Consider the following 72089-nt stretch of genomic DNA (forward strand, 5'->3'; position numbering starts at 1 on the left):
TTTTTACTAAACTTTTTTTTATATTTATCAAAATGGATAAAAAATGATGGATATATATAATTATTTCCAGTTGACATGACTTTATTGTGATTTGACACTATTTTATTGTGATAAAGTCATGTCTGGATAACATGAATTGAAACAACTTTAATTCAATACATTTTAAATTGAAATTTTATAAGAACACAATTTTATTTCAATATATTTTAAACTGAAATAAGATTAAGGTAACACGATTTTAATTTAGTTATAGTAGAAATTGTGTAAGAGTAATATAGTTTAAAATATTTTGAACTAAAGTCATGTTATTGTAATATAACTTCTTTATAAATAAATTATGTTTTCTTAGCATGTCATGTTACTTTAACACAGTTACTTTATAATAAAGTCCTATTTTCTTAGTATCGCTTACCTATATATGTAATTTTTTTTTTAAATATTCATTTTAATAAATTTAAGAAAAGTTATACTACTTAAAAAAAATAAAGAAAAATATATACCAAATGATAATAACATGTTCTTAGTATCGCTTACCTATATATGTAATTTTCTTAAAAGGTATTAATTTTAATAAATTTAACAAAAATTACACTACTTCAATAAAAAAGAAAGAAAAAATATACCAAATGATAAGAACATTGGAGGAAAGATACAAAATATGAGAAGGTGGGGTTGATTTGGGATGCTTAACTAGTCATGCAAAGAGGTGAGGCTACAGCTAAGTTTGTTTTCGACATGAGAGTGATACTTTTGGGTGCTTTTTAATAAATTCAACAAGAGTGGTCCAAAAATCAGTTAAAATCCTCACTATATAATTAACGTAGGACTGTACCTCTTTTTCTTTCTAATAATCATGATGTGAAATTTTTATATTGGTTTTTTTTCTTAGTATTTTCAAAAGTATCGTATTATTTAATAATTTATAAAAAAAACTTATTATTTCCTTGATCTAAGAAGATATTTAAAAAAAAAAACAGTTAACCTAATAATCTTATTTTAACTTAGTTGAAGTAAAATTAATTTTAAATTTGAATAAATTTAAAATAGTAGGAGGTAATATACTTTTTAGAGAGAATTTATAATACTTTATAATAAAATGTATTCAGAAGAAATTAAAATTTTATAAATTTATATTAGTAATTGGATTAATATTATTAAACTCGTGTATTTTATTTTGCTTAGAACATTGCTAACTTGACTAAAACAACACATTGTTGGATTGGTTAAGGTTTTGAGTGTCATTTTGACATTGTTTTTTTTATATATATAAATATTGATGAAGGTTTCATTGAGATTAAAATCAATTGTATTTATTTTTCAACTGATATTATCGAACTATTTTTTATTTCAGTTATTTTCCAGTTAACTTTGTTAGATTTTTTTTATCATTATAGTTGGTGTTTTTCAACTCATGTACACCTTTTTTTTTTTCTTTTAAATTTATGTCAACTGAAATTATTTTCAGTCAATCAATTAGAGCTATGAATAACATAAGTTTGGATTAAATGTTAGTTGATATTTTTCTAGCCAACAATGAGAGGGGTACTTTTTGACTAATATTGACTAGGATTTTCTTTATTGGTATGGATATGTCTGTTTTAAATATTTTATCTAAAAGAAATTAATAAAAAAAATTATTTAAACAAAATATTTAAAATGAAATAAACTTAATATGTTATGCGTTCAAATTTAATTATTAAAACGTTTTAATATGAAATTGACTAAGGTAAATATCTCACACAACGAAATTGACTAAAGTAATCATTTAAAATTAAATTTTACAAACTTAAAAACTGTGCCATGTAGCATTAACGAGAATCAATTAATGTATAGGTAAATAGGGAAGTGTTGATGTAAAAGAAAAACAAAACTTAGACCCAGGGAGAAAGAAAATATTGAGGAATATCAAAGCATAAAATTATCCTTATAAATATTAAATTGGAAAGTTAAATAATATATATGTACAAATGTCACATCATCTTTATAAAAAATAAAACTAAAAGTGACTGTGTGTTAACTAAAATTTTGATAAAAATAGTTTTTTAATAAGCACTTAAACAGGTAAAGAAATAAATTAACTTTATATGATCCAAAATTAATTTCTGTAAAAGTTAAAAGTTTACGTAAATAGATTTTGTATCGAAGATATACGTGATCTAACAAAATATAACCATGAGCTTATATTAATTAGATATAAAATAAATTTATAATATATATATATATATAATTTAAAATATACATTTTTAATATTAAACATAAATTTTTAATTTAAAAAAACTAAAGATAACTTAAAAAATTAAAGAAAATTGTGTTTGAGTTGCATGTTTGGATCTGAGTGGTGGTGACTCTTGTTCTGTCATACTGAGGTGTGAGTTCTGTCCTTATTCTGTCAAGAAACATGGTACTGAATAATTAGTTAGCATAAAATTTATATATTACGTTATATATCAGCTCATATCTTCACAATTCCACATGCAAACCAGCAAAACTTTTTCAATTTCAATTTCAGTTTGAAAAACGACATCAAACATGATAAGCAGATTTATTATATACTCTAAAGCTGTATCTGAGAAGAAGATGACCTAAAAATCATTGGCTATGTCACAGTCAACAACAAATAATTTATTATATTGTCTTAATCATTAGAAAAAACTATAATGATAATTGATCTAGATAAGAGATAATGTATTTTTTTATGAAATGATAAGAAGACACAAGTACTTTATTAATTGAGTTTTTTTACATTTTATAAATACAAAGTATAGTTTTCAAAATTATGAATTTAGACAACCTATTCAGAATAATTAAACGTGTACAAACTTTTTCACCAATGCTATATCGGAAACTAAGACGGAACAGGTTTTCCCCTTAGGTCATCTCCTTGACTAGAAAGATGGCCCAAAATTAATAAATGTGACATTTTTTTTTTATATTTAAGAATCATTGTTTATATTATTAACATTTCTTAAAAATATTTTGTTTTGAACTAAATTAGTTAAAAGAAATATAAAACACCTTTCATCTTATGTTAGATTTTTCTGTAAATTTGTTCTAAAAAAACATGCACGAAACCTTGTTTACATCTGATTTTTAAAAGTATTAAAGTCTCCTAACATGCACGATACCTTGTTTACATCATTCAGCTAGTTGAATGCGTTTTTTTTCACCGGTGTCTACCGATCATGACCGCCTTGGTAAAATTTCGCCGCATAGAATATAATTTCAGTCAAGGACGACTAAGATCAAATTTGGATTAGGACCTAATACAACCAAATTGTTACTAGAGTCAACTTGATTAAATATGGACATATTTGGACTAGGGTCTGATCGGTCAAATTTCATTTGAGGTTGAATCTATTGAATTCGTCGGTCGGGGAAAACTTGGTTGAATACGGCCAAATTTGGGTCAATGTTGAATTGGTTGAATATGACTAAATTTGGGTAAGGGCCAAAACAACTAAATTTCGTCTGGGGTTGACTCGGTCGAATACGACATTTTTTGTTAGGACCAAATCGATCGAATTTCAATAGGGCTGACTCAATTGAATTTGGCCAAATTTCTAAATATTGCCAAAACGACAAAATTTTGTCCGCGACCAACTTGGTCGAATATGGTCAAATTTGGATTAGGGTTGACTCTGCCAAATCTCAATTGGGGCCAACTCAACCGAATTTGATCAAATTTTGACTGAGACCCACTAGGCTAAATACGGCCAAATTTTGGTTGCGGTCATCTCGATCGAATACGGTCAAATTTCATCAGGGGCTGACTAAGCCCAATGTGGTCAAATTTGGGTCGAGGTCAACTTGGCCAAATACTTCCAAATTTGGTCCAGGATCGGCTGGGCCAAATTTCGACTGGAGTCGATTTGACTGAATTTAACCGAATATGACCAAATTTCGTATAGGGTCACGTCGACTTAGTCAAATATGGCCAAATTGGGCTAGTTCATCCTGACCTTTAGCCAAACATAACTACAGATATAAAGTAAAAATTTGAATTGGATATTTTGGATTATCCATTTTGAATATTTAGATTTAGAGAATGGATATTCAATCCATAAAATATATAAAATGTATATCAGATTGAAATACAAATCCAATAAAATAGATTGAATTTTTAGTAAAATGGATCTTAAATGGATTGGATCGGAGCAAAAGTGGATCATATTAAGAAAATTGGATTTTTTGTCCACCCCTGCCACTTTTGTTTGTTTTTTCTTTTTTTTTAGCTTTTCTTATATTTCTCTTTCTTCTAATTTTCTTTTTCTTTTTCCTAATTATTTTCTCCCAATTAATTGGTTATGTAATATTTTAAAAAATTACAAAATATTTAAACTATCTATAAATAAAATAATTTAAATAAAAATATTATATTATAAATTAAAAAAACAGTAAATAAAGTCACATGGTTCAATGACAAAATATTTATATTGTATATTTAATTAAATATAGAAGCAACTTTTTAAAAAAAAAATGCATTCTAATGTAAAAAAAGAAGTAATTATGATATAAATTACCATCATATTTGAAATCAAATTAATTACGATAATGACAGCACAGGTTACTATTTTTAATAGTAATCAAATTAACTGTAATCTTAATTTTCAAAAATTGAAAATGAAGGGATGATGACACAAGTTACCCTTTTTATAGTAATTAAATCAATTTTGGTACAAGCTAGTATAACAATTAATTCAATAACTGTTAAGAAATGTAACTTTGTAAATAAAGGGTAATTAATTCGATTTAATCAAAAATATAATTTATACATATGTAATTTGACTACTATTAAAAGGATAAATTATTTCAACTGAAATACACGATAGAAAGTTGTCCGTGTTGTGCTAAACTTTTTCATATAATCTTAACAGACACATATTTTTGTCAAGTTAAGTTTTCTAAAAAATTAACAAAAGAAAGTTGTGTTTTTATTTTGTAATAAGATCCAATACAAAATATAAATTTACTTTTATTACTTTTGTTACAAATTGTATTAATTGTCTTTTAAAATATAATAGGTGGATAAAAATTAGGCTTAAATATACATTTGGTCCCTATTTTTGTTGATTTTATTCAATTTGGTCCCTATTTTCGTTTTATGTTCAATTAGGTCCTCATTTTCGTCAAATTGTGGTCAATTTGGTCCTTTTCACTAACGGTGTTTAAATAGTTAACGTTTTTGAACAGTACATGCCACGTGTCAGCTCCTGGTTTTTTTAATTTTTTTTTTTAATTTTTTTTTTAATTTTTTAATTTTTTTAATTTTTTTAAAATTTTTTTAATTTCAAAAAAAGTGTCCACGTGTCAAGTCACAATTGTGCCACGTGTCAATTTCTGCTAGTATTATTTTTTTTGTTCAATTTAGTCCCTATATTCGTTATTTTTGTTCAATTCAGTCCCTATATTCGTTATTTTTGTTTAATTTAGTCCCAAATTTTGTGAAAATAGAACCATTTAATTTTTAAAATTGACATTATTATTACTTATTTTTTAAATTTAATTATAAATTATAATATTTAATTATTAATTGAATATAATTCTTAGATTCAATTGTTAAATAGAATATAATTATTTAAATATTATTAAAATATAATTATTTAAATATTATTAAAATATAATTATTTAAATATTATTAAAATATAATTATTTAAATATTATTACAATATAATTATTAAAATTTTAAAAATATATATTAATATTTGTAAAATTTACATTTAAATTTAAAGTATTTAATATTTTTATTGCATTTTAGATATTAAAATCTAAAATATTTTATATGTAAATGTTAATTTTACAAATATTAGTTTATTTTTCTAAAATATTTTGAATATTTAAAATATTTTTATATATCAATTTTAAAAATATTTTAGAATATAAATATTAAAAAAAAATTAATAATTATATTTTCATAATATTTTAAATAATTATATTCTATTTAGAAATTAAATATAAGAATTTATTCAATTTATAATTAAATTTAATAATTTATAATTGAATTTAAAAAATAATAAATTTAAAGATCAATTTTAGAAAAGATATTAATATAATTTGTATAAAAGATATTAAATTTAGTGTCAGACTAAATTGAACAAAAATAACGAATATAGGGACTAAATTGAACAAAAATAACGAATAAAGGGACTAAATTGAACAAAAATAATAATACTACCACAACTGACACGTGGCACAATTATGACTTGACACGTGGACCATTTTTTTGAAATTTAAAAAAATTAAAAAAAAATTAAAAAAAAAATTAAAAAAAATTTAAAAAAAATTTAAAAAAAAATCAAAAAAACCAGGAGCTGACACGTGGCATGTACTGTTCAAAAACGTTAACTATTTAAACACCGTTAGTGAAAAGGACCAAATTGACCACAATTTGACGAAAATGAGGACCTAATTGAACATAAAACGAAAATAGGGACCAAATTGAATAAAATCAACAAAAATAGGGACCAAATGTATATTTAAGCCTAAAAATTATAATTGAAAAACATTTTAATTGTTACGCTCTTCAATAGTAAAATAAGTTGTACTTCTAATAAAAAATTGGTGTACTATAATTTTTAACTAAGTAATGCATATTCAATTCAACAATTTACATCATAATGAATATCACAAGTTTGTTAAATTCTAAATAAGAGTTAGCCAAGTCATTGGCAAGAGAGTTTGAGATATAGCGAATTGTGCTCCTTAGTTTGGTACTCATTATAAACAAGAAGTACATATTGAAATATAGGGGTGCACGAAGCAATATGTGGGTTACAAGAAGCTAAGAACCAATTACCATTGCTAAATAACTTGGGCTTTGGAGGTTCTAACAATGATGCACATATATTGTGTTTATGACTTACATGAACGAGAAGGAGGCTTCTTCCTCCACCTCCAAACATTTATTGAGCACTACAAAATTTTTCTGAAAACCCAAAATAGTCCTTTGAATTTTGACTCGAGTAAAATTTTTCTCTCTTATATTAACTCCCTCTAGACATGTCAAAATGAGCCAACCCGGACCGGGTTGGCTCACCAACTCACCTAAAAATTTTCTTTTTTTAGTATTCAAATATTTAAATAAATTTTTAAGTAATCCATGAGATGACAATTATAGTAAAATCAAGAACCAATATTTTGATCATGCTCACCACAAATATATGAAGAATTATTTCCAAGAAAGTATCCATTAGTCTAAGAAAGCATGACTAATATTACAAATTTTCTGTCATGCTATTCAACAAAATATAAATAAACTATACATTTTTTTCATGCTAATTTAGAAAAAATTGTTTATAAGTAGGTTACTTGAGTAATTTAGTATAAAGATTATAGTTAAAGATTAAAGTATCAACATATATATAACTTGACAATCAAATTAATTAAACATTCAAACAATTCAAATATAATTAAGCAATATTCTAACATTTAAAAATATGAAATTGTGAACAAATATAATAGGAGTAGTAAATAATTATTATCAAAATTTAAAAAAAAAATTGTAAAAAAATGTTGGTGGGTTAAGTGGACCAACCCACCTTCAACCCGGCTCAAACCCGTTTAACCCGTGGGTTAAGTGAGCCGGGTTGAGTTCAACGCACTTTTGAAAAAGTTGAATTTTTCTCAACCCAACCCGGCTCGAACCCGTGGTGAGCCGGGTTGGCTCAGGGTTGAAACCCATTTTGACATCTCTAACTCCCTCACAACACTCGGCCACCCCACCCACCCCAGTCCGATCATTTTGGCCAGTTCCATATGTGACCCGTCAAAAATAGATCGAGTGAGACTGGCCCACCACCAGTAAATGGATTAGATATTACAACTCGTTCTACCTCAAGGCAGGCTGGCGGACTGTAGGTTGGCCCCTCACTTTTTTTTTTAACTTTTTATTTTTTTATAATATATATATATAAAATATAAAAAAGCATTATTTTTTAATTATTTTTAATTTTAAACATAAAAATATTAAAAAAAAAGTTTGGTGGGTCAGGGTAGAGCTGTCAAAATGGGTCGTTCGGTCTGACCCGACCACTTAGTGGGTCAACCGGTTGACCACTTAGTGGGTCAACCCAACCCGGCTCACTTAGAAGCAAGTCAAAAAATTTTGAATCCGACCCGGCCCACCATGGGTTGGTGGGTTAAACAGGTTGGTTCACTAGCCCACTTAATTAAAATAAAATATAATTTTTTTTCTTAAGTCATAAATTATAATTCGGATTAAAATTTAAATAAAGTTCAACACAATCTAAATACAATCCAAAAATGATGTTAAACTCCTATACAAACCAAAATTAAAAAAAAAAAAAAATTATTATCTAAGATTAAAGCATTCTTGTTACTTATCGAACTATAATATTAGAGTCTTAAATGGATAAATCCACAATATTTTAATCTTTTGAAGCATCTTCTTTATCCCCATCTATTTGGAGTTGAAGCTAGGTTTTCATTTGCCAACCCACTTATGTGTTTAGTTAAAAAAACAATCCAACATAATGTGTGTGACCATAAGGGTTAGTGGGCCAACACGGCTCACCACGGGTTCAACTCAGATGAGCCGGGTTCTTGGTGGACCAGATAAAAAATTAACCCGTATTGACATTTATAAAAAAAATTCAACCCAACCTGTTCCAAATCTGTGGTGGGTAGGGTTGACCCACGGGTTTTGACCCACTCTGACGGCTCTATGTCAGGGCTAGCTAACCCATTTTGGTCCGTAAAACTGACAGGTTAAGTGGACCAGACTACAACGCGTTGATGGGTTGGAAACTCCAACCCAACCTGTCCTTTTATTTTGGCAGACTGGCAGTGGTCCGCTTTGACATCCCTGCTAGCACCATGGAAACCTAATTTATCTCCTCTTCTTCACCCCTACCATCCACTTTTTCCCTCTTTCCTTCTACTAGATTTAGAATTCATGTTAGGCAAACAAAATCGGATTTCAAAATTCGATTAAAAAATGTATCGAATCTCAAAATCTAGCAAAGAAAATGTTACAGGTTTGGATAGATGATCGGAGTTGGGAGTGCACCGTTCAAAATTCAACTAAAGAGTTTACGGTTAAAGAAGACTACTAAATCTCAGGATTACAAAACTCACTCAATTTCAAAAATCGATTAAAAAACACAGCGAATTTTGAAATACAATTAAACACTCCCAAATTTCTAAATTTAGCTACAGATTTTCAACACAGCCGGATTAGTAAGTTCGGTAACATATTTCTTTAGATTTTGTTATAAATATTTACTTAAATTAACATAAAAGTAAAGCATATTATATTTGATTCAATTTTAATTTAATAAAAATTACAAATTTTATTAAATATGTTAATTAAAATATTATAACATTTTAATATAATTTACAATATAACCGAAGGGATTTCAAAATCCGATTAACATATTTATTTAAGTTTTACTTTAAGCAAAAAATTAATAAATATTTTAATTACTATAATTCTCTTTTAAATTTTTATATAAATTAAAATTAAATTAAAATTAAATTTATTTAGTTTACTTTTAGTTTATTAATAATTTGAAAAAGAAAATTAATTAAGTTTTTTAATTAAAATATTATGATTTTTTAATATAATTTATTATATGTTAAATATATTTTGTTTAAATTGTGTTTTAAAATAAAAGATAATAACTATTTCAATTAATATATTTTTTTAAAATATTTATTTAAATTAACATAAAAATAAAACATATTTTATCTAATTCTATTTTAATTTAATAATAATTTAAAAAAATTATTAAATATTTAATTATGATACTAAAATATTTTAATAGAATTTACATATATTAATCGAGTTTCAAAATTCAGCTAACATATTTATTTCAATTTTATTTTAAATTAAAATTTAATATGTATTTTAATTATTATTATTTTCTTTTTAGTATTCATTTATATTAATATAGGAATAAAAGTTTATTTAATTGTTTTAATTTTAATTTAATAAAAAATTATAAAATTTCATTAAATATTTTAATTAATATGTCATATTATTTTAATATAATTTAGTGTATGTCCATTAACATGTTTATTTAAAATTTTACTTATATTTAAATTTAACAAATTTGTTAATTAATGTAACATTTCTTTTAAAATATATTTTATTTGATCCAAATTAATTTAATAAAAATTGAAATAAAACATATTAATTAACAGTTTATAATATATAAGGTTAATTATGTTTTTCTTCCCTCAAGTATTGTGCGATTTCGTTTTTAGTCCCCCAACTAACGTTTGCTCCAATTTGGTCCCTCATGTTTTGAAACGATTGGAAATGATCCTCATTTTTGGATGTCGTTAGTTGTGTTTGACACCTGGCAAACGGACTGCCACGTCTAGATCCCGTTTTAAGCTGTAAGTTTTATATTTTGTGCACGTGTTAATTAAAGCTGAAGAGAACGAATTAAAAAGAAAGCATTAAAAGGGGTGGGGGTGTTTGAATTAAAAAGAAGGGGAAAGGTCATTTGGTGAGTGGGAAAGTAATTTTGTGAGAACGAAAGCATTACAGAGTACAATCGGGAGCTTGACGAAAGGGATTAAAGCATTAAATAGTACAATCGAGACCTAAGGTTAGTTCGTTCCTCATGTTTTTTTTTATTGTTTGGTTTGGTTGCTTTTTTTGGTTCGTGTATGGTTCGATTTCTTTAGTTTTTCCGTTGATTGAAAATGTAGGGCTGGAAATGGGGTTTGCAGTTGCTTTTCATCATATGGGTAGGTTTGAAAGGAATAAGGGACTTAAATACGTCGGGTGAGATTCATGTAGTTAAAGGGATCGACCCAAATTTTTGGTCCTATTTTGAAGCACTGGGCATCGTCAAAGAGTTTAAATACGGGGTTGGTGTTAAAATATGGTGGAAGGGTTCAAAAGAAAAGCTATTAAACAATCTACGAATGCTGAATGATGACAAGGAAGCAATGACATTAGCTAACTTTGCAGAGGAGACTAAGGAAGAGGTTAATCTTTCAACATGTACCTAGTCAGCCTGAAGTTGTTCACTTTATTTGTGATGATGGAGCAGAGGAGGTAGTGGCTGAAGATAATTTGGTACGAGAAGAGGAAGTAATGGGTGAAGAGAATGTTGTACGACAAGAGGAAGTAGTGGATGAAGAGAATGTGGTACGAGAAGAGGAAGTAGTGGATGAAGAGAATGTGGTACGAGAAGAGGAAGTATTGGCTGAAAAGAGTGTGGTACGAGAAGAGGAAGTATTGGCTGAAGAGAGTGTGGTACGAGAAGAAGAAGTATTGGCTAAAGATAATGTAGTTGTAGAAGAGGAAGTAGTGGTTGAAGAGAATATGGTAGAAGAAGAGGAAGTAGTGGTTGAAGATGTTAATTGTGAAGATGAAGAAGGTTTAGCTGGAGAAAAATTAGATGACAGTGAAAAAGAGAGGGTGGCAAATGATGAAGATGGATTTGGGATGGACATTGATCCACCTATTAGGAAGATTGGCCCTGTTTTGGATAGATGGAAATCATTCAAACCGAATTCAAGCAAAGTGAAGAGGAAAAGAGATATTAGTGGAGGGGCATTTGTGAAAAATGAAGAAGTTGGAGTGCATGACATTAATGAGGACTACAATACTGATGACTTAGATTTTGATGTTGATAGTGATGAAGGTGTTGTTACAGTTGGTCCCAATAAGTTCAAATCTGAAGATATGAATAAGGAATTCAAATTTAAATTGGGAATGGAGTTTGGATCTTTGAAGGATTTTAAATAAAATTTAATGGAGCATAATGTTCTGAATGGAAAAGAAGTCAAATTTGTTAAAAATGATCAGAAGAAAGTGAGGGCAATTTGTAAGAAGAAATGTGGTTTTTTAATCATGGTCAGCAGGATTAGAGGGAGGCAAACCTTTCGGGTTAAGACACTTGTTGGGCGTCATAAATGTGGAAGGGTTTTTTAGAACAAAAGTGCAAAGAAGGACTGGACTGCTCAGGTCCTTATAGACAGATTTATGAATGTTGGTATTATGACAGTGGCTCAAATAATTGACGAAGTGAAGAAGACATATAGTGTAGGCATAACACCATGGAGGGTTGGGAAAGCAAAACAAATTGCAATGGATTGTTTGATAGGGGATAAACAACAACAATATGGTCATTTATATGATTGACTATGTGGCTAAATTACTAAGAATGAATGTTGGAACTTTCAAAATTAAGATAAATCAACCCCAACCAAGTCTGCCACCTAGGTTTGGCTGTTTTTACATGTGTTTAGATGTATGTAAGCAGTGGTTTTTGGCTGGATGCATACCCTTTACAGGTGTGGATGGTTGTCACTTGAAGACAACATATGGTAATCAATTGTTAGTTGTAGTGAGTAGGGATTGATTAAAAATGATCTATTTTAATTAAGTATATGTTAACTGGATTTTACATCAAGTTAACTTATTTATTTGTAATGACATAATAAAATAGATCAATTAAAAGAGTTATGGTTCGATATTTTGGGTTATATTTGATCAATAATTCAACAATCATCGTTCACTTGAGTTTTAAAGTTTGAAATAAATGATTAAAATAAGATTGTCTCTAAGTTTCTGCAAATAATTATGATAATTTGATAAATAATTTTGTATAAAAAATTTAAAATATAAATTTGAAATAAAATATTTAATGTTTAAATTTATTTTAGATCTTAACAATTCGTGAAATGTCTCTGCCCGTTACCGTCTCATAATTATATTTTATATTTTCTTCTTATAGAATAATTATTAGTCATTTTTATTTTAGTATTTTTTTAAAATCAAGTGATCAAATTAAAATCACTAGTGAAAAAATATTAATTATTGAATAATTATTTAAAATTTAACTTCATGTATTTAAATTTTTCATTTAGACCTATAAAATTGAATTTATTTTTAAAATAAATAATGTTTTAAAATTATATTTTGATACAATTCATTTAAATTTTTATTGCATAATATTTTAGTAAATAATTTAATTTGAATTGTAGTTTAAAATTATTTTTTTATTTAATTGTATGGATGCTTGTCAAGCTTTGGTATCATCACGTATGTGTATGGTTTTGGACAAAATAGATGTGTTTTAGTTTATAAATATTTTCTCTTATCAGTGGGAACGTGCATATCTAGTGTATATTCATTTTATAATATTTTGTCTTATTAATCTGACGGAAACTCATCCTTTGTTGACAGGGGATGAAGCTTTGGAGTGATACAAGTAGAGAGTAGAGATGGCAAATAAACCCGTCCCCGTGGGTATTGCCCGAACTCGTCCCCGATTTGACGGGGAATCTCCGCATTGACTGGGTATGGGTATGGGTATGGGGAATCCCCGACTTTTTCAGTTGGGTATGGGGATGGGTATGGGGATGTACATATACCCGCCATAATACCCGTCCCCGCCATATCTCCATTCTCGTTTAAATTATTAAAATATTCACAATTAATCAAGTAACCCCTATATATATATATATATTTTTTTTTTTCTATTTTTTTTCTTTTAATTATTTCATTTGTCATGAAACTCATTCTTATCTCCAATATATTTTTTATCTTATCATAACCTTTATGTAATTATGTTAAAATGATGTATGATAATTAAAAAAAAATTATGCCTCACATTTGAATATTTATATTATTTTTTAATATTTTTATTTATTATAAATTTTCCTTTCACATGAGAATGTTTATACTCTCAATTTAAGATAATATAAAAAAAATTCTTTACTTATTATTATTATTAATTTTTGTTTAATTTGAAGAACTCTTTTGTTTCATTAAAATAATTTTCGTTATTTTTCAACCATTAAGTATATATGTTGATATTTGAAAAGTTTTCTTAATTCTCTAAGATATTTTTTGTCTTATCATACCTTAGTTATACATTTGATTTCCTTTGTGTGATTTTTTTATAGTCTCTCAAATTATTTCTAAAACACACATTTGTTAGTTTTTTAATATTTTTATTTATTGTTTTTATTTTCATCATTTAGAATAATATTTCGATATATTCTATCTAATTATTTTTTATTTTATAACTCATTATTAATCATAATGTAATTTTTTCACTTTAAATTCTGTTTGAAGTGGTTAAAATTATATATATATATATATATATATATATATATATATAATGATATTTAGGAATAGTATATGATAATTCACAACAAGAAAAACATGAAATGGTGACTGATTTAGTCAGTAACCCATATCAGTCACTATTTTTCGTCATTGGTGGTAGTAGTTGATTTATTGTCTGAATCAATGACTAAATTAGTGACCGATTCAATGATCGAATCGGTACTTGATTTAGTGACCAATTTAATTACTAATTTATTTGTAATTTAATGACAAATTTTTTTGTCACTAATGATATTTCTATTTAATTTTAACCACTTCAAACATAATTTAATAATTAGTTCTCTAAGGTATTTTTCATTTTATCATACCTTAATTATACATTTGATTTCCTTTGTGCAATTTCTTTCGATAGTCTTTCAAATTATTTCTAAAACACACATTTGTTAGTTTTTTAATATTTTTATTTATTGTTTATTTTCATCATGTAGAATAATATTTCGATATATTCTATCTAATTATTTGTTATTTTATAACTCACTATTAATCATACTGTAATTTTTTTCACTTTAATTGTATAAATAACTTTTATTTACTACAATATAAAAATTTAATGTAATTGCTATGAATATTTTTTTGTCACTATCCAACATATATTGAAGTTCAAAAGATACAAAATCTATGTCAAAATTTTATTATTATGTTTATTATTTGTTCTTTGTGTCATTTTGATCAAGTGATGTATTATAACTTTTATTAGTGTATAAAAAAGAGATTCATTATAATTTAAAAAATTGAAGTAAACAAACATTTAAAATATATTTTAATTTGAATATTTGTTTTCCTTTTATTATTATGTTTATTATTTGTTCTTTGTGTCATTTTGATCAAGTGATATATTATAACTTTTATTAGTGTATAAAAAAGAGATTCATTAGAATTTAAAAAATTGAAGTAAACAAACATTTAAAATATATTTTAATTTGAATATTTGTTTTCCTTTTATATTTTTTTGAAATATTTTTTAATTTTATCAACTAAGTTCATCAATGTTGTAGTTTGCAAATTTAATAAATGTTTTGGTTCACATGAAATTTTATTTGGTATTCTAATATAAAGTGTAAACAATTATAATTTATTTTAAGGTATTTGACATCGAAGAAAATCCTCCTAATATTGAATATTTCATAATATTATGTTTTCTTTACCGTAATTTTTTTTCTTTTATAAAAATTAATATTGAAGTAGTTAGAACACGGGTACGGGTATGGGTACGAGATTATACCCGTTACCCGGTGGGGATGGGGATGGGAAAAAAGTTTGATACCCGTTGGGTTTGGGTATGGGGATGAGGATGAATTTTTTATGCAGGGATGGGTATGGGATATCGAAACCCGTCCCCGCCCCGCCCCGTTGCCATCCCTAGATACAAGCTCCAACTATCATTATGACAGGTGATAAACCTATGAAATCTATTACAAATTACAATTTTAAATATAAATATAAATATAAATATAAATATAAATATAGATATAAATATTTATCTGTGAAAGAATATTGTTTCCTCCATTTATATATTCATGAACGCTTCTTACCTGGATGGTTCTTCTGATAATACAATATTTTGAGATAATTATAATTATAATTATATATATATATATATATATATATATATATATATATATAAACTCATTAAAAAGGTTACATACATATATTCCAATTTCTATCGTTTGCACAATTTATTATCTTTTACTACTGTTAAAATATCTTTTATTTAATTTCAGCTTCCTGTTGCTTGTTGCTGCGGATGATATGGATGATTACATGCATGAATATGAAAAATCAAGAAAACCTTGAAAATTTGTCGGCATAGTTTATTAAGAAAATGTCCGTGTTCTTCTTCATTGTGAGAACATATAAACAAGATAAACTAGATTGTTATTTTTTTCACAAACATGTGATGGCCAAAACTATTTTTACAGTACACAGTCACACATTTCTTTCCCAACATGTATATATCCTGACTAAAGCACTTAACAAAAAATAATTTTTTTTTTTATCCAAATTGGATATCTCTTTTCTCCATGCTCCACCTAATGAGAGAGTATATATAAGGATAATATTAAGTGATTAAAAATGATAAAATAATTTATTATTTCTGAAACTGTATTTTATAGCCCTTTAAGTTCCATCATATAAATTTGTGTTATTTTAAAGGTTTGCATATTATAAGTAAATAACGACACAAATGACGTATTCAAAAATACTTTACTTATTAAAAATAATATACTGCTTATTTAGAAACAATTTCTTTTAAATATTAATAGAGATATTTTAGATGTACATATATCATTTTTCACCTAAAAATAAGTATTAATCACATTTGATCATTTGATCTTTAATATGTTATCCTTGTTGAGAGTGTGTTTAGATTAGATGATGTATTTGAAGAATGAAAATAAATGGATATGAGAATGAAGAAAAAATGAAACTGAGATTGTTTAGACTAAGATAAAACGACGAGAAATTTTTAAGAAAATTTATTAAAATTCGTAAATGATTTGATGAACCAATAAATAATTTCTTTAATAAAATTAATTAATTAAATATGTTTTTAAAGTAATTATCATTTATATATTTTAAGTATTTATTATATTAAAATAAAGAATAAATATTTTATTATGTTTTATTTAATTTTAATTAATTAAATTTATTTGTTTAATTAATTTTCAAATAGTTTTTAAATATATATAATTGTAAAAATTAGAAAAAGTAGTTTTACTTTCTTTCATCAGCGATGTCATCGTTTCGATTCCAAGATGAGATAGTATGACTAGAATCAATCTCTACATCCAAAATATTGGTTATTTTAAAGTTTGGAATTTCCCCATTCTTTTATCTTAAAAGAAATCTTTTGAGTATCGAAGGAGAGAAAAATATTTAAAGTTCTCTCGATCCAAACTTCTATGGATGTACAAAACATAATTAACATATTCATATTAACTTGTTGTTACATACCTTTAAAATAAAATAATTTAATATATTCACATTATTGTATTAATTAAATAGTTAATATCATATATCAAATAGTGATTATTTTACTAACATATTAGCTAAAAATGTTGACAAAATAAATATACTATTATTTATCCATTGACCGTCAGAGCCAATGCTCTCTTTTACCCAGTCATATTATTCTAATATGATATTTTCATTATTTAATTTTTAAAAGTAAAAGGATTTTATTAAATATTTTATACATCTATTTACTCAGTATAAAATATTACTTTCCAATTTAGGTTCAAGAGTTTCCTTTTCCAATGATATTATACAAACAGATATTTAGGAATTCAAATCTCAAGTCAGTTTTCCACGTTTCAAATCATGTCTCCTAAATAGTTATAACCTGTACTATACACATGTACATGTCTCTGTTATATTTGAAAACAATTTAGTGATTAAGTAAATTTTAAACATTAGCTGACAATTCAACGAGCTCTTAATCATAAATCTACAAAACATATACTTTATTTTACTTTTCTTTGGTGTTGCTATTTTTTAAATTAATTAGTCATGTATATTTTATTTGAGTTTAGTTATGTTTTGAGTTTATGATAAATTTAATTTCTTTTAGTTCAGTCTCTATTAAATTTTTGTGGTAGATTTAGTCTTCACAATTTTAAAATTTTTTTCAATTAAATCTCTGCCATTAGATTTTATTGTATGATGTGAAAGTTATCTTAAATTGTTATATTACTTTAATGTCATCACATAATAAATCATCACAAGAGACTCTTCTTCAAGAATTTACTTTATGTTTTTATTTCTATTTGTGTATTTGTTGTTTTTATTGTATTTGTTGAATTTGTAATAGGATTAGAGATGTATTTCTTTTGTGTGGTTTTGTTTTTATGTACTTTTCAATTTATGAATTTGAAAGTTTTTCTACATGCATATATTTAAAATTTTAATTTAGACCTATAAAATAATAGTTATTTAAAAAAATAATAATAATTATTTATAATTATTTTGATGCAACTCATTCAAATTTGCACTGTATTGATATTATAGTGAGTAATTTGATTTGAATTGTACTCTAAAATTATTATTATTGATTTAATTTTATATTTAAAAGTTTTTTTAAAGTTATTTGATTTAAAATAATATATATATATAAACATTAGCAGGTATTCATGGGTATCTACGAGTATAAAAAATTTGCAGGCACAAATATTTAACAGGTAATGGGACAGGTAATATGATAAATGTTTTAGACATGACGAATAATGGATAGACACTACTAATACTTGATCTAACATGTTGTCATTCGTAACAAGTAATCCTCACTCGTAATATTGAAAGAGGAAGAAAAAATCCAATGGATTGTTGAGGGTTTGTTACTATATGTTGGGGAAGAATAAGTTAGAAATTATGTATAATGTGGTCCGAAAGAATCGGGTGTATGTGACACTAGTTGAAAGATGATGAAAAAGAGAGGAAAAAGAAATAGTAACGAAAGGTTAAAGGAGAGAAAAAACATCAAAAAATAGAGTTATCAAGATGTAATTTTTTTATTAATTTAAATCCTTTTAAATAAATTAGAGATTAAATTAAGAAAAATAAACTAAAGAATCACATTGAATAAATTTCATATTAAAAAAATACCCTATTAAGCCTACAGTTAAATACATAATAGTAAATAAAAAAAATGTAAAGATAATAAATAACTATGTGAAAAATATAAGAATTAATATTGATAATAATAATAAATTAAATAAGTTACAACATACAAATTAAAAGTAAGCGAAAGTTGATTTAAGAAAATTTATCAGATATTTTTTTTATTGGTGAAACTAATTTATAAACTAATAGTTAATTTTATTAACATTACCAAACATACTTTAGATATACTTATTTTAGTAAATTTTAATGTGATTAGGTCCACAAGCAAAAGATCGTAAGATGTAAAAAATTCGATGAATATAGCAATAAAAACTAAATGTGTTTCCTAATTTCAAAAATAATGAATGCATACACATTAAATCATTATTAGTTATTAATAGTAGTATTAATTATTAGCATTAATTATTGGCCATTAAAATTATTGCATAATAAATCATGCATGTTTTAATGTGTTGAACGGTCGTGTTGCTTCACCATCATTAATAAAAACAAGCATAAATGAACATTGTTCCTTGATATACCCTGTCCTTCTGTGAAACAAAAACACCAAGTGACTATTCACAAGTTACCAAAACCCTAAGATATGTTCGGTTATGGTTATGGCTTCAAGAAAATAATAGTAAAATCTCACTGAACTATTTAATAACACACACACACACACACTTTTCTTTATAACTAAGTGGGCCTTGACATAGGTGTTAATTGGGTTTGAACTTTGCAAATTTGAGCACTTCCCTAACCTAGAAGAGCCCAATAAGCAAAATATCAACAAATTGACCTTAAAAGTTACAAATATAAGTTATACCTAGAGGCCATATATTCTGCACTATTCAACTGTAATAATCTTCATTTATAGTAAATAAAAATATTGAAGCCACACAAAATCAATAGTTTATTACAATAAGGATAAGGTCAATTACGAAGTCTTGTTTAATAAAATGCGAAAAAAAAAACACATACTATTAAGAGTTTTACTCATTCTCTCACTATCTGTTAGACCTAATTTCATCATCATCAATCACTTAGAATGAGTCTTGTAATACATTCTATTCACCAACAACTACTACTCCCAAACTCATACCAAACAGAAAAAAAGATATATTATTATAAAAATAAAATAAAAAAACTTTACCAACATTGTTACCAAAATTTCCGATAGGCGATTGCATGATTTTCATAATTTCCTTTTAAATAGTTACATACGAAGGAAATCTAGCAATAGAATCTTGAATTGCCCTGATTTAATTTGAGAAAACGTGTTTAGGGAAAAGGATTAACCGCTTATAAGCGGTAAACACTGCGGTGACCGGGAAATGAAGGTCAAATTTTACTACCGCCACGCCACCCTTATTTTCTCTTGTTCTTATATCACATCGTTAACTCTCTTTGGTTCTTTCTTTTATTTTCGCGTTGTCTCTTCTTTCTCTCGCTTTGTTTGCCCAGAAAATCAGAGAGAAAAAATAATCCTCTTTGAAATTCAAACTGAGAGAGAAAAAAAGAGAAACTTGTCCTTAAAAACCCACGGTGTTTTCTTCAGTACTTCAACGTTGACGCTTTCTGAGGAATCACAAAGGCACCAGCAAAAAGCTTTGTTACTCAAAGCATTTTCGCTATTTATCTTTTTTTTTTCTCTTTCGATTTTCTATCCTTTTTTTCTCAGGACTTGGCAGTTCGGAGACTTGGCGATCACTCTGTAAATTTCAGTTTCCTTCGCTCTAATTCATCCGCACGTTGCTTTACATTGAAGTAATGCGAATTTTGCTTGCGATTCTCTTTTTATTTCAGGATTTGGCTCCTCTGAGGTGATCTCTTCGTGGAGTTAGCGGTTAGGATTCTTGCTTCGCGTTGATTCCTCGTGGTTAGATCTGAAGTGTACTAATTACTCTTGTTTGAATGAGAAGCCTGAGGAACTAGAATTTTGAATTCTTTTGGAGTTTGGAAATATGATTTGAAGTTGAAGAGGGAGAGTGTGCTGTTTCTATGCTTTGTTGTTGAAGATGAAGAGGTCTAGAGATGAAGTTTTCACGAGTTGTTCTCAACTCAAACGGCCTGTGGTGTCTGCCCGAGGAGAAGCGTAAGTTTTTATTTTGTCATCTTGAATTTTCTTAGACTGTGCTCGAGCTTTGATTTTGCTATTTTTCGTGCTTGATGAAGCATTTATCTCTTCAATCGAGTGGTGAGGCTTTTCATTTTTCGGTGCGGTGAAGTTTTGTGTTTTCGTGTTCTTACGTGAAATCGAAGGAGTTTCAGTAGTTGTTCTACTTTATTATCTGCTTTTGCAGGTTTAGGCTTTAGTGAAGCTTGTAGTTTTGTTTTCGTTGAATTGTTTGACGTTGTGAAATGAGATCGGATGTTTCTTGTCTGCGATAATGTTTGAATCGCTCTCATCATTAGTTGATTTTTAGGTTTTATTTGTGGCTTTAGTCATTGTTCTAAAGATTTTATGAATTTTTTTGAATGAAGGTCTGGGCAACCGCAGATGGCAAATGGAGGTGCTCAGAAATTGACAACTAATGATGCCCTAGCATATCTTAAAGCAGTAAAGGATATATTTCAAGATAAGAGGGACAAGTATGACGACTTTTTGGAGGTTATGAAAGATTTCAAGGCTCAAAGGTTTGATCATGTTGTAACATATTCTTTGTCCACCTCGCCTTTTTCTCAATTATTTGTTCATTATTTTTGTATCATATTGGGAAAGAGGAGGATCTTGGTTTTGTTAGTGGAACTTGAGCTGTGTTTCCCTTGGGTGCATTGTAGAATTGATACCGCTGGTGTCATTGGAAGAGTGAAGGAGCTGTTTAAAGGCCATAGAGATCTTATATTGGGATTTAACACCTTCTTGCCTAAGGGGTATGAAATCACACTTCCGTCAGAAGATGAACAACCTGCTCCAAAGAAACCTGTTGAATTTGAAGAAGCTATAAATTTTGTGAACAAAATAAAGGTAAGTGCGTTGTTATTAATTTTTCCTTTACTGATTTGTTTTCAACCAATGTATTTTTTTTTTCTTTTGAGCCTGATGAATTCTTATCATGCAGACTCGTTTTCAAGGCGACGATCATGTGTACAAATCATTTCTTGACATATTGAATATGTACAGAAAGGAAAACAAGTCTATTACCGAGGTCTACCAGGAGGTATGTGTGTCTGCCTATGTTATGTGTTGTCATGCTATTGTCCTGTAAATATGATGTTATCCTTTTTCTTTTCTTTTTTTTCCTCTTGTAATGCTAATATTTCTTTTGATTCTCATTTTAATCATTTGGATTTCTTCAGGTTGCTGCTATTTTCCAGGACCACCCTGATCTTCTTGATGAGTTTACACATTTCCTTCCAGACGCTTCTGCAGCTGCCTCTACTCATTATGCTTCTGCTCGAAATTCTATTCTTCGTGATAGGAGCTCAATGCCAACAGTACGGCCAATGCATGTTGAAAAGGTTTGACTCCAATTCTTATGCCCCTCTTTGTTGTTGAAGTTATAACTAAACCTAAGGAGATAAGGTGAGGTGCCAGTAAGAGGTCAGCACCCCTTGTACATTGAAGTGCTGCCCCTTCAGTGAGATTCTTGCCTCAGGCGCATTTATGGTTCCAGTGAGGCACACCCTCTCCGTATCACTGATATCTGAAAATGAACCTAAAATGCCAGCCACCTATTTTGCTAACTAGGATGTTAAATTTGGTAAAAGAGTTATGATGAAAAAAAAAAAAATTAACACTTGATGTTTGGGAGTCTTGTCAGCTGATAGGTCTTGTAAATTGAACATCTAAATCATTTGTTTTTCACTGAAAATGTTATGCCTAGTAGTCAGTCTTTGTCTATTTGAGAGCCCACCGTTTGTCTTTGATGACCTATGTTGCTTTGTCCCTATGAGTTTTATTGTGGCTTTATAGTTAACATTTTACTCATCTCCATGCCAGCGAGAAAGGACCATGGCTTCACATGGGGATCGTGACCCCAGTGTTGATCGTCCTGATCCAGACCAGGACAGAGGTTTGTTAAGGATAGAAAAGGAGAGGAGACGTGCGGAGAAGGAAAAGGAACGCAGAGAAGATAGAGATAAGAGAGAACGTGAAAAGGATGATAGAGATTATGAGCATGATAGGGAGCGATTTCCTCACAAACGGAATCGTAAGGTTGAGGACTCTGGAGCTGAACCATTGCTTGATGCAGATGAAAATTTTGGTACGCGTCCTATGTCATCCACTTGTGATGATAAAAATTCTCTGAAAAGTGAGTATGGCATTACTTATGAACTTACTGTTGTGTTTTTTACCTTTTTCCTAATTAATTAATCACTAATTATGGAACCTGTTTTGCTGTCTAATCGGGTAAGAAATAAATGAACAAAAAGAAAATCCAAAAAACATGTGAACTTAAAATTAATCAATGAATGCTAAAAATTGTCATCACTTTTCTGCCTCATACAATGCTAAAATATTAAATGCAAATGATTTATGATTTCTTTTGGTGATGGAATCATCCATAGTAAAACAGTGCTTTGAATTTTTATATTTATTGTCTAGGGTATGTAAGTATTTTCCTTATTTTGTGTAAAATGAAGGACCTAATTTATTCCAAATAATTTTAAACTCATCCCTTCCTTTTGTGGCTTGTTACGTATCTTAAATTTTGTGATTTCAGGTATGTACAGTCAAGAGTTTGCTTTCTGCGAAAAAGTCAAAGAAAAATTACGGAATCCTGATGACTATCAGGAATTTTTGAAGTGCTTACATATTTACAGCAGGGAAATAATTACCCGACAAGAGTTGCAGTCATTGGTATGGGTTTGCATATTTACTTTTATTAGATACTCAATTTTAATGTTAAGTTCTGTCAAGATGGGTGACTTAAATTTATCAATCGATGTTGATTTGGCTGGCAATGAACGTTGATTGACCTTAATTCCTTATAAAATGTGGTGTATTGGAAACTACAGAGTTTATTTGCATGAAAGGAGTGGTGTGTTGTGAACTATCAATTTGGAGAATAAAGTTATGTCAAGAAAAAATTGGCCTGGGTCAGGGGGACAAAACTACATGGATAATGAAGTACGGGGACTGAGAATGGAATAAAAAAAATGGAAGAAATAATCAATTTCCAATAAATGTTAATACTATTAAGGAAATATATTGAAGGAAGACCATTTTGAGCAGAATGTTGGAGTAGCTATTGAAGGAATGGATTTCAATGGCTTTGAAGAAATTTACATCAACAGTGAAAAATCCAGTGTGGGTTTATCAAAGTAGTATGCTTTGGTTGCTCAGTGCCATGCTCATTACACAGGCACCATCTTTTGGTTTACAATGGTTGTACTAAAGTTAGAATCTATGACCCATTCTACACCCAGGTTAACTCTAGTGGGTTTCACTTTGCATGCACCATTCATATGGATAAGATATCAGGAACAAGAGAGTTTATCCCCTTTTAGTTGCACCATGTCTGTATGCTCCCAATCATCCCCATAAAGGTTGTCTTTCCAAATGTCATCAGAATATAAAAGAAAACCAGGAAACTTCCTTCAACCAGATTAGGCCTGAATCTTGATATGCTTTTTCCCAAATCACCTTGTGCGCTATACAGGAGGCACATTGGAGGTCGAGATTAATATATATCTGACATTAACCCAGATTTCAATCCTTTGAAGATATTCCATTCAATTTGCATTAGTTTATCTTAATAATTATATCTGAGAGAGATGTTTGGTACCATTTTGCAAGATTGCTTTCTGATTTGGAGAGTGAAGTGAAGTAGCTCCAGGAGGAGCAGCTGGAATACACCTTTGTCAAAAGACCACAAAATTGGGGATTTCTGGATTTGCGATTGAGATTGTAATTGGGGGACACAAATTTTGGGCCAAAGACTACAGTTCCTGTCTTGTAATTGTAACAGTAATGTAAACCTTGGACTGTCAGTCAAACATTCAAATCATCTGACCCACAGTGCAGTTGTTAATTTTTCTTGCGAGATACGGAATGACCAACCAGATTTGAATGGTTGGGCCGACATATGTTTTGGCCAAACCAAATTTATTGAGTCTATAAAATGACTGGGCCACACAGCTAATTGCTAGAGAATACGAACTGTTAACAGTTAACTTCCAATCACAATGTTTACATCAGATGCAATTGCTGTTAAATAAATTATGGTTTATGTTATTTATAAAGTGATTAGTTGCTTTGTATGTAGTTTCAGGCTTCGGCCATCTATTCTTGACATATCTGACTGACTGTTCCTTCTAAATCCCCTTTTTGTGCTCAATCTAGAAATGCATTAAAATGAATTTTGGGCATTAAAGTAGATATATTGTCAATGCTGCAGCTTCCACTTCAATAATTTGCTACACTGTGTTAACTGAATTTGTTTATGAGAAACTATAATAGACTAGTTCATTAATATCTTTCTGGAACTTCATTCCTCTCTCCTGAAAACTTACATGTAGAATATGATGTTAAAACATGAAGATAAATGGATTTTTCTCTCGATCAATATGAGAACCAGCTCAACCTGCTTTTACTGTATTTCATACTATACACCTTGATATGTAGTCCTTCTGCAATGCTATATGATTGACTCTTGGTTATTTATTCTTCCAGGTGGGCGATTTACTGGGAAAGTATCCAGATCTTATGGAGGGGTTTAATGAATTTTTGTTACAATCTGAAAAAAATGGTATATTCAAGCTAAGAATTTATTACTTTCCGTGAAGTTAAATTTTTAAATTTATGTCTAATCAGATCCTATGATACAGATGGTGGATTTCTTGCTGGTGTTATGAATAAAAGTAAGATGTTTTTCAGTTTTCTTATATACGCTCCCTTTTTTAGTTTTATGTGAAATGATCTGGGTTCACATGAACTTGTGCAGTTTTATCATCTGATCCCAAAATTTTCTCGTGTTTGTTAGAGTCCTTATGGAATGATGGACATGGACTGAAACAAATGAAGGGTGAAGACAGGGAAAGAGAAAGGGATCGAGATAGAGACCGTTATAGGGATGATGGGATGAAAGAAAGGGACCGTGAGTTCCGAGAAAGGGATAAATCTACTGTGATTGCCAACAAAGATGTTTTAGGCTCTAAGATGTCTCTATATCCCAGCAAGGATAAGTATTTATCAAAACCTATAAATGAGCTGGACCTTTCTAACTGCGACCAGTGTACTCCTAGTTATCGGCTCCTACCAAAAAATGTAGTTATTTTATTTGTCTCTTTGTATTTTGTCTTTTTCCAATGGAATCTGTGTGATCCTCTTGCTGATTGTTTTTCATGTCTATTGTCTGTGCTTATGCAGTACCCAATACCTATAGCTAGCCAGAAAACAGAACTTGGTACTGAAGTGTTGAATGATCACTGGGTATCTGTCACTTCAGGAAGTGAGGATTACTCCTTCAAACATATGCGCAAAAATCAGTATGAAGAGAGCTTGTTTAGATGCGAAGATGACAGGTAAGAAATTTCCAGTGATGTTTATGTACATTTTAAAATACCTGCTTTCTTGATTAATCTTCTTGGGGTGATCACTTTCACAGTTGCCATATTATTGTAGTTTTTGTTTTTGCCATCATTGGGTTGATTAAAACATGATTTCTGTAAGTTGTCTATCACTTGCACTTGCTGATATTATGTTAACTGCTTCGCAGGTTTGAACTTGACATGTTGTTAGAGTCTGTGAATGTGACAACCAAGCGAGTAGAAGAGCTGTTAGACAAGATCAATAATAATACCATTAAAGGAGACAGCCTAATTCGTATTGAAGAGCACTTAACAGGTATATGGTCTTTTCAATTAATCTGGGGAATTGGTTACAGCAGATATACAGTGCGAAGTAATTTCTTGAACTTTTTCATATTTTGACGTGAATTTTGTTTGTTTGTTGTTTTAGCTATAAATCTTAGGTGTATTGAACGATTATATGGTGATCATGGGCTTGATGTGATGGAGGTTTTAAGGAAGAATGCACCTCTAGCTTTGCCAGTGATATTAACACGCTTGAAGCAGAAACAGGAAGAGTGGGCAAGGTGCCGTGCTGATTTTAGTAAAGTTTGGGCTGAAATATATTCTAAGAACTATCACAAATCTCTTGATCATCGTAGCTTCTACTTTAAGCAGCAGGATACAAAAAGCCTTAGCACCAAAGGTAATAAATAATGTTTCATTTCAATTATGTTGAATTCTCGAAGCTTTTAATATTTGAATATTCTTTTATATTTGCAAATTTTGAATTATGTGAGATAATCCGTGGATATACCTAAACCTGAGTTGTCAATCTAACACTGTAGTGCTGCTGTTGCAATGTGGGCCTTGCAGCTTTGGGCCACTTTGTTAATCCGTGGATATACCTAAACCTATTGTTTGCACTATCTGTTGCATTAAATGCCTAACTTTGGTTAATGGTTGAAAGCCCTTGTTTAGCCATACAATACTGCGTCATTTATGGTCTATTTTGGGGGCAATTTTTTGAGTTTGCTTTGCTCCCTTATTTGGGGTTTTAAATTGAACCGTATTCTATAACATTGAGTCCTCTTGTGCCTGTGAAGCACAGCCTACTATTCTCTGGTGCCATCTCCAGCCATTTATTACATTTTCTGGCACCTTCCTAGTAGTTCCCATATCGTAATTTGATTGATTTTTTTACTTAATTTCAATTGATCAAAACAAAACGTTAATTGTCTGATATTTACACACCGTGCAAAACAAAATCAATGGTATGCAATTACCTGTATTTAGTGAAATTTTCAATATATGTTGGTGGTTACAGCAATTCTTTCCATGTTCTTGACACCTTTCTATTTTTTTGACACCTTTCTTTTATCAAACTTTTTACAGCCTTGCTCGCAGAAATCAAAGAAATTAGTGAAAAGAAACGCAAAGAAGATGATGTTCTTCTTGCTATTGCTGCTGGCAACAGACGGCCAATTCTACCAAACATGGAATTTAAGTATTCTGATCAAGATATTCATGAAGATTTGTATCAGCTCATAAAATATTCCTGTGGAGAAATTTGCACAACCGAACATGTGGATAAAGTTATGAAGGTTTGGACAACATTTTTAGAACCAATGCTTTGTGTTCCTTCACGGCCCCAGGGTGCAGAGGATACAGAAGATGTTGTCAAGACTAAGAATAATAGTGTCAAGAATGGTACGGCAAGTGTTGTTGAAAGTGATGGTAGCCCTGTTGTGGGTGCTACCGTCATGAATCAAAAGCATATAAATGTTTCCAGAAATGGGGATGGTTGTATGCCAGTAGATCAGTCAACTTCTAGTAAAGCATGGCAATCAAATGGTGATAGTGGGGTTAGAGAGGATAGGTATCTTGATGACCGTGTATTACGTAAAACTGAAACTTTGGGAAATAATACACAACATGGTAAAATGAATAATATTGCTTTCCCACCTAATGAACTATCAGGATTTAATAATAAGCAAGACCAGTCTAGTGAAAGGTTAGTGAATGCAAATGTCTCTCCCGCATCTGGAACGGAGCAAAGCAATGGAAGGACAAACATAGATAATTTGTCAGGTTAGCAACTTAAACAATGATGCTACTTCTTGGTACTTACCCTTCCGTTAATTGAATGTAATCTGTCAATAATTTCTCATAATCTTCAACTGTTACGTTTTGAGAATGTGCGGAACTGAGATGCAATTTTTTATACAAGGACTCACTGCCACCCCAGCTAGACCTGTTAATGCATCTGCTGAAGGAGGACCTGATGTTCCACCTTCAGAGGTACGGATTAACTCTGTACAGCTTATGTCAGTCTCAATTTAAATTTTGCTTGTTCTACATTCATCATTAGGATAAATTTTGAGATTTTATCAATAAACTAATATACACTGGTGCTAGAGGCCTCTTCCTTTGTGAATGTATGAGAGAGGGTCACTGTTTGTAGTCTTCTCCTTTCATTTGCAAAGAGGCTGTTTAGGATCTGTATCCTTGGCCAACTGGTTATCCTCTTTTTGTTTTGCTGTTAATATGAAGGAATGTTTTTGCACCTGTTGGTAAACCAATTGATGCCATGCCACCTTCTGAAAAGAATAGTTAAAATACTTTCTAATGCAAGTGAAACACCTTTACTACTCCAATGACGTGACACTTGTTTTCTGGTATCAAATAATTGGTCTCAGTAAGCATGTCTTCAGATTTAGTTAAAATGACAGCATTGATATAAGAAAAATTATATTGTGAACTTGAAAAGGTATATGACTGGCATTACTCACTGTCATTAGCAGCAACACCAATCCTTAGAAATCTTGAAGCATTATATTGCGAACCAGATTTTTAGTAGATGGTATTTTCTTTCCTTTAATTTGATCAAGTTGATTGTGGTAGAAATACGTTCATTATCTATTCATCTTGCAATATATATTGTTGATGAATGATCTTTCTACTGTGAATTGATCCTCAGATTGTAAATACGAAGATCTGAGTGGTAAGCCATAAGTTGTTAGCTTTTCAGAACAGAGTGTAAAAAACACTCTTTCCTTTGCAAGTTCATGACTACCGTTGTTCTTCCAATAATTTTCTACATTATAATGAAACCAAAAACTTTTGACTAATTATTAATTTAGTTCTCCTTTTAAAACATGTAATTCTGTGACATCATTGCTCATAATGTTTAAATTTTATATATTAGGCATCATACCGATTAATTTGGTGATTTTGTGTTTCTTTATCATGGCTTAGGGTGGTGATTCTGCAAGACCGGGTACATCCACAAATGGGGCCATCACCGGAGGCACCAAAGTCCACCGATACCAAGAGGAATCAGTTCGACCCTTCAAAAGTGAAAGAGAAGAGGGTGAGTTATCTCCTAATGGAGACTTTGAAGAAGATAACTTTGCAGTTTATGGAGGTAATGGTTTGGATGCAGTGCATAAAGGAAAGGATGGTGGTATGAGTCGGCCATATCAAGATAGACATGGGGACGATGTTTGTGGTGAAACCAGAGGAGAAAACGATGTTGATGCTGATGATGAAGGTGAAGAAAGTCCTCACAGGTCATCAGAGGACAGTGAAAATGCATCTGAAAATGTTGATGTTTCTGGCAGCGAGTCTGCTGATGGTGAGGAGTGTTCTCGAGAAGAGCATGAGGATGGAGAACATGATAACAAGGCTGAGAGTGAAGGTGAAGCTGAAGGAATAGCCGATGCCCATGACGTTGAAGGAGATGGAATGTCATTGCCATACTCTGAACGCTTTCTCCTAACTGTGAAGCCACTGGCAAAGCATGTTCTTCCAATGTTACATGAGAAGGACAGGAATTCACGAGTTTTCTATGGAAACGATTCCTTTTATGTTCTTTTTAGACTTCATCAGGTACAAGAATATCTATTTACAAATACACCCTCTCATTTTCATAACATACACTGACGATTTGTGCAGTTTCAGTTGTACAAACACCAAAGTTAATTTTCATTTAGCATTATTAATCTGTGTTATTCTATTATTCACAAGAAATTAGGAATAGTTTTTCTGAAATGTAGTGTTGTCTAAGCTACTCTTCTCACCTTGTCTTTGCTTCTCTGTTTTTATTGTTTAATTCTTACTTCTAAGTGATTGGGTATCTGTTACCAGTAGATTCATTCCAAAGTGTTTAAGTGTGGCCAGATGACTGTCTTTGAAAAGGTGGTGTTTGTACTGATTGAAATTTGAGGCAGTGACAGTAACATTTTATGCATGTATGGATGCGCGTCAATCTTGGCTACACTTGGGTATCAGTGCGTATGTGTATGGTTTTGGACAAAATAGATGTCTTTTAGTTTATAAGTATTTCCTCTTATTAATGCGAACATATCTGCATATCTATTGTATATTCATTTTATAATATTTTGTCTTATTAATATGACAGACATTGTATGAGAGGATACAATCAGCAAAGATTAACTCATCATCTGCTGATAGGAAATGGAAGGCTTCGAGTGATACAAGCTCCACGGATCAATATGACAGGTGATAAATTACAATTTTGAACATAAATGTAATTATAAATATCTATATATGCAAGACTGATGCGTCTCCTTTATACTGTAGATTCATGAATGCCCTTTATAGTTTGCTCGACGGTTCGTCTGATAATACAAAATTTGAGGATGATTGTCGAGCTATAATTGGAATTCAGTCATATGTCTTATTCACATTAGACAAGCTGATATATAAACTCGTTAAACAGGTCACATACATAAATTCCACTTTTGATTGAGTGCACAACTTATTATCTTTCCTACCATTAAAAGATCTCTGATTTGATTTCAGCTTCAAGCTGTTGCTGCTGATGAGATGGATAATAAGCTTCTACAACTACATGCATATGAGAAATCAAGAAAACCTGAAAAATTTGTCGACATAGTTTATCATGAAAATGCCCGTGTTCTTCTCCATGATGAGAACATATATCGTGTTGAATATGTAATTTTATTTTGCCTTCTTGTCTACCTACGTCTGCTCCTGAATGAAGTTTTAAACAGTGTTACAAGTTCTGGAGCGATAACTTAGTTTATTCCGTTGCAGTCACCTGGAGCAACGAAACTGTCTATTCAACTGATGGACTCTGGACATGATAAACCTGAAGTGACTGCTGTTTCGATGGACCCTAATTTTTCAACCTATCTACACAATGACTTCCTGTCTGTCGTCCCTGACAAAAAAGAGAAGTCAGGGATTTTCTTGAAGAGGTATGTGATTAGTCAGTAGAATTATAAGTGTAACTGCATTCTGATGTTTATTTTTGTAAATTTATTTTATTTTATTCATATTGTCAGGAATAAACGTAGATATGCTGGTAGTGATGAATTTTCAAGTCAGGCTATGGAAGGACTACAGATTATCAATGGTCTGGAGTGCAAGATTGCTTGCAGTTCATCTAAGGTATTTGATATAATAAGATTTCATAGTTGGTTTTCCCCACTTTAAGCTAGAGTATGATGTCTATTGGATTATGTTTCTGAATTTCCAGCCTTACATCTTGTCCTCGGTACCTGTTTGTCAGGTCTCTTACGTTTTAGATACTGAAGACTTTTTGTATCGGGTGAGAAGGAAACGAAGAGTCTTGCATCCGAGGAGTTCAGGCACCCATGAACAGGCACAGTCTTCAAACATTCGTTCTAGAAGACTGCAACGATTCCGCAACATGTTTTCCATTACATGAATTGTCCATTTTGAGGTGGACATGGTATGCAGAATTCTATATATTGCTATCAAACAGATGCAGAACTCATACTTTCATCCAATATCAATTGTTATGATCAATATTCCTTACTGCTATATCAAATATAATATAATGCAGCTAAAAGTTCATCTGTCATTTGTTGTTTTCTAGATGGTGGGAATTAGTAATAAACAAAAAGTTTGACTGATAATTGTTGTTCGGTTGTCCTTTTCAGTAACACTTGCCAAATGTCATTGGCAGAGAGGCGCATGAAAACAGCACCCTATACAAGAAGTTGATCTAGGGATGCTTATCAGAAATTATTTTTGCAAATTTTTTCTGAGCAACCTAATAAATCTTACAGAATGGGGGCGCGGCATTGAGGGGAGATTGTTGTATACTGTAATCTGATGGCTCACAATAATGTATATAAAGGTAATTTGTGATGTAACTAGAGGACTTTTTATTTCATTCATCAATATTTTTGTTATTTAGTTTTTTATTTTCCCCTTTCACTTTAGCTGCTACAAATATTGAGGTTATTGATCATGGAACATTGGGTGGCTGCAATTGGCCTGCCGTTTCAAATACAAGGCGTAGACTGAGAGTCTGCCCACAACATCCTTTTTCTTTTTGTTTCTCTTTTGGTATGATTTTAGCATGGACAGTAAAATGAGGAGAATGTAGCATACTGAGGCTATTTTTGCTTGTCTTGAAAGCTACTTATCATAGGGAGGTCGGTGGAATGATGAATTGAATTGGGCAACTTGCTAAAAGAGTATTCTTTTTGAAAAAAATGGTACATTTGGGCTTTTTAGTAGTAGCTAATAAAGCTAGAAGAATACCATATAGAGTTAGGTATCACTCTGAAAGAAGTTAAAAAGGAAAATAAATTTTACAGTAGAAGTTTCATCATTTGTTAGCTGCGTGTGTGATGGTGCAGTGAAAGAATTAACATTTATATAATTTTTTTAAGTCAACATCATGTCTTAGTTATATGTTTGTTTAATTTGTTGATGAGGGATGCTAAATGGATTGCTTGATGAACTTGTGTAATGATGAGTTCTCTGATAAAATAAGCCAGTTGAAACAAATACGGGGTGCTGATTGCAACTTTACCGAGATGCCACTCTTCTTAAATCACGGGCTTCTTGCATTGCTTTTTAATTGATGAATGAGAACAGTAAAATGCAAGATCACGTGGCACATTTTGAGTCAAGCAAGAGTTGAGTTGCCCATAAATGTCATAGATTAGCTTGTCAAGAAAGCACGTATTTCAGAAAAATGTTCATTTACTGTATAACAACACTGTTACCATTGACATACGCACTTGAACAGACAAGTTGTGTGAACACAGAATCTAAATTCAAATTGGGGATAGGGATGGCATGGGTTGGTTGTGAATTATACTTTTCCATCTTTATTCTCAAAATAAAAAATTATTCTCATTTTCATATTTAATAAATATAAAATTTGTCATGATGGATGTACATTTGTATCTCTACCTTTACTAATATAAATATTAATTAAATTATTAGTTTATAAAAGTAATAAAAATCATAGATGAGAAAATATGATATTATAAAGATTTAACGTTTAAAAGATACATATATTTAAATTAAAACTAAAGACGTTTTAATAATTTAAAATAGTGATAAGAGGATGAATATAGATATATTTATTCTTTAATTTTTATTTGATTCAATATAGTTTTTTTATTTTTTTTGAAATAATTTAATCGAGTCTTTTTAAATTGATGTTAATTTTTTTTAATTTATATATCAAATTAATCTACCTACCAAACAAAATTAATTTGAATATTTAGATTTCTTAAGTTGAATGATTTGATATATTAATTTTAACAAAAATATAATATTTATATAACGAAAAGATGAAATTGAATCATGATATATTAATTTTAACGAAAATATAACATTTATATAACAAAAAATCAAAATGAATCATTTTGTAAGAGTAGAGGACCTAAATAAAAATCGGGGATTTAATCGAATCTTTTATAAAAATTAAAAGACTAAATGAGTATTTTAATCTTGGAACTTAATCTTTTACCTGTATTTTAACCTTGAAATTAACTTTTTATCTGAATTTATATTTTAAAAAGTTTTTTTTAAATAATTTTATTTGAAGTTCAAAAATAAAAGTGAGTGTGAATATCCATTGGTCAGCAAAATGAGTAATAGTGCATATTTTTTAGACAGGTATAGATAGCTAGCTAATCGTATCCGCATTTACCATTGTCATATCTAACATGAATTATGTATGTTGAATTATCAGTATCATTCAATAGGACAAAAATTATTAACTAATAACGTTTTATTAATTAAGTGTGATTTTTTAAATATTAAACTATTTAAATATTAAATAATATCACTTATCTTTTTAAGTTACTCTAAAAATTGTAATAAATTCTATTTTTAAATTATAAATTTCAGCAAAAAACAATTTAAAACTTGTGACTCATTTATATAATCAACTTCAACTCGATCAAGGGTGAGTTGGTTTTGATACAGTAACTGAATTGTTTTTGTTAGAGTCTGATAAACAAACTGTATAAACTTGATCCAATCAAAATTGGTGTTTTCATTAATGGTTTACATGCTTCAACCTTCTTTGTCGATGACCCTCTCAAAGCTCTCCATGTGTTACTGATATCTATTGTGAAATTGGGTTTCATTATTTCCACTACTCCTACAACATCACTCACCTCACCATATTCCACTAACATAGTTAGTTCAACTCTACCTCATTAGGGTTATCCCACAACCTCAACCCATCACTATTAACCTTTTCAAACTCTATTACATGAACAACTTAATCACCTAATCAACAACACTCAAAGAACTAGAATTTCATGAAAGGAATAAGATCACATGGAAAATATTATGCTCAACAATGAAACAAAGAATGAAAGGAGATGATGTAGGTAAAATCTTAAACAAAAGAGTTTGAATCAGTCCTATCATGTAAATTCCAAGGAGTGTTTATCTCAAGGAAGCATCTTTCTCAATTGCAAAAATATTTCGTTCAATTTGGTAATGTGTAGAGAGTTATATTTAATTAACATGTCATAATTTTAATGGATAAAAATTGTTCTAATCCATTAAACTTGAGTAAAAAAATCAAAGTCCAAGAAATTTAACGGGTTGAAACAAGTTTTTAATATGTTAAACTCCCTTCTAATTGATTTTAATTGACCAAAATTTCATTTTAATCAATTTAAAACAAAGCATATAAACTTTTAAATTAAAGTGATTTTAATTGATTCATTATTAGCACGATTTGTTCAATCACAAGTGTATCAATCACACAATAACAAGTAATAAGTAATTACCATTTTTTCAAAAAAAATTGTGTACCACATAACAATTGAAAACAATAACTAATTTTGGCAAACAAACTATTTTTAGAAATCGTGTTGATGTTTAAGGAATTAAAACTACACAAAAACAAATAACACTCTTTTTAAGATTTTATCAAACACTTGGAATGTAAAATATATTAGAAATGATATTGTATGTTATTGTTAGGGTTATACATCAACCAACCTCATTCTCATGCATTTAACCACTCACTTTCTTTCTAATTTAGTATTAAATTCAATAAACAAGTTTACTCAAATCCTAAGTTTTATTATTAAGATTTAGTTCCTCGAGCACTTAGTGAGAACACTTGTTTTCACAATAATGATTTAAGACAACTAACGAGTTAAACTCAATTCCTATATATAAGCTATGTTTTTGTTTCTTGATCACCATAGGTATTTTCCAATAACCAATGAATCAAATATCCATTTATGTAAAATCAAACAATAATAAACATTAATAATGGAAACAAAATATTAACATTGAATGAAAAGACATATATAAATATAAAAAATACCAATTACATGAGAGTTTAATTGATTACATAAATCTCCAAAAATAGGTTTACCTTTTCATTGTAACAAAGAGCCCAAAAAGAAAAGATGAACAATGAAAGAAGATGAAAATCCAAGGAGGGGAATGGAGGTCAACAACCCAAAAAGTATTTAAAATGTGTTCTCCACTTCTGAGTCATTAAAAAGACCTTCTTGCTCGTGAACGATCAAAAAGAAATAACCTAAAAGTTTCACATAAGAAAAAATAGTGTCCAATGTTAGATACTTATGTTGGATGCATGCACTTAAGGGCAAGAAATGGACTTTTTTTCCAAGTGGTGCTTAATGCAATTCATCCTTAGGAGGTGACATCTAGTCATAGGTAAGTGACACTTAGCCCTAGTGATGAATGATCCTTTTTACCTTCATGCCACTGGATTCAAGTGACGTCCAATGTAGACGATCTTTTGGAAATCCTAATTTTTATCTTCTATCCACACTACCTTGATTCCATTTTTTTTTTTTTTGCTTGACCCAAGAGATTCCTGGTTAATTATTAGACAAAAATATAATGAAAAATAATGGTATAATTATATGAGAGTAACCAATATCCAACTACTTGTAAAAGAGATCAAAATAAAGGAGTAAGTAATTTAAAAGTTAAAGACGAGTTGATTTTGTTAGTGAAATAACTAATAATAATGATGAAAATTAACATTATCATTCATTCATGTTTTTAATTGATTGAAGTGTGTTTTCTTACAGATTCAATGAAAGAAAAATGTTTTAACATATTAAAACATATTTTAATTCATTAAAACACAATTTAAATTCTCTAATGATTCTTAAGAAATTCCAAATCACTTTCTATAACTTAATCAAATTCAAACAAAACGTCACATAGTCATTTACAACATATCTTAGGCCTATATATATGGACAACATAGTCATCAAATCAGCCTTAATACAAGATCACGTCTCAAATATGACAAAGTATATTTCCAATTAAGAAAGTTTGATATAAGGTTAAACCTTATTAAATATGTGTTTGGTGTAGATGAAGGAAAGTTTATCTACTTCAGGCTGACCCATTAAGGAATAGAAGTAGGGATGGCAACGGGGCGGGACGGGCACGGGTTTCGCTATCCCATACCCATCCTCGTAAAAAATATTCATCCTCATCCCCATACCCAAACCTAATGGGTATTAAACTTTTGACCCATCCCCATCCCCACCGGGTAACGGGTATAATCTCGTACCCATACCCATACCCATTTTCTTACTACTTCAATATTAATTTTAATTAATTTTTATAAAATAATAAAATTTTTATGATAAAGGAAACATAATATTATCAAATATTCAATATTAGAATGATGATTGTTTCTTCCATATCAAATACTTTAAAATAAATTATAATTGTTTACATTTTATATAATAATACCAAATAAAATTTCATTAGAACTAAAACAATTATTAAATTTGCAAATATTAATGAAACATAATTGATAAAATTTAAAAATATTTTTTTAAAAATATAAAAGAAAAACAAATATTCAAATTAAAATATATTTTAAATGTTTGTTTACTTCAATCTTTTAAATTCTAATAAATCTTTTTTTTATACACTAATAAAAGTTATAATACATCATTTGATCAAAATGATACAAAGAACATAATTGATATTTTAAATGTTTGTTTACTTCAATCTTTTAAATTCTAATAAATATCTTTTTTATACACTAATAAAAGTTATAATACATCATTTGATCAAAATGATACAAAGAACAAATAATAATCATAATAAAAGTTTAAAATAAATTATAATTGTTTACATTTTAGATTATAATACCAAATAAAGTTTCATGAGAACCAACACATTTATTAAATTTACAAACATTAATGAAACCTAGTTGATAATATTTTAAAATATTTTTTTAAAAGTATAAGCAAAAAACAAATATTCAAATTAAAATATATTTTAAATGTTTGTTTATTTCAATCTTTTAAATTCTAATGAATATCTTTTTTATATACTAATAAAAGTTATAATACATCATTTGATCAAAATGATACAAAGAACAAATAATAATCATAATAAAAGTTTAAAATAAATTATAATTATTTACATTTTAGATTATAATACCATAAAAAATTTTATGAGAACCAACACATTTATTAAATTTGCAAACATTAATGAAACCTAGTTGATGAAATTTAAAAATACTTTTAAAAAAATATAAAAGGAAACAAATATTAAAATTAAAATATATTTTAAATGTTTGTTTACTTCAATATTTTAAATTCTAATGAATCTCTTTTTTATACACTAATAAAAGTTATAAAACATTACTTAATCAAAATGATACAAAGAACAAATAATAATCATAATAATAAAATTTTAACATAGATCTTGTATCTTTTGAACTTTAATTATGTTGGATGGTGATAAAAAAATATTAATGACAATTACATTAAATTTTTATATTGTAGTAAATAAAAGTTATTTATATAATTATAGTGAAAAAATTACAGTATGATTGATAATGAGTTAAGAAATAAAAAATAATTAAATAAAATATATCGAAATAGTATTATACATAATGAAAATAAACAAGAAATAAAATTTAAAAAATTAAAAAATGTTTACAAACAATTTGAGAGACTATTGAAAGAAATCGCACAAAAGAAAACAAATGTATAATTAAGGGTATGATAAGCTGAAAAATATCTTAGAGATCTAAGAAAACTTTTCAAATATCAACATATATACTCGGTATTTTAGAAATAACAAAAAATGTTTTAGTGAAATAAAAAAGTTATTCAAATGAAACAAAAACTAATAATAAGAATAATAAGTAAATGATTTTTTTTATATTACCTAGTAAACGAAATGTTTGTGCTATTAAATACTTAAATTGAGAGTATTAAACATTTTCATGTGAAAGAAAAATATACATTAAATAAAAATATTAAAAAATAATAGAAATATTCAAATGTGAGACATAAAATTTTTCAATTAACATACATATTTTTGAACATAATTACATAAAGATTATGATAAGATGAAAAATATAATTGAAATGCAAAATTAGTTTAATGACAAACCAAATAATTAGAATAAATAAAAAATAATATATATATATATATATATATATGTGGTTATTTAATTAATTAGGAATATTTTAATAATTTAAACGGGGACGGGTAATATGGCGGGGATATGTACATCCCCATACCCATCCCCATACCCAATTGAAAAAGTCGGGGATTCCCCATACCCATACCCATACCCAGTCAATGCGGGGATTCCCCGTCAAAACGGGGACGGGTTCGGGCAATACCCACGGGGACGAGTTTATTTGCCATCTCTAAATAGAAGCCAACCTAGATAGATGTCAAACACTCCTCAACATGAGAAGCGTAGGGAACTTAAAGGGAATCCAAAGGCCTATGGGTAAACTCACTTTTTTTCTCTCTCTCATTTCCTATCAAGACTGGTCGACAAAAACAAACCCATCCTTAGGTTGATGAACAATGCAAACAAGCTTTTACAGTACTGAAAACTTTCCTTTTGTCACCATTTGTTTTCAACAAACCTATGTCAAGGGAAGGAATTGCTCTTATACCGCTCGGTGTCAACATGACCTTAATATAAGAAAAATCAAATCAAAAGCCTGTGTATTTCATAAGTCGAGTATTTGAAGACATCGAAACAAGATACTAATTGGTTGAAAAGATAGTGTTAACGTTGGTCATTGCTGCAAGGCGACTATGACCATATTTTCAAAGTCACCAAGTCATTGTTAAGACCGATTGTCCCATTTCCAAGATTCTACGAAGGCCCGATCTTGCTAGTAGGATGGTAGGTTGGTTGGTCAAGTTGTCTAAATTTGGCCCCAAGTTTGAACAAGTCTAATACAAGCGTAATGTTTGACAAATTTCATATTGGAGCTACAAACATGTCCTTTACCACAATTTGTTGTCCAACCTAGCAAGCACAAAGAAGAAATGACGGCTTGACACCATCATCCAACTAACCATTGGTCAACCCACTATGGTGGGGAATGTTTGCATGAACGATGAAATGACAAATGAAGATTGGATGTGCGCTATAAAAACCTGCATAAGAGAGCAAGCAAGGGATATGGATAACCTAAACAAAGGCTTGGTTAGAAAGGAAACTTTATTTGTCATCATCGAGGATGATTTGTATAGAAAAGGGTACTTGGCCTCCAACCTAAGTGCATCTCAAGAGATTAAGTTGATTATGTAATGACTAAACTCCACAGTGGAGTATGTGAACTCCATTCGAGACAACGAACACTAGCATGCCAAGTCCTCAAGGTTGGGTATTACTGGTTGACTATCCGAGCTAACTACGCAAGCTTTGTAAGGAAGTGCTTAAGTTGCCAAGAATATTACAATAACATCAATATACTAGGCCAAGAACTAAAAACCATAAGCTCGTCGTGACCCTTTTACATGTAGGGAATGGACATTCTAGGACCCTTCCCACTAACCCAAGGATAAAGGAAGTTCTTACTTATCGTTGTTGACTATTTCACGAAGTGGATAGAAGCAAAGTCTTTGACGAGAATAACCACTCAACAAGTACAAAACTTCGTGTGGAAAAGCCTAATTTATATGTTTAACATCCCTCACATTGTTATTACCAACACGAAAGGCAATTCACCGAAAGGCACTAAAGGAATTCTACACGAGTTTGAGGTGACCCAAAACTCCTCTGACAACATCGAAATGCTAGAAAAAGAAGAATACATGTTTACCTCAAGTGGAAGAAACACTGGGAACTCAATTATAATGAACCCTTGACCTTGTACAACTACGACGTATGACCCCTCTAAGGAACCCACCTCTATTTATAGGAAACATCCAAACATGGCAAACTAATAAGTGTGAAAGCCCAATTGTTAGATCAACATCAATCCAAGGGACCAATACATCAACACAACCAAGGTCAATCATGACCATAAACAATTGGACCCTACCTATGCCCAAAATGGGACAAAAGCCAATAACACAAAGCTTAACTCATGTTGATTGCTTTTGACTTTGAACATCATTTATTACTACATGAAACATCACCTAACTTGGGTGTGAAAGTACTTTTCGTAAGTGTTTGCCCCACAAACATTGAGGAGACTAAGAAGACGTAAGAGTCAATGATATTCGAGGAAAGGACGAACAACACAAATGTAAAATAAATGAAATTGTTGGACAATAATAATTATATTTCAAGAAAATTATGGATTAATTTCAGACAATAATATTCAATGAAAACTTTGAAAAATAAACTTATCCAAAATTAAATTACGCATAGAAGACAGAAAATATACTATAACATTGAAAAAAGACTTGAACAACACTTATTATGCTTTAAATTTATAATCCCTGGTTTTTGAAATATTAAAAGAAAATTTAAAATTTTATCCCCTCTTTGAACAAAATTTAAATTTGTATCACTAGTTTAAAATATTAAACCCTAATTTAAATTTTTAATCCCCTAGTTCATAACATAACAACATTTAATTTTGAAGCCATGCTCAAATCATTAAAGTTTAATTCATAATGGAAGAATAAAACAAAACAATATCACTTATTCTCCAACATAACAAACTCTTAACTTGATTAATTTTACAAGTATAATCAAGTGTTTGAGGATAATTGATTACGTGATTGTCTCGGTATAATAAAAAAAATGCTTTATCACATAACATAATCCATTAAACATTATTGTTCTATTGTTGTTGAACTTTAGTCTTACATAAATACATACACAAAATATCCACAAGCAAGTCATAAACTACTACTATGTACTTCACACTACCAACCATAAATAAACTAGAATGGAGACGCATGAGTGAAGGGTGAAGCAAATAGTTAAGTATTATTATCGTTAATGTTCTAGCATATGTATATCAGAAATGAATAACTACACTCAAAAAACATTTTGCATTTCTCGTCACTTATCATGTAATAAACAAAAATAAGAAATGGTAGTGAAATCCAACATTTTTTTAAGAGTTAAATATGTTTTTGGTTCCTTAAATTTTAGTGAATTTTAAAATTAGTTTATTTCAAAACTTTAGACCAATTTAGTCTCTCATCTTTCAAAATACGTAGATTTAGTCATTTTAATCAAATTTTTGTTAAGTTTATTTGACATTTCAAACGCATTTCATAATATTATTTGACTTAACATTAAAGCAAAAATGTGTCAAACAATATAAACAACTCAAGTACAAGTATGAAATATGTACGAAACATCAAATAAACCTAATAAAATTTGATTAAAAGGACTAAATCCACGTATTTCGAAAGATAAATCAAATACAATCTTGAAATACGTACAAAACATCAAATAAATCTAAATACAAAATTTAATTAAAAGAACTAAATTCATATTTCGGAGGATGAAGGATTAAATTTGTCTAAAATATTAAGATAAACTAATTCTAAAATTCAAAAAAATTGAAGGACAAAAGCATATTTTAACTTTAAAAAAAAAAAAAGACCGAATTTGTGAAATATCACTAATAAAAGGCCAAAAATTCAATGAAGTGAAAATATTAACCAAAACTGGGCCTCATGCGATTTTAGATATTTAGAAATATTGGACAACGAATAGAAAAAAACCCGCACGGAAAGCAAACGCGTCCTCTCCCGCCATGGCCACAAACACTCATTTCATCCTCACACTCCAACCACGTTACCCTTATTCTCCTTCTTCTTCTTCCTCTTCTTCTTTCCCATTTATTCTAACTAACACCGCTCTCTCTTTCTCTCACCTTCGCTTTGGATCTCTTCCTCTTTCCCTCAATTTCCGTGCCTCCTTCTCCTTCAAGTCCCCTACCTCAACCATTAGCGCATTCTCCGACGCCGAGGAGGACGAAGAAGAGGAAGAAGAGGACGAAGAAGACGATGAAGAAGAAGAAGAAGATGAAGACGACGATGTTGCTGCTGACGAGTACGACGACGTATCCGCTGATGCTTCCGAAGACGACGCCGGTGTGTTCGCTCGCCACGATGGATTCAAGTGGCAGAGAGTCGAGAAGCTCTGCAACGAAGTCAGGGAGTTCGGCGCGGATATCATCGACGTCGAAGAGCTGGCCGCTGTCTACGATTTTCGCATCGATAAGTTTCAGGTTCGTTGAGCGTTTGTTTCTCTTCGTTTCGAGAAATTTCCTCGGATTTGGAACGTGTTTATGAGGTTTTTCTGGTTTGGTTGAGTTTCAGCGGCAGGCGATACTGGCCTTTCTGAGAGGCTCCTCGGTGGTGGTTTCTGCTCCGACGAGCAGCGGGAAGACGCTGATTGCGGAGGCCGCGGCGGTGGCTACGGTGGCTAGGGGACGGCGATTATTCTACACGACGCCGCTCAAGGCGTTGTCCAATCAGAAGTTTCGCGAATTCCGGTGTGCAATGATTAGAATGTGAATTTGATGTGTTTTGCTTTTGTCAGTGTGTATCTGTGGGCAAGAGTTACTGCTATACTGTTTTTGGAAGTTTAATTGTTGCTGGTTTTTGTTGCCGATTTTCAGTGAGACTTTTGGTGACAGTAATGTTGGCCTTCTTACGGGTGATTCTGCTGTGAACAAGGATGCTCAGGTTTTGATTATGACCACGGAGATATTGCGCAACATGTTGTATCAGAGGTACATTGCATTCAAATATGGGGAAATTAGCTATTTCATTACTTGAGTCTTTGCTGTTGTGGTGTAGAAGCGTTTGGGGTTGTGGTTTTGTAATGTGTAGTTTCCAATTTCATTAATAGCTCTTTATCGATGAGGCTGGTGCGAAATACTTAAGAAGTTGAGAAGGTCGTGTTGCACAAGAAATTAGAAGTAATTGCTGCATTATTGTCATGAGCTAGAAGTTTAGTATACAGCTCCAGTGTGTGTGTGTGTGTGTTTTTTTTTTTTTTTTTACTTTGTTGGTGTTTATTTTAAGCTATCTTATTCCATTTCCAAGCGACATCCCTAGAATACTGTCGTCAGGAATGTGATTGGTGAGTAAATTCTAGAATTTAGTATTCCTAGAAATACTTTTAAAAAGAAGTGGAAGTGGAATGGGATTTAATAGTTAGCACGTAAATAGCTTTCTATATAATCATGAAGTTGCAATATACCCACCCTTTGACGTTGAATATATAAAGTAAAACAAGATGATACTACTTCCATTGGAATCGACAATACCCAACAGTGTCTTTTAAAGCTTATGACAAACTTGGGGATCTAACATTTCAAAGTTCACATTCCTAGTGATGAATTTACAAACCTTGAAACAAACACACTCTAAACTCCTAACCTTGTATTTAACAATTTGATTATGACAATGTCATCGTCATTGTTATTTGTTCCCACCTTAAGTTTTATTATTATCAAATTGATTCTTTAATCCTATCTCCTCTACTTTTTGTTTCATTACTGTCATTTGTATCAATATTTGCAAACAGGAGTAATATTGACTGCTGCTGTTTTTCTTACAGTGTTGGCAATGTTTCTTCTGGAAGTGGACTTGTAAATGTTGATGTGATTGTTTTGGATGAAGTTCATTATCTTAGTGACATATCTCGGGGTACAGTCTGGGAGGAGATTGTAAGCATGATTTATTGTATTTGCATGTTACATAACTTGCTCAACTTTTCTTATTTGTTCGTGCATGTTTGGACTAAATCTGCAGGTTATTTATTGCCCAAAAGTAGTTCAACTAATTTGCCTGTCAGCAACTGTTGCAAATCCAGATGAGTTGGCTGGGTGGATTGGTCAGGTATTCAGATTGTGCTGTTGATTTCTATTAAAGTCGCAAAATGCACTGTGCTGACTTTTCTCTCTCGTAAAATCAACCAGTATTAAACTTGATCGATTAATCTAGTTCCACTGCTCCGTGAAATGTAGTACTTCTCTTAAAGAAGAAAACCAATTATTGTAAGATAAGTGTTAAATATAGAGAAAAATTGTATAGGATTAATCTTCCTTGTGTCTAAAATACACATAAGGTGAATATATTTATAGTAAAGAGTGATACAAGTATAAATGAAAACCATACATAAATATGGTAAATGGAAGATATTGTTACAAACAATATCTACCAATATCAAACAATAACTATGTTTCCCTAATAAATAATAGACGGTGTGTTTCCCTAATTAACATAAAACGCAATATAGCTAACAATAAGAAATAGATCAGAAGAGAACCAATTACAATGCATAATATATGAATGAATGTAATCGGAATGAAACTTACAATTTAGCTAAAAATATCCGTGCCTACAATCTAGGAGAACTATGTGTTAATTTTGTTGAAACATCTAGATTATGGATGGCATTGTATTTTTCTTATGTATTTGTACTGTATTTAATAAAATGCCATGCTTCAAGAGGGGAGTGGAAACTTGCTTAAATTTGATAAGTGTCAAGCATATAACATCATTTTCTCCATAAAGCTTTTGTTACCATCGAAGTTTTTCTTCTGTTCTATGGCATGGGAGATTTTTCACAATTTAGTTGGAAACATCTATAAGTTTTAATTGTAGATAATTCATTTGAAAGTTTCCCTGACCGAACATTGTTTTTAAGGAATTTTATAGAGTTTATCATGTTGATGGACTTCCGGACAGTTTGGGATATGTAACAGAGATTAAATGCTTGAAATTGCTTATATTCTATCCTTTTTTCAAGCACAGGATCCTGAACTCTGCTATTAATGTGAGGCTTGTTATTCAACTTTATTTATCAGATTTTTTTTTTCATACTATATTTAAGGAGAAAGAAGTAGATTACATAAATTACGTCATTTTATGTAAAATTACCTCCCTTTAGGTTTTGTATGATTTACATAAATCATTTCTATAATTATGGTTACATTTTGTATGATTTAAGTGTATCATAGGTATCTTGTTTTGTACTATTGCATCTTCCCTGATTGATGGAACTGTATCTAGTGAAAGAATTCAAATAGCAAATTAAATATAGTTTTCTTTGTAACCTCTGCAAAATGTTTTGGCTTTCAGATTCATGGTAAAACTGAATTGGTAACATCCTCAAAACGCCCAGTTCCATTGACTTGGCATTTCTCTATGAAGAATTCCTTATTTCCACTTCTTGATGAGAAAGGAACGCACATGAACAGGTGCTATCTGGGGTCCTCATTGCATTTATTCAGTTTAGTTATGTGTTACATATTTTCTACATCAGTAAAAGCCTTTTTTATTGGTAAACTTTACTACTTGTTTTTATTTTACAACATAAGAATTTCATGATAATCGGTATTGCTAATGGCCTAAGAGTCAAACTTGTTGGAAGTGGGTGTCTGGCTGTTATACTTCCTGTCTTTTAGGTGTGTACAAGTTTTCATATTGGACCTACTATTGGTTGGTTTCTAAAAACCAATTTATGCAGCAAAAAGAATCAAATTTCGTTATTTATGAGCACCAATTGCTTGTTTGGTTTGGCGTTTGAAAACACAGATCCATGTTTTGGATGTGAAAAAATAAAGTTACTTAAAGTAGTTTCATTTGGTTATGGGTAGAGGATTCACGTTTGACTTGATCTTATGGGAAACCAAACATGCACCCAGTGAACTTTTTTTCTATTTCCACATAATACTCCCCCTAACATATGGGTAGGATGGAGGATGACGGGTTATGAGATAAAACTAATTATTCGACACTGAAATTTAAATAATTGAATTGTGGGTGCTGATCATGTCCAAAGGTGATTATTCCAAGTATTTTCTGGCCCACAATGACACTTATTGTCAATATAGATGGGGCTGACACATAATGGTAAGAGGCTTGAATTAGCATGAAATATGATTTGGCTGCTCTGAAGTGCAGGAGTATAATGCATAGTGTCCTTCCGTGACAGTTGCTGACAAGGTGAACTGATTGAATTTTGATCTATTAATAAGGCAAGGGATGATATCCATGAGTTATTTTTAAATAAAAGCCTACTACTGTATCCAATTTAGGTTAGTACTGTGTTGTTAATTAGGGATTGATCAAGCAATGTTGTGGACTGCGGCACTGATTGTTGTAGCATCAATGTTCTTATAGAATTTTTTAAGCAAGCAATACATCAATAGTGGGGGTGCCCTACAGCAATAGCTTTGGTTGCATAATTCGTACTGGTGGTGATGATGATTTATTGATTGTGGTAGTTATTTATGTTTTTGATATGATCAAAATGAGAACACTAACATAATGATAACTGCAAGAGTTCAGTGAATAGGTGTTTTATAGTGAATATACAAGTATCAAGTCTTCTTTCAAAACGAAAATGTGAAGATATCATTATTCTGATAATATAGATTGCAACAAAATAAAGTACTATGGATTATTTATTATTTAGCAACTTTGAACAAGCAAATACCAAAGATTGTCATCTTATTTTATTTACTTAATCGAATAAAAATGGAAATTTAGTTTCTTCTTTTATTTAAAGCAGGAAGCTGTCATTCAATTATTTACAACTTCAAGCTGCAGGAGCTAAACCTTACAAAGATGATTGGTCTCGAAAAAGGAACTCTCGGAAACGTGGAACACGCTTTAGCTATGATAGTGATGATAACATGTTTGAACAACGTTCTCTTTCAAAGAATGACATAAATGCCATACGTCGATCACAAGTAAGGCATCTGAATCAAATTTTCCTTACACTCCGTACCCTATGATTGTATTGAACATCTGTTCCTTGTCTTTCACAACTTACTATCTTCATGTTTAAATGGCGGGAGGGGGACAAATTGGCTACTTTTTATGTATCCAATAATCTTTCGTGAATATTGGAGACACAATCTGGTTGTGATACACACTTTGGCTAAAAGCACTCTTATTTTGTTGAATAAATAAGAAGATTGATGTATTTTGTATTTATAATAATGTGCATACATTCTTATGGAGTGTGTTCTTACTCTTTTTCAGGTTCCTCAAGTAATTGATACATTATGGCAACTTCAGTCCAGGGATATGCTGCCAGCCATTTGGTTTATTTTTAGCAGGAAGGGTTGTGATGCAGCTGTGCAATATCTTGAAAATTGCAAACTTTTAGATGAGTGTGAATCAACTGAGGTCGAACTAGCCTTGAAGAAGTTCCGCAAGCAGTATCCTGATGCTGTCAGAGACTCAGCTGTAAGAGGACTTTTGCAAGGGGTTGCCGCACATCATGCTGGATGTCTACCTTTGTGGAAGGCATTCATAGAAGAGCTGTTTCAAAGAGGACTTATTAAAGTTGTTTTTGCTACAGAAACCCTGGCTGCTGGAATCAATATGCCTGCCAGAACAGCTGTTATTTCATCTCTCAGCAAAAGGGGTGACAGCGGGCGTATACCATTAAGCTCAAATGAACTGCTTCAGATGGCTGGGCGTGCTGGACGCAGAGGCATTGATGAAAGTGGTCATGTAGTTCTCATCCAAACCACTAATGAAGGTGCTGAGGAGGGCTGCAAAGTTCTGTTTGCTGGACTAGAGCCTCTAGTGTCACAGTTTACTGCTTCATATGGAATGGTTTTGAATCTTCTTGCTGGTGTGAAAGCCATTCAATGGTCAAATGAATCAGGTAACATGAAACCTTCCACGGGAAGAACTTTGGAAGAAGCTAGGAAATTAGTTGAGCAGAGTTTTGGGAATTATGTTAGTAGCAATGTAATGCTGGCTGCTAAAGAGGAACTTAATAAAATTGAGAAAGAAATCGAGTTGCTTATGTCAGAAACTACTGATGAAGCTATAGATAGAAAAACCAGGAAGGCCTTAGCACCACGGCAATACAAGGAAATTGCAGAATTACTGGAAGATTTAAGATCAGAAAAGCGTGTTCGGACTAAGTTGCGCAAACAGGTGGAAGCAAAGAGAATGTCTGCCCTGAAACCTTTGTTGGAGGAGACAGAAAGTGGACATTTGCCATTTTTATGCTTGCAGTATAGAGATGCTGAAGGAGTTGAACATTCAATTCCTGCTGTGTTTTTGGGGAAGGTTGACTCCCTTAATGCTTCTAAACTCAAAACTATGATTTCTTCTGTTGATTCTTTTGCATTGAATTTAGCAGAAGCAGAGCCAAGTGTTGCAGATTCTGCACTGAATAAAGATATTAAACCTTCATACCATGTGGCTCTTGGTTCAGATAACACTTGGTATCTATTTACGGAAAAGTGGATTAAGACAGTATATGGGACAGGCTTTCCTAATGTTCCATTGGCTCAAGGGGATGCTCGACCTCGAGAAATTATGAGCACTCTCCTTGATAACGGTGATATGAATTGGGATAAGCTTTCTCAATCTGAGCATGGTGGTTTATGGTTCATGGAAGGATCTCTTGATACATGGTCTTGGAGCTTGAATGTTCCTGTTTTGAGTAGCTTGTCGGAAAATGACGAGCTACTACTGAAGTCTCAAGATTACAAAGATGCCATTGAATGTTACAAAGATCAAAGAAATAAAGTTTCACGGTTGAAGAAAAAGATATCTCGTAGTGAAGGCTATAAAGAATATTTTAAAATTACAGACACAGTCAAGTTTGTTGAGGAGAAAATCAAGCGCCTGAAGAATAGATCTAAACGTTTGATTAATAGGATTGAACAGATTGAACCCTCAGGTTGGAAGGAGTTTATGCAGGTTAGCAATGTCATTCATGAAATCAGGGCTTTAGATATTAATACACATGTCATATTTCCACTTGGTGAAACCGCTGGTGCAATTCGAGGAGAAAATGAGCTATGGCTTGCGATGGTTCTTCGCAATAAAATTTTACTAGATCTAAAACCTGCGCAGCTCGCTGCAGTGTGCGCAAGTTTGGTGTCCGTGGGTATCAAAGTTCGACCCTGGAAAAATAACAGTTACATTTATGAGCCTTCTGCAACTGTAACGAAGTTCATAACATTATTAGATGAACAAAGAAATGCCTTATTGGCATTGCAGGACAAACATGGGGTGACAATCTCTTGCTGTTTGGATAACCAGTTTTGCGGCATGGTTGAGGCCTGGGCTTCTGGGTTGACATGGAGAGAAATAATGATGGACTGTGCAATGGATGATGGCGATTTAGCTCGTCTCCTTCGCCGGACCATTGATCTGTTAGTTCAGATTCCAAAGTTGCCAGATATTGATCCATTGTTGCAGCGCAATGCAAAGGCTGCTTCTGCTGTTATGGACCGGCCTCCAATAAGTGAACTTGTGGGGTAATTTTTCTGTCTCTAACCATTTGTTTGTAGGTTTTGTATAATTAATTTTCAGCAATGCTTTTATGATGTTATCATCATCATTAATATTATTATTAACAAAAATTTAAGAGAAAGGAAATTGCTCCATTCCAATGTAAATCGAACCCAAACTGGTTTTCGCTTGGGCTAATTCTTATTGGCATGATGATATCATTGCTATTAAAAGTACGTCAATTTACAACATTATATTAAATTAAAATTTGTATCCTTCAGATATATACGTAGTTTTTATTTGTATGATATTAATTGTTAATATATTTCAATTAAAAATATTAAGCTATGATGTTCTTTTATAACGTATGTGTCTTTTTCTGTAATTCTGCTATAATGAAAAACAATTAATAAATAAATCATATTTATCATCTGTCGCAATAGGATTCTTGATAAATATTTTAAAATTATAAAATGGCAATAATAGTAAATTGATTGTAGATGAAATTATGTAAAAACTTTATTTATTAAATATTTACTTGATATCAGTTAGTTGGTCTTTATAGCGTCCTTCTGCCATCGCTATATTGGTCTTAAGTTCGTCAACTCGGGTAGACAATTCTTTCAATTCAGGGCATTCTTAAAATTTAAGTTTGTAAGTATTAGAATAAAATTTAACTCAATAGTGTAAGATAATTTTATATTGATATTTAATCACCAGAGCATTTTCAATTAAAGATGTTTATATTAGTTATTTATAAACAAAAAGGCTATTTTAAGCAATTTATTATGAGACTTTGTGGGATTTTTTATTTTTAAACATTTCCATTGAAGATGTTACGGTGATTTATATGACTTTATGCTTCGTTTAATTTGTGGAAGTAGAAGACAGGAATGAAAATATAGTGATTGATTGAATTGTTTGATACCGAATAAGGATTCAAATATACGCAAATTAAAGAAAAACGTGTACCATAAATGGAAAAAATATTCTAAATAAAAGTAATCATGATAAAACATAAAAAGGTTTCTTCTATTTTTTTCTCCAATTTGAGAGAAAATAAATTTGCACAGATCCCTTCAATTTTTCTTTCCACTCTTATTGTTACTTGAACCAAATGAGGACAAATACACGAGTCTTTTCTCCTCTTAAATTACTGTGATACTTATTTTTATGTTTATTTAGTTTAATCTCTTTTTCTTTTAAAATTAGTTTAATCATTTATGCTTTTAAAGTGGTCAAATTCAGGTGTCTATTCTTTTTCCTCTTATGGTTTTCAATTATACTTCCTTCTTTTTCCCTCTCAACTTCTTTTCCGCCCCCACATATCCAACCTCCTTCCTCTTTGGTGCTCTCTCTATCATTTACTTGTCCATTCTTTCTTCAACAACAAATCATGACATAAAAAATACTTCAATATCATAAATAGAAAAAAGAGGAAACTTCATTTCTCAAACAATATTACTTAGTCCGAGGAAGACAGATTAAGTTGGAGCCACGTGTAAGGTTTCATATTTAAAGCAAAACTTTCACTTTTGTTTTCGGCAAAGAAAAGAAGGCAAAAAGAGAATCGAATGAATGAAGAAGCAATACCAACAAAGAAAAAAGATCAAAAGTTGAGTGTGGGTTATAGGTGAAGTGATGCAGACGGAAGGGAAACAAGACAGCGAACTGAAGTGGAGAAAGAAGATTGAGGGTGGAACTAAGATTTTATGATTTGAAATATTAACCAAATTAAATTTAAACATATGGAAGACACATTTTAAACCATTTTAAAATGGAAAATACTAAATTAATCTGAACAAACGAAGACCAGATCGAATAAATTGTAAAACATAAAAAATCATTTATATAATTTGGTCTCAATTTTGATTTCTCTCTTTTTTCCCTTCTAATCAAATAATACTTCAAAACAATTATAGTAAAATTAATAACTTATCATGATTTATTGATAATAACTTATTTCATTATTACAATTTATATAAAATATAAAAAAATTGAACTTATTTTTTAAATCTGGTTTTTCTATAAACTTTATCTGCACATAACAGCAAATGCCAAGAATTGTATAAAAGAAATTGCAAGTTAGGCTGCGTCTGACACACTTCAGTCACTTTCAATAAAACTCACTCTTAAAATATTATTCATTTTTTTAATTTAAAATATACTGTATAATGTAATGTTGTAGGTTGTGTTATGAATCCAGACGTGAATCTAAATTTTATATTGGTTAATAAAGCACTATATAAGAATAAAGACTCATAAATTTATTGTTTTAATATTTTGGATCGAGAGTGGTGACAATATCTTATGTGGTTGAGTTCAGGTCTTATTGATATTTGTTCTTCCTAGTAAATTCCCTCAATGTAAACCTAACAAGTGAAATCAGAGCCGATGGTTAAATAAACCAAGGAATACTTGTGATTGAAAATTTTATAAAAATAGCATTAAAGCCGATGGTTAAACCCGACTCACTGAATCCCGTCCTTATATTTAACAAATAATATCAAAACCGATAGTGAAAATCGCCTCAAACAAGTACATATCTATATATCAAAAATCTTCCTAACAATCTTCCTAGCAGATATTATATTTTTCTGGTAAACCCCGTCCTTGGACCCCTAAGAGATTGCATATGTATAATTTTAGTTTAAGACAGCTAATAGCATAGCATCTCATGCTTTATCATCATTTCGGCAAGTTCTACAATATTACTATTAGTGCGCTTAAAATTTTCCAACAACTTTTCTCTCCAATTATATTGAAACTACAAAAACATTGTCTCTTAAAATATTACAAGGAATTCTAAAAAAAAACATAAAGAATAATTTTAAATGAAAGCGGAAAAAGTTTGGATGGTAATAAAAATAATCACTAAGAAAAAACAATTATGTAAAAAGGGCAAATACATATTACTTGCTATAAGTGTGATATATATATTAAATAGTAAATATTAAATAAGAACTAGAAATGCTTTAACACGAGAGCATAGCAGCCAATAAAATAGTAACACCCGAAACGACAGCGTGATTTGTGTGCAGAGTGCTTCAGATTTTCTCTCTCTTCCTGGAGTCAATATTTTGTTCTAAAGCTCTCAACTCAACAACTGCACCAAACCCTTTCAACTCCAATTCCTCCTTCCTCAATAATTCAAAAACCAGAAACAAAAAATCACAAAATTTTTAATCGCAACAGATCCAATGGCTCTCTCAACTTTTTCCCGCCGCCATGGCCTCGGATCCATTCTCGCCAAGCCCTTAACCGCCGCCGTCTCATCGCGCCCGATCTCCTCCGACGCCCCCCTCACAATCGAGACCTCCGTCCCCTTCACGGCGCACAACTGCGAGGCGCCGTCACGCGCCGTCACCACCTCGTCCTCCGAGCTGCTTTCCTTTTTCCGTGACATGGCCCTCATGCGCCGCATGGAGATCGCTGCGGACTCTCTCTACAAGGCCAAACTCATCCGCGGCTTCTGCCACCTGTACGACGGCCAGGAGGCCGTCGCCGTCGGCATGGAGGCCGGCATCACCAGAAAGGACTGCATCATCACCGCCTACCGCGACCACTGCACCTTCCTTGGCCGCGGCGGCACGCTGCTCGAGGTGTTCTCGGAGCTGATGGGGCGCAAGGACGGGTGCTCGAAAGGGAAAGGGGGGTCGATGCACTTTTATAGGAAGGAGGGGGGGTTCTACGGCGGACACGGGATCGTGGGGGCGCAGGTTCCGTTAGGGTGTGGTTTGGCGTTTGCGCAGAAGTATAGTAAGGATGAGACTGTGACTTTTGCCTTGTATGGAGATGGGGCTGCCAATCAGGGACAGCTTTTTGAGGCGCTTAACATTGCGGCGCTTTGGGATCTTCCTGCAATCTTGGTCTGCGAGAATAATCACTGTGAGTCACTTACTTAGTTGCTGCATTTTATTAGAAGGGAGGGCAAATTGAGATTAGTTGCTCCGTTGGAGAAATTGACTCCTATAGTTTCTCTAAATTTTTATATTTATTTTTAATTCGTGTATAAGTTAATTTTAGCTTATAGAAAAAAAAAAACATCATTTTAATTTGCTCTACTTTTGGGTTCTTTTAATTGGGATATGCCTTAGAAGTTGTGATCTTTAGAGTTGTTTTTTTTTTCTTACAGTTTTATAGTTGTCTCCGTTTTATATTTTATTTCTTGGACAACAAAATTGTAAATTTTAGCATCTACATTGGCCTAAGAGGTAAGTTTTGGTCCGTGGTGTTGGCACGGGAGAAAATTTTCTGATAGTATAAAAGTAGTACACTGATTTTCTGACGGTGATAAGCAGCTAGAAGAAAGTGGTCTAGGGAGTAAAGCTTAAAATGTGAGCAAGTATAGGGATTTAGATGAATTGTTAAACTGTGTTGTTTTCTTTTGAATTGTATTTGTGACTCGTTAGTTTGGTTTTGGTGAACACAGATGGGATGGGGACTGCGGAGTGGAGGGCTGCAAAGAGTCCTGCTTATTACAAGCGTGGGGATTATGTGCCCGGCTTGAAGGTGGGTTTCGTTTTGTGTGTTTGGTTGATATGAAATTAAAGGGCAAATTTAATGTGCTTCTCGGTTAAAAGGGTTGGATCCATGTTTTTAATGAGGTGGGGCCTGCGTGTAATTAACGCAGTAGTTGAGAGTCTGTGTTGTTCTTGTAAGTCGAGGAAAGTAATGCCTGTGTACCTAATGAATTTTGTAATGTATTGATTTGAAGGGATGGGTGTGTATTATTTTGTCTGGACTCTTCGATTGATGCACGATTGCATTCAGTGCTCTGGTTAGTGAACATTTGGTTCAGGTTATTTTGGAGAGATGGTTGCTTATTTTTGCTGGTTTTCTGAGATTTTCTTTAGGAATAAGTAATTGTTTGTCCTAAAACAATCCAACCAAACACGCACTACTTATATTTTATTTTGACAGAAATAATCAATTTTGTTTTGTAAAGCATTGCAATGTGAAGATCTATTGCATGTGCTGTCGTGGAAAAAAACTATGTTTGGAGGTGTTGTCAAATTATCATGTTGTATGGCGATGCTGTTTATAGATTGTACAATACATCATTATAGCCTATTGATTGATTTAATTTCCCTGGATATGAGTTCTTTGAAAATGCAGATAGATGATGACTGTATAGTTATATTATTAACTTTTCTCCCTCTCTTTTTGTTTATTTCAAGGCCATTGCTTCTTTTATGTTGTTTTTGTTTTTAAGTAAAGGATCTTTAGGTCTTGTCAGTTCTCTTCTAAGGGTCCGAATGAGGTTTTTGGTTTTGGTAATGGGCATGTTTCTTGTCCTTGCATTGGATGTTGATAATTTTGTTGACTCTCCTTTAGCCCAGCCTTTGGGCTCTGTTCCCCTTTTTCATGTTTTTGATGTCTAAATATTTAGGACTATATTTGCTGTATGATATCTTATTTGTTGGACATTGCTATCATTGTTTGAAGTCTGTATTTTATGGATGTTGGTATGCAGTTGTATTTAGCAGTCCTGTCTGCATATCTGTAAATAGGGTGATTAAGTATACTTTGTGGCCTTTCCACACAATCTTTTTTTATTTTTTTAACAAATAATTTTTCTATGCACAGGTAGATGGCATGGACGTTCTTGCTGTTAAGCAAGCTTGCAAATTTGCAAAAGAACATGCTTTGAAGAATGGGCCCATTGTGAGTTAATTTTTTCACTGTTATGTATACTTGAATTTCTCTTAAAATTAGTTATTCGCTATTGGATGTTTTGAATTAGCCATTTATCTACTGAAGTTTGACATTACACTGTAGGTTAGGAGGGATCAACTCTTTTTTGTTGCTTATCAGATTCTCTTAGCCTTGCTTTAGTGACAGGATCATACACTTGTAAATTAATTTTCTAATAATGAAAAGAATTACTTAAAGCTGGCTAAATCAACCATAAAAATGCTATTACCTATATAATTCTGTTGAAAGTATAGATCTATGAATTAATGCATATATGAGACAACATTGTTTGGAACTAGTATTTCTCTTAAGATTAGGTCGTTTTTGCATTCTTGCCTAGTGTTACTTTCCAATGGACAAGGAGTTGAAGATAAGGTGAGCGCAGTTCATTGAATCTGGTATTGTTAGGGGTTGCTAATTGATATAGTTTTGGTAGTGTTTACATGAAAATTTTGCCATTTTTGTTGAAATTTGATTCAAATATCAAGTCAGGGAAATAAATAATTTCCACCCTGTATTTTTCTTTGAATGAGTAACTCAGATCAAAACTGTAAAAATTGAAGGCCAAAATTTGATTTAAATGAGCAAAAAAAAACTATTTGAAACCACGAAAAGAGATGAAGTGTGACAGAAAAGAGAAAGTAAAGAATAGAGTAAAAGAGAAAGAAATGAGAAAAAGATAGAAAGACTAACGTGATTAAGTTGAAAGGATGGAGGTGGTTGAAAAACTTGCAGTGACTCGAGGAATCCTCCTCCCCCCCACCCCCCACCCCCAACGTGTGTGGGATGTGTAGAGATTTCAATAGTTTGAACAATCAAGTTCATACCCTTAATACATTGTCTAAACTAATACTCATGCAAATGTGTCTTGACTAATAATAATATGTGGTAACCATTCCTAATATACCTTGTAACTAGGGGTGTTAAAGTGAGCAAACTAGACTCACACAGGTTGGCTCACCATGGGTTGAGCTAAAAAAAGGCTAGCTCAACTCGGCTCACTTTTTGGTAAGCCAAAAATTTTGCAATCCAGTTTGACCCACCACGGGTTGATGGGTTAATGGGTTGGCCCATTTATGAATATTTTTTTTTTCGCAATTTATTTTATATATTTATTGCATTACAATGAGCGTGAATTGACTTAATTTTTTTTATAATAGTGGAATCAAATTGTTCACCTAATTCTCTAAATATTATTATAAAGATAGTAGTTAAAGATTAAAGTATCAACGTATATAACTTGACAAACAAATTAATTAAACATTCAAACTATTCAAATATTATTGACCATCATTCTAGTATTTAAAAATATAAAATTGTGAACCTACATAATTAGAAGTAGTAAATAATTATCACAAAAAAAATTTAAAAAATTGTAAAAAAGTGTTGGTGGGTTAAGTGGGTCTTCAACCCGACTCGAACCCATTTAACCCGTGAGTTAAGTGTGTCAGGTTCAGTTCAATCCACTTTTGAAAAAACTGAAATTTTCTCAACCCAATTCAGCTCGAATCCGTGGTGAGCTGGATTGGCTCACAAGTTGGAACCCATTTTGACATCTCTACTTGTAACCAATACTGATGGCTTCTAGTGGCCACCATTGATAATTATCATAATCTTGATTCTTCTTTCATCCTCAAGTCTTGCCTTTCAATTCTATTCTTCCTGAAGATAAATTTATGCCAACTAGTCAAAATAATTTTGGTAATAAAGTGTACATAATTAAGATCACTTGCGTGATTTGTAGGACCTGACATCAAAGAAAGCTGTTTGGTTGAATTTTATCCATGGTCTGTGTATCTGGATCATTTTATTTATTTTTCAAGTTTATGGAGTTGATTTTTTATTTACTTGGAATTTATTTTTCCAAACTCCAACAATTCTGATGAAATAGCATGATACTCGGAAGCTTGTATCCTTTGACAAATTTTCATGTGATTAAGAAGCCATTGAGGCGCTATAAATTCTGGTTCTGTTTCTTAACTAATTAATTGCTGTTTGAACCCTGGGAAGAAATTATTTTGCTGAAAAGTAATTTAATGTTTCTGGTACTGGTCATTGATGTGAAGAATGTATTCATTCACTTTTTGAATTTTAAAAAACAGTTTATCATCCTTTGTTTTCAATAGGTTGGGCATATTATTTATTATTTGTAAATAAAAAATGTAATTTATTATTTGATTGTTTACATTCTTAATAGTATGGTTTGGTTTTTCGCGTATATTGCTCTTCAGCTACTGTATGCAAGAAGAGTTTGTCATCATCCTTTTAAAGGCTGTGTGACTTAGTCCAATAGTAATGGGTCCTTTTTTCTAAACATATAGTACAGCATCTTATAAATTGCATGATTTAAAAGAATTGGTGTATAATGTTTTAATATACCTGTCACTTGTGTTGTTTTGCTTAAATTATAAAAATTCATACTTTTTTCTTTTATTGATTGCTCTTTCGTATGAATCTGTCCAGATTCTTGAAATGGATACTTATAGATACCATGGTCACTCTATGTCTGATCCTGGCAGCACTTACCGCACACGTGATGAAATATCTGGTGTGAGACAGGTTTGTTACACAAGTCCCCAGCTTACAATACCTAGTTGTTAATTGTTTTAAGAGATTTATTTTAATTATTTTTCTTGTCTGCTATGATTGTAGGAGCGTGATCCAATTGAGAGAGTAAGAAAGCTGTTATTGTCTCATGACATTGCTGCTGAAAAGGACCTAAAGGTGATAACGATATTGGGGTTCATTCTTAATCCCTCGAATTGGGAAACTTGATATTTCCAGAATTAGTTATGCACAACATACAATGCTTTTTTATATATATATATATATATATATATCTTTGGCTAAACTCACTCTGGTTGTTTTCCTGAAGACACTCCATAACAGAAACTTCATTCTTTATAATGATGAAGGGCATTGAATTTATCTAAAAGATTTTAGTAATCAGCTTATACAGGCATGAAGTTAGAGTCCAAGTGGGGTGTCCTATGGGCTGGTAGTCCTTTGTGGTGGTAGCTAATATTCTATTGAGTTTAACTGTACCTATAAGTATTTCTGCTTGTGTGCCAGGATGAATTTGTCGATTTTATGGTTCTCAAATAGTATTTCATGGTTAACTTCAAATTTTGTTATATTTAACCATTTTTCTCCGTATGGGTTTATATGTGTTATGTAAAAGTTGAATTTTGATGCAATGCTAGTCAAATGTATTAATTTCCTTTCCTTCTTGTAGGACATTGAAAAAGAAGTCAGAAAAGAAGTTGACGAAGCCATTGCTAAAGCAAAGGTGAAAAGCTTAACTTTTCTATTTTCTCTCAGCTGAAAATTCGTTTCTGTATTATCTTTCCACACCCTGTAATATCGTTTACAATCTGGGTTTTGTGTTCATTTCTATTTCCAGGAGAGTCCCATGCCAGACCCATCTGAATTATTTAGCCATGTCTACGTTAAAGGTTTAGGAGTTGAGGTATGGATTTTATCCAAACTATGGACACATATAATTGAACAGTTTGATTTAGTGTTTATACATCATCCTTGGTTTTTAAGATTACATTTAAAAGATGCAACTGCACTCACGTTGAAACAATTAATTCATACATATGATTGGTGGTGTTATGTATTGCAGGCATTTGGTGTTGATAGGAAAGTATTGAAAGCTACTTTACCTTGATTAAGAAGTTTGTCCTCTGAATATCTTACCAGCATCTGGTAGCAGACTCATGGAAATAATGAAGAATAAAAGGTTCTACAGCAGGTCCTGTCTCCCCCTATTTGTTGAGTTTTTTACCCTCGTATAGCAACTGGGCGGAATTATTATTTTTTTGCCGTGTAATTTTTTTGGAGGAAACTAACAGCCAAAGCATCATTGTGATTTTGATGCAACTGGGGTGTTCTGAGGATTTCAGGAATACACTGTGCACTATTTGCAAATATGTAGTTCAGAATAATTTAGACACATCTCAATCATATTCCAAACTTCAAAATCAATTCTATATCACTCTAACCCAAACACTTAACTTAATTTCAGTTCTATTCAACACCAACATGCAAAATGCAACATTTTACTATTCTGTCGCATACACTAGACAGATAAGTTGTGTTATTTTTTTAATAAATAATTGTATGCTAGACATAATTTTAAACATGACACCCCAAATTTCAGACAAGTTGTGTTATTTTCACAATATTTTGTTCACTTATTTACTTGTATGTTTTGAGTAGTCTACTCTGTGTCTTATACTTCATTCTCATTTCATCTTATTCATAAAATAATATCGTGCAATTGTTGTGTGGGAATAGACTTTGTAGATTGTGTTGTGAATTATTCATTAGACGACTGATGATAAAAAAAAGTGCCATGCATTAATGGTGTGTCAATTTGTATTATCATTCGATGAGAGAACGAAAATACGTGTTAAGTTCTTCAATAGTTTAAATTTATATTAAATATTTTTATAATATTTACTTTTGGCTATTCTCGTGTGTAGTCAGTAAAATTTAAAACAATAAATATGCTAATGATAAATGAGATTGAGAGAAATAGAACTAGAAGAGATTATTCTCATTATTATTAAAGATGATTTTGAAATAATCAATTATGGTAAACATTTCTTTTTTAAGAAAAAAGTTATAATTGTGATTTTCTCTTTGATGTGAATTTTTCATCTTTAATTGATTTTAAAAATTAATTTTGGATGACTTTAAATAATTTATTAGCATGAATTGATTTTGAATTTTTTTTAAAGTGAAATCAAACATTCACTTAATTAATTGAAAATCATTTAGGAATGTTTTTGGTTGACAAATTGGATTACTGTTATATTAAAAAATTTGAGTTTGTTGAGTGTGATTAGGTCTATCGTCCCTTAAGTAGCAAATTACTTTTCCTTATACATTTTCTGATTTAAAATATATACTAATATCATTTATGAATGTTGTTGCTATTTATAGGATAAGTATAGAGCTGTAAAAACGGGTTACCCGACTCAACTCGACTCGGTCTGCGATGGGTTGGTCACTTAGTGGGTCAACCCAATCCGGCTCACTTATTAGCGAGCCAACAAAATTAGAAGCCGATGACTCACCACGGGTTGGTGGGTTAAACGGGTTGGCTCACTGGCTCATCTAATTAACAAAAAAACACACAAGTTTTTTCTTCAATTTAAAGAAAACTAAATTATAATTCCGATTAAAATATAAATAAACTTCAATACAATCCAACTAAAATTCCAAATTATGTTAAACTCAAAAATACAAACCAAAATCACAAAAATATAAATTACTATCTAACATCAAATCATTCTTATCACTTATCAAACTATAGTATTAGAGTCTTGAATGGATAAGTCCACAACATTTTCATTTCTTGAAACATCTTCTTTATCCCCATCTATAATAAAACAAGAAAAAAATAATGTTAATTAATAATATTAAAAGATTAAGTATTAAATAATTAAATTAATTTTACAGTACTAACAATAATGTTACCTTTTAGTTCAAAACCATGCAACCAATTTTTTGTTAAAATGAGTGCCTCAACATTCTCTGAAAGAAAGAAGAACGATATTTAGTTAGCACGAGAACCAGGACTAAAAGCAAACTCATTTTTCCTTTTCTTTACCTTCTTTTATACCAATTTTTGTGAAATGATCTCAAATCTTATAAGTAGTTTCCCTATGTCTCTTACTTTCTCTACCAAAATTTGTACCTTCATTATCAATCTCTTCTACGGTTAGTGACAAAGAATCATTATATATATTATATATATATATATATATATATATATATATATATATATATATATATATATAATATACATCTATAATATAATATAATATAATATATATATATATATATATATAATATATATAATATATAATCTATACATATATAATATATAATATATAATCTATACATATATAATATATATATATATATTATAATATATACATATATAATATAATATAATATATATATATATATATATATATATATAATATTAATTTAATATTTAAAATTTATTAGCGTGTTGGTGAGTCAACCCGACTCATCACGGGTTCAACCTGAATGAGTCGGATTTTTAATGGGTTGGGTTCATTTTTAACCCATATTAAAATTTATAGTTTTTTTTCAATCCAATCCAACTAAAACTCGTGATGATCCGGGTTGATTCGAAGGTTATAACTCATTTTTACGACTCTAAATTTATATGATAAAAAGTTGAACACATATTTCAATTACATAAATTGTAATAACAGAGTATACTGCTTATTCTATTGCTTTCTAAATGTCACTGTTTTCAAAGATTTTTATTTTTATTTAATTTCAAGATTTATCACGTTTATTGTTTATATCCTTACCCTTCATCTTATCTTTAATTAATTTACACGCATGTATTTGCTGTGTTATAAATTAAAAAGATGTAATAAATAATTTTACAAGTATTTTACTAAAAATATTTATTTTTATTTTTAAAAGACTTACACAACACTTAAAAGATGAACAATTTAGTTTGGTAGTAAGTTAAGTGGTCCTCCTCTTCCAAGTAGAACCATCTAAATTAAATGTGTACGTAAAATATTGTTTTTTATAATATTGTTTTTTTTTTTTTTTGAACTGAGGGTGAAAGTTGAATAAAAGTTTGAAAAATGAGATAGTTTGCTTTGAGGAAAACCAAAGTGAAATAAAAGATAGTAAGTAAAAAATTTGTAGTTAATTTGATTAATGTGATAGAAAAAGAAAATAAAATCAATTAAGTAGTATTATGAATTATAAGAATACCTTTAGTTTAGTTTTAATAAAAGTGAGTAAGAGTTAAAGTTAAAAGACGATTAACTGTGAAGCTAGTATTTTATAACACAGAAAATAATATTTAAAATAATTAATTTTCAAACTTCAATGTATTTAAATAATTAGCTGTGTACACTTTTTTCATATATTAGTTTTTGAAAAATTAAAGTATAATAAAAGAATTTCAAATGAAAAATAAAATAAAATGTTGAATGGTACGTCAACAATGTAAACCACAATTAATTCCTACCCTTCTTTTATTATGAACAGTAATCAACCTGAAGCAAACACAAACACAAACACAGTATAATGACATAATCACATGCAATACAACTGTTATAAGAAATTTATGCATTAATTAAGCCATTAGCCTAATAGATTTTAAAACTAAACACCCATTATAATGAGAGATGAGTTGTTGAAAATCACTGATTAGAGAAAGAATGTGAAAGAGAAGCTTTTATTTAGGAAATAATTTAATATCTATAAGATAGTGTGTCATAAGGTATAAAAAAAAGTTCATTTACTTAGTTGAAGAAGATAAAAGGTAGTTGTTAGATACAAGAGAGTTTGGGATAATCCTTTTATAAACAAGTAAAAATTTTCAATTATTTATTTTGATCTCGTTTAATAATGTGATATAATATTTAAAAGTGATTGAAATAGTAAATTAAAATAGATAAAAAAAATTGAATCAAATGAAATGAAACTTATCTACTATGATAAGTAAATATACAACTTTATTTTGTCAATTTATTTTTACATCAACAAAAAAATGCATTATTGTTAAAAAAGAGGTCAAGTGACAAAACAATTTTATAAAAAAGAAAAAAAAACTATTAAAAATTCATTAGAAAATAATATTTAATTGAGATTTAAAAAATGTCCTTATCATAATCGTGACTTAATTTTAACATGTGAAAGAGTAGAAAGTAAAGTCAATGATGCATCACAAATTTGTGTTGTATTTTGAAAGTTCATTTGTTTAACAAAATTTTGAAAAATTTGTTCATTTTTATTTCTATAAGAATCTTCTCAATTTTTGTGTGTATTACTTTTATTCAAATATCTTCACAAATTTTAGAAATTTGTTTCTCTTCGATAAATCATAAATATCGTGATATATAGTAAATTCTATTATGATTTTAAATTTATTGAGATATAAGAGTCAATTATTATGTTTGTGATATTATTTTTTTAGTCTGAAGTTCTTAGCATGGAAAAGTTATTTTATAGAAGTGAAGTAAAGAAGTAAAGAAAGTATATTTAAACTGACACCGATATATTAACTACTATGTGATAAGTGATATAACACAGTTGGTATATTGGAATAAATTTTTAAAAATTTTGGTAAGAATTGAAAATAGTAAAAGAAATGGAATGAAATTCTAATAATTTTTAAGAATAATTTAAAAGATGAAATTTTAGCCAAATTTAAGGTTTTTAATTTAATTCATTATTTTTATTAATTCTCAAAAATAATTAAAGGGTGTATAGAGTTGGTATATAAGAAAAGGATAATAGTTACACAATAAAGTACTTTGTGGTTATTTAATTATAAATATTAAAAAACTTATTCATTTGTGACTTACCAAAAATCACTTGAATAGTTTGTCATTTCATTTTAATAATTCACTTACTTAATTTTGAGAGTTTAATCTTTTATATGACGAAGATAACAATCTAGCTAGTTAATTTTAACTCAATTTATGTTATGATTTTAATTTTAATTCACTATCACTTATATTATAATAATTCAAGTATTTATTTATTTTAACGAGATTACTCATACTAAATCTAAGAGATAATTCAGTTATCAATGCATGTGATTTATATTATTAACGGAACAACAAATAAAATAAAGACAAATAATCACCTTCTTAATAGACTTCAAGATAAACAAAAAGTTAAAAATAACTAACGATTAATACATCTATAATTAATATATATATATATATATATATATATATATATATATATAATTATAAGAAAACTGCCTTTATAACTTAAAAAGTTGATTTTTTTTTAAACGTACATTGTTGAACACCAACTTTTTATATAATTATCTAACCAAAAAAAAAGTATAACAGATTTTGTGTAAAGTTATATATTAAACTCAAAACTTTATTACCGTATATAAAATTATACTTTGATATATTTTAAGAGTTGTTAGAATAACAGTAGTGGTAACACTATAAATGTGATTATTCTGACTCAGTAAGCTGAAGTGACAATAAAAAAAAAAAGAGTTACTTGATTAAAATATTGACCATGATGACATTCCCCCATTTATTTAATGAATATAATTTAATAATAAATTCAGTAATTATTTAAATTAAAATTGTTACTTGTTACCAACACTTTGGAATAAAGTGAAGTACACAACTACTTGTGTTGTTTTTCTCCTTTGGTTTTTCTCTCTTTTTCTAACCTTCATCACCTTTAAAGTATGAAACTCCATTGTTATACCATAGTTTTCCACCCACTTCCTTTACCCTAAGCAATGCACATTCTTTCTTTATTCACCAATTTTCAACATTTAATCATTGCATCACTTTTTGTGTTAGGTTATTTGAAGGACCAAAAAATTGAAAATAAATTTATATAACAGAAAATTATTTTCTGAAATTTCTAATATTTTGGACATTTCTTTAAACAATATATTATTAAGGTGAGAGACACATTGAAAAGTATTTTATACTTTGATCTATAAATTTATGTTTAATTTGCATATGGAATCACATGCAAGGAGGTGGCAAATGATGAAACCGGTTGTATTTCACGGGTGAGTTGTAGCCGTCAGATGCATTTTATTATCAGTGATTGCTGATTGCTGTGCATTGCATAAGAATCTTTTGATTATTTTAAGGGTGGGTCCCATTCGCGCAGTGACATGGACCACCGCTGAAGAAAAGAAACACATGTTCTATGACCATGATGTCTTTCCTTAGGTTAGTTGCCACGTGGCAGAATCTTACGCGAAACTGGGATGACGACAAAACCACCGTAGATGAGTCTGGACGCACCATTAACTATGTGTACCAACGCTCAGAGTATCCAATGCACACGCTAAATTATTTACTGGTACACGCATTCACACACAGTACTTTTTTCTTTTTTAACTCCATAAAAATAATTTACATAAAATTAAATACCTCAAAAGAAAAAAATGATCATAAAAAATTGAACACTTTCAAAAATACAACTCTTTTACTTGTTTAAAAGTGAAAGTATACTAGCACTGTTTATATTCCAAATTTCAAACTTATGATATTATTATTATTATTATTATAATATTTTATTAAAAGAAATCCTCGTAATGTGCCACTTTAAAAATGTGAATTATGTTATATTATTACCTGGCATCACAACCCACACCACACGTGCAGAAAAATTTGGCCACAGTTTTCAAACCTTTGGTTTATGCAACAAAATGCTAAAATATAATTTTGTATGCAGTGGGTGAGAGGCACTTTGTTCTGTGTTTGGTGATGAGGCAATTTTGGAAGCAAGAGAATCCACCTTTACAAAACCTTACCTTACTTTCTAAGCTACAATTCAGTGATTGCCAAACAAGGCATTAAAACAATAAAACTTATCTTCATTAATAATCATTAGTCACTGTATTTTCTACTTCAACTTGTTTGGGCCCAGATCTCAAATCCCACCCAATCTATATTTTATAAGCTTTCTTTTTCCACTCTCTAACACAACATTTTCAAACCATTAAAAAAATGTACCATAATTGTACTTTTCAGTTTTTCCTATTTTTAACAACAATTCTGCGTTGAAACTTGAAACTGTCACAGGCCAGATGAATGTTTGCGACCACCTTTGTGGATTTTGTTAAAATGTTAGAAAACGTTTTTTTTTAATCCCTAAAAATAATAGTTTGCACATTAAACTAAAAAAATTATATCTTTTTGGAAATTGTTTAAGCTTGTGAAATTAATTAATTTTTACTATTTTCTCCAATTATTTTGGTGATCTCATCCTAATAATTAGATGTTAAAAACGGCATAAAGACGTAGTAGAAAGAATGGAAAAAAGTAGCAAACGCAAAACCTTACCGGAAAAGCACGTCTATGAATTTTGATTCTCACTCAACTTAGTCGACGAAATTTGATACCCACTCAAATTATGAGGTAAGTATAATGAACAAGAATTTCCCATAAAATACTTTGGGATGGTGCTAAAGAGACCATAATCATTGGTAAACCTTCACATAGCCTTAATTAGATTCTACATAGTTATTCTATTATTTTTCATTTTAAATAGAGTTGTCTACTTTCTTAGAAAATTCCTAATTTTAATTTAATATTCTCAATATTGTCTATATATTATTTTACATTATAATTTATAACTTTTTAAAATTTCAATAATGGTGTATAAAGAGTCATTAACCCTAAATTTGGTAACAAAGTTTGGGTTAGAAATGATGAAAAAATATGTATTATTAACAAAATAAAATTATTAAATAATGAATTTTCTGTTTCCATACTAGTTAGAAACTTTTTTAATAATGTTGCCGGAGATAAATGAAATACCTACTATATTGTTGGAAAACCCTTTATTTGTCTATAATTATTGTGTGAATGAATTTTTTGTCGAATATAAGTAAAAGACAATTAATCTAACAATACTAAGATTTATCCCATTCAAATATTTCTCAATTTTAGTTAAGTGGTTGATGTTTCAGAGAAAATATAAATAAGAGACATATACTCATGTATTCAAGAATATGAAAATGATCACTTTTTTATATAACCCTCCAATTATTTATTCATTTAACACATCTTACAAACATATATTCATATTTAATCATTATATAAACAAACATAAAGTTCAGTTTTGATTCAAAATATAACTAAACCCATAGTTTTATATCAAATTTAATTTAATTTAATTAATAAAAGTATACGAAAGAGTATTTGCAATTTGGTTTTCAAGTCAAATTTACACTGTAACGGTTTATTTAATCTCCAGTTATTTTAATTATTCAACTTATTTTGAATTACTAATTTTATATTATACAATTCTATTATTAATCATACAATGTTGTAAAATATTTATAATTAAACTTAAAATAAAATAAAATACTAAATGAACACCATATTTTTTATTGTATTGATTTATGTACAAGTCTCACATTTATTAGAAATAAAGTTGAGTTAAAGTATATATGTGAGTGTAAATTTTAACTTACAAATTGATCTAAGGAGTTAAGTTAGGATTAAAACTTACTTCTTGATATGGTATTAGAGTCTATTATAATGACTTCACCTTACAAGTAATTTTGTGGGTTGAATTAGACTTAAATACCACTTGAGCTTATCATAATGACTTCACCTTACACACATGGGTGTTCTTTATGTTGACAACTCCTCCAATGTTTTTTTTATCTTTTGTATATATTTTAAAAATATATTTATATATTATTTATAATAATTTAGTTTATTTTTTTTAATTTGAAAATAATATTTTTTCCCTCTTTTGTACTTTTTTTTTCTTTATTTGGTTTCTCTCTACTGTACCTTCGTATTTTTCTCACATATTCTTTCTATCTCAATTTTCACCATAAATCTCTTATCATTTTTAAAACCAAATTGCACCATTATGAAATTGAAGAGTTAAGAAACATTTTATATCGAACAATTTCTTCTTTTGAGTATGTTCATTTTCTATCTTTTTTTTTAAATATGTTTTCCTCTTGTATTTATTGTATATAACTTTCTACGCTTTAGGCATATATCTATCTGTTAAACATCCTAAAATCATACTCTAATTTTTGATCAAATTCTTGTTTGTATAGATAAAACTATTTTAGGCTTTCAAGCTAAGGAAAGAACAATATTAGTAATTTATTTTAAGGTAAGGGAAGTTAATTATTTATAAGTTGTTAAGCTTCTTAAAACTTTGAGTCCTTGCTTTGAATTCTAATTTGGGGTATTCATAATCTTATCTTTTTTCTCAACAGGTGAGAGGTGACAAATTTATGTTAGAAAAATTATGATAAAGAGTAAAAGAATTGATTATTTTTTTTAAAGAGGAAGGCTTGTGATGAAGATGAAAAAAATGCATCTACGTCAACTAAACTTGAGAAATTTCTTGAGAATTCAAGAATTGAAGAAAATGAAAAATAACTCTCGAAAGTTCCTAGAGTTACATATGATGAATTTGAAAATTCTTCAAAATATGATCTAGAAAAATGTCCTCAAATTTGACAATACCCTCAAAATAAAATTGAAGGGGTATGAATGACTTATCTAAAATGGGATTCTAATGGAGTTATTAATTATAAGTTCTGCTTTGGATCTTAAGGATGCTTATAAAGCTTTTAATACTAATAAAATTTGCACTCTTGTATACAAATATTATCTCATGGATTTCAATGAGCAAGAAAAGATTAATTTGAATTTTCAACTTCAACAATTCAATTTTGATGCTCGTCAAGATCCAAATTTACAGAATTTATCAACAATGCAAGACTTTTTTAGTTTCTATAACTACAACTGAAAGATTTTTTTTCTGCAATGAAAATAATCAAAAATAGATTGAGAAATTAGAAGGAGGCTGAATTTTGAGCAAGTAGTATGATAATGTATATTGAAAGAGATATTGAACCAAACTTTAATTTTAATTTAATTATTGAATATTTTAAGCCATTGAAATAGCATAAAATAACACTCTAACTAAATGTGACTTTTTTTAATATATTATTGTTGATAATAAATGTAAGGCTCGTTAAAAATCTGCTTTAATATTTTCTGCCCTAAAGTAAAAGGGCTGCCCCTTGTATTTGGGCCTAGGGCTGGCCCAAGTGATAAAACCAAACCCTAAGCTGGCCTAACACACTTACTCTCATTATTCCACAAAACCAGCCGTCATCCCCTCCTTGCTCCCACAAGACGCTTTGCTAGAGTTTTGCCCTAAGCCTTCTCGAACTAGCTCGGAACCAGCTCCTACTCCACGTAAGTGTCGCTTTCTAGATTGTATGGGTTCCATTGCTATTCCTTCGTAGTTCACAGTTACAGTTTCGTAATACTCCGTCCTTTGTCCCGTTTACCTTCTGTTTTCAGCTCGCTAGTCCGTTCCTAGAGCTGTAGTGCTCGCGGTCGTGCCGTCAAGGTTTTTGTTAACCCTTTTTCCAAGTACGGGAAGTTAGGGTTTCAAGTTTAAGTTATTTTTGGCTTGTTCTTGAGTTTGTTGTTGATTGTATGGATTAATCATTCGTTTTGATGCATGGGATACTTTGTATGATTGGTTGGTTTGAAAAATATAGCTACTGCAAGTGAAATAGTGGCGAGACCTAATAATCTCGCCCAAGTGAGCCAGTCTCACCTAGGCGAGACGAACAAGGACTCGTCCAAACCTTTTTGCGCGAAAGGTCACCCAGGCGACCCACTCAATTTTTGAGCGAGCGAACATCTCGCCCAGGCGAGAGGGGTCTCGCCTAAGCGAGATCCCGCGTTGGTTTCTTGATGCTTTTTTTCGAGCCCTCGCCTAGGCGAAGTGGGTTCGCCTGAGCGAGTACGTCTCGCCTGAGCGAGACCCTTCAGCCTGAGTGAGGGGCTGGGCGAGGCAGTGCGCTGTTTGGATGCTTGTTTGCTCTTTGATGATTGGTATTTGGTTGGGTATGAATGTTATGATGAGAAACATGTATATAATGGAGTGTTATGTATGTGTGGCATGATTCATGGATTGTAGATGATGGGTTTGGTGTGAAAATTGACATGTGAACTAAATGAGATGGGTATTATTAAAGTGGCATGATAACGAGATGAGTTGAATCCTATGAGCATGGATGGGTTATGATGAGTTGGAATGAGTTGGACTTGGATACGTGAAAGGTATTGGCTTTAAAGGTTGACATAATGAATATATCCTTGCATGGCAAATACTATTTGACTGTGTGATCATGTTTTGTTTGTGTCAGTGCATAATTCCTTGGGGTCTCTAGGTGAGACTTTCAGGGTCGCGCTCCAGTGGTCGGGACGTAATTCCATGGCCCCTGTTAGTGGGTGTCTATGGTGGTGTCCCATTTGTATAACTAAGTAAGGATTCGGTAAGGATTCAAGGTAAAGATTGCATCCTAACACTCTAAGGGGTTAGTTAGTCTCACTTAGAGCGGACTGACTCATGTGGTGAGAGTAGCAGGAGACCTGAAATTCATTAAGGGCTAACCTTGTGGTGAAGGAAATTGATTCATTGAAACACTTGTAACACATAGCTCGGGGGCGAGCAACTCGGGGGTGAGCAGAGGTATCCACCACAAGTGCAAGCATCCGCTAAATCCGACCATGGTTATATGTATCCGGATGAGTCGAGTTGTGTCGTAGTGTATTGCCTGAACAATCATAACATGCTTGGTTGATTTGAGTGTATAGTATTGTGGAATTATATCTGATTTGATGAATGAAATCTTTTGTGCTCTAGCTTACCCTACTTTCTTTGTTGTGTGATCTGCTGTGTGGTACTCTCTTTTGCGATGATCATCAACTTGTTGGTGTGAGCAGATGCGAGGAACACCCGTAGGCAACAGGGGTGGAGATTCCGCTGCATAGTCCGCCTGTACTAGTTTATATTTTTGTATGAGTTTATCTAGGGTTGTGACCCACGTATTTGTTCGTCCTTAGATTTATGTACTTTTGGTTAAACTCTTCATCTAGTTTTCTTTTGGGCATCGTGGTGTGCCATGGGTTGTAAGGAGTTGAGTTTAAAACTCCTAGACTGCGCTTTTATGTTATCTTTCTTGTAACGCTTCCTTAAATTTCGCGTACTTAATTAAATGGGGTGTTACAATAAACTTTATGTTACACTTTCATATATATATATATATATATATATATATATATATATATATATATATATATATATATATTGTTGTCATAATTTTTTTTATTCTATTATCATGTGTGTTTGTTTAGAATAAAAAAAAAGAAGAAATTCTTTTTTTTAATTAAAAAAATTATATATAAAAATATAATTTGCCCTCCGAAATCTTTTGCCCAAGTTCCCTCAGTGTCTTAAATACCTTAAATTATTATAAAACCCATTTTACTTAAAAAATAATTAAAACCACCATTTAATAAGTATTATAAAGATCATAAGAAATAAATATGAAATTAAGTTAGACTTAAAATTTATTTTTTTACATGATATTAAAGTCTATCTTAATGACGTCACCTTACAAAATGATTTTGTGGAGTTGAGTTAGAATTAAAAATCACTTCTTTATATACCTAAATTATTATAAAACTTATTTTACTTTAAAATATTAAATTACTAGGGATAGCAAAGTGGGCCAGCCCGTCCCATTTTAGCCCGCCTCGCATTTTGGTCCACAAAATGCGAGTCGGGTTGGCCCGCCCCGTAGTTTAATGTCGGGTTCACTTTTCTGGTACATCCCGTCCCGTGGGTTGGCTTGCAGGCCCGCAGACTGGCCCACATTTGTGATGAGTGAAATTTTTTTTTTAGCAAAATAAAAACTTTTTATTGTTCATAATAATTGATATTCATTTTCTATCGAAATAATTCTAATTAATTTACCTAATCAAAAACAAGAAAAATAACAACGAATATTATAGCTAAAGTATGATAGTAACATGTTACCTTACAAGACATGTACCAAAAAATGCATAGAAAGATATTTTATATTCAAGAAC

At 30.5% G+C, this 72089-nt stretch overlaps 3 protein-coding genes across 7 annotated transcripts; all 3 read left to right on the forward strand.

Annotated features, from left to right (window-relative positions):
- Positions 1-20126: 20126 nt before the first annotated feature.
- LOC114174066 (paired amphipathic helix protein Sin3-like 4) lies at positions 20127-32527 on the forward strand. 5 transcript variants are annotated; one of them, XR_014993012.1, is made up of 25 exons: positions 20127-20429; positions 20522-20810; positions 21200-21352; positions 21497-21683; positions 21778-21876; positions 22016-22177; positions 22659-22971; positions 23383-23519; positions 25335-25410; positions 25490-25522; positions 25645-25928; positions 26031-26185; positions 26380-26507; positions 26622-26876; positions 27566-28261; positions 28401-28471; positions 29429-30061; positions 30594-30694; positions 30776-30914; positions 30998-31150; positions 31253-31416; positions 31504-31609; positions 31731-31913; positions 32125-32324; positions 32411-32527. XR_014993012.1 is itself a non-coding variant. In XM_028058807.2 (25 exons), the coding sequence occupies exons 2-24, from the start codon at positions 20734-20736 to the stop codon at positions 31887-31889; spliced, it is 4209 nt and encodes a 1402-aa protein (XP_027914608.2). In that variant the 5' UTR covers positions 20127-20429; positions 20522-20733; the 3' UTR covers positions 31890-31913; positions 32125-32527. The 5 variants fall into 5 exon arrangements, 4 of the variants coding, with proteins under 4 accessions (XP_027914608.2, XP_085526047.1, XP_085526048.1 ...); XM_028058807.2 differs by having other exon boundaries at positions 29429-29543; positions 29616-30061; positions 32125-32527; XM_085669921.1 differs by having other exon boundaries at positions 32125-32527.
- A 9881-nt stretch (positions 32528-42408) lies between these two features.
- On the forward strand, positions 42409-50219 carry EMB25 (DEAD/DEAH box helicase). The gene is made up of 8 exons (XM_028058289.2): positions 42409-42935; positions 43027-43202; positions 43329-43442; positions 44276-44384; positions 44470-44556; positions 45802-45920; positions 47237-47417; positions 47713-50219. Exons 1-8 carry the CDS (start codon positions 42459-42461, stop codon positions 49963-49965), a joined length of 3516 nt encoding a protein of 1171 aa, XP_027914090.1. The 5' UTR covers positions 42409-42458; the 3' UTR covers positions 49966-50219.
- A 2726-nt stretch (positions 50220-52945) lies between these two features.
- Positions 52946-59622, forward strand: LOC114173848 (pyruvate dehydrogenase complex E1 alpha subunit). The gene is made up of 8 exons (XM_028058497.2): positions 52946-53823; positions 54368-54447; positions 55525-55602; positions 58096-58191; positions 58285-58356; positions 58868-58921; positions 59036-59101; positions 59261-59622. The coding sequence occupies exons 1-8, from the start codon at positions 53136-53138 to the stop codon at positions 59303-59305; spliced, it is 1179 nt and encodes a 392-aa protein (XP_027914298.1). The 5' UTR covers positions 52946-53135; the 3' UTR covers positions 59306-59622.
- Positions 59623-72089: the final 12467 nt, after the last annotated feature.

Source organism: Vigna unguiculata, chromosome 2 (assembly GCF_037176805.1).
Source record: "Vigna unguiculata cultivar grain cowpea cultivar isolate G323 ecotype 2 chromosome 2, ASM3717680v1, whole genome shotgun sequence".
Classification (NCBI taxonomy): domain Eukaryota; kingdom Viridiplantae; phylum Streptophyta; class Magnoliopsida; order Fabales; family Fabaceae; genus Vigna; species Vigna unguiculata.

Excerpts from the sequence above, each read along its gene's own strand:
- LOC114174066 (XM_085669921.1), top strand. The coding sequence starts at position 20,734 with ATGAAGAGGTCTAGAGATGAAGTTTTCACGAGTTGTTCTCAACTCAAA. Across the intron at positions 21,877-22,015 it reads TTACCGAGGTCTACCAGGAG|GTTGCTGCTATTTTCCAGGA; the intron begins GTATGTGTGTCT and ends GGATTTCTTCAG. Across the intron at positions 30,695-30,775 it reads TCCACGGATCAATATGACAG|ATTCATGAATGCCCTTTATA; the intron begins GTGATAAATTAC and ends TTTATACTGTAG.
- EMB25 (XM_028058289.2), top strand. The coding sequence starts at position 42,459 with ATGGCCACAAACACTCATTTCATCCTCACACTCCAACCACGTTACCCT. Across the intron at positions 43,203-43,328 it reads CAGAAGTTTCGCGAATTCCG|TGAGACTTTTGGTGACAGTA; the intron begins GTGTGCAATGAT and ends GCCGATTTTCAG. Across the intron at positions 44,557-45,801 it reads TGGCTGGGTGGATTGGTCAG|ATTCATGGTAAAACTGAATT; the intron begins GTATTCAGATTG and ends TTTGGCTTTCAG.
- LOC114173848 (XM_028058497.2), top strand. The coding sequence starts at position 53,136 with ATGGCTCTCTCAACTTTTTCCCGCCGCCATGGCCTCGGATCCATTCTC. Across the intron at positions 58,192-58,284 it reads AAATATCTGGTGTGAGACAG|GAGCGTGATCCAATTGAGAG; the intron begins GTTTGTTACACA and ends CTATGATTGTAG. Across the intron at positions 58,357-58,867 it reads CTGCTGAAAAGGACCTAAAG|GACATTGAAAAAGAAGTCAG; the intron begins GTGATAACGATA and ends TCCTTCTTGTAG.